The 66,907-nt window shown below is 37.5% G+C and overlaps 2 protein-coding genes and 1 long non-coding RNA gene across 5 annotated transcripts; 1 reads left to right on the top strand and 2 right to left on the bottom strand.

Moving 5' to 3' along the window:
- Positions 1–1,552: 1,552 nt before the first annotated feature.
- Positions 1,553–12,850, bottom strand: LOC109175211 (putative late blight resistance protein homolog R1A-4). 2 transcript variants are annotated; one of them, XM_019324470.1, is made up of 5 exons: positions 12,825–12,850; positions 9,975–11,158; positions 8,971–9,809; positions 8,482–8,715; positions 1,553–1,627 (listed from the first exon to the last, which is right to left on the bottom strand). In XM_019324470.1, the coding sequence occupies exons 2-5, from the start codon at positions 11,140–11,142 to the stop codon at positions 1,601–1,603; spliced, it is 2,268 nt and encodes a 755-aa protein (XP_019180015.1). In that variant the 5' UTR covers positions 11,143–11,158; positions 12,825–12,850; the 3' UTR covers positions 1,553–1,600. The 2 variants fall into 2 exon arrangements, with proteins under 2 accessions (XP_019180015.1, XP_019180014.1); XM_019324469.1 differs by lacking the exon at positions 1,553–1,627 and adding an exon at positions 8,257–8,342.
- Positions 4,906–5,260, top strand: LOC109175213. The gene is made up of 2 exons (XR_002053264.1): positions 4,906–5,072; positions 5,143–5,260. It is a non-coding gene; the product is annotated as an uncharacterized LOC109175213 (long non-coding RNA).
- LOC109175212 (putative late blight resistance protein homolog R1B-12) lies at positions 8,230–55,163 on the bottom strand. 2 transcript variants are annotated; one of them, XM_019324472.1, is made up of 6 exons: positions 54,658–55,163; positions 52,991–54,058; positions 51,772–52,429; positions 51,596–51,666; positions 35,466–35,474; positions 8,230–8,276 (listed from the first exon to the last, which is right to left on the bottom strand). In XM_019324472.1, the coding sequence occupies exons 1-4, from the start codon at positions 54,996–54,998 to the stop codon at positions 51,625–51,627; spliced, it is 2,109 nt and encodes a 702-aa protein (XP_019180017.1). In that variant the 5' UTR covers positions 54,999–55,163; the 3' UTR covers positions 8,230–8,276; positions 35,466–35,474; positions 51,596–51,624. The 2 variants fall into 2 exon arrangements, with proteins under 2 accessions (XP_019180017.1, XP_019180016.1); XM_019324471.1 differs by lacking the exons at positions 8,230–8,276; positions 35,466–35,474; positions 51,596–51,666 and having other exon boundaries at positions 51,706–52,429.
- Between the last annotated feature and the right edge of the window lie 11,744 nt (positions 55,164–66,907).

The raw sequence follows: 66,907 nt of genomic DNA on the forward strand, positions 1-66,907 counted from the left end.
ATGAGTATAAAGACTTATATGATTATACACAATAATAATGATAATAAAAGAATTTGGAATGATGTTATAGTTCTGAATTGAGAAGCTCAGGCCCGTTTAGTAACAGAAAATTGTTCTCTGTTTTCTATTTTTTAAGTTTTCAGTTTTCACTCCAGTTTTCCATTATCTGTTTTCTGTTTAGAAACTTGTTTACTAACACATCTTTTTTCAAATTTTTTTTTTTAAAGATTAATGTTATAAAATTAACGCAAGTTTAATTTTAATTTGAGTGATTTTTAGATCTTAGATTTAAAGTGTTTTTACATATGTTTGGTTTAAATGGAATAAATTTAATTTTTTTTTTACTTTTAAATCTAATATATGTAAGATTTTTACATTTGATATCCGAACCAAATTTATATCTTTATATATAACATAATAACTAAAAAATATATCTAAACTAATAACCTACTAACCAACTCATCTCGGGCAACAAACAACTTCATTGATAGGGAGCTTGTTGGAGTTCTTGCAATATCAGATCCTTTGAAGCCTGAAGTGCCCCAAGTCATTTCCATTCTCAAATCTATGAATGTGCAGAGTATCCTAGTAACGGGCGACAACTGAGGAACAGCCAATGCCATTGCTAAGGAAATTGGAATTAACTATGATGTTATTTCAGAAGCCAAACCTGAAGATAAAGCCAATAAAGTGAAGGAGCTGCAAATAATAAATTGATTTCCCTTTAGAATAATAAACCTGAAATATATTATTGAACTTAATTGTTGTAATTTGCAATTGAGCTATCTGTTAGGATCAAGCGCTTAGCACTAAGCCAAAAATAATAGCTCGTAGCTAAGGCGCAACTCACTACGCCAAAAGCTATAGCTCGTAGTGAAGGCCATTTTCGAAAGGCAAACTGCTGGACTTTGGCCAACTTGGCCCTTCAGGCCTCCACTAACAATCCCCCTAACCACTGGGTGCTAAACTTGGCCCTTGATCGGCCTCTATCCAACAATTCCCCCTCCCAACCTAGCTCTGATACCACCTGTTAGGATCAAGTGCTTACCGCTAAAAGTTATAACTCTTAGCGAAGGCGCAATTATATTTCTTTTTACAAGCACACATTTTTTAGTGGCGGTGTTGGACTTGGCCCTTCAGCCTCCGCCCAACAATCCCCCTAGCTACCGGAGGCTAGACTTGGCCCTTGATCGGTCTTTGCCCAAGACTATCCTTGTTGGGTTAATCACCAAATTCCTAGATATTGCAATTGTATTAATCTGTCTGTGTTTGATGATAGGCTTAAGGAAAAGTAGTAGCAATTGTTGGAGATGGAATCAAAGACTCTCCGGCCCTTATAGCAGCTGATGTTGGAATGGCAATTGGCGCGGGGACTGATATAGCCATAGAGGTAGCTGACATTGTGATCATGAAAAACAACCTGGAAGATGTAATTACTGCTATACATCTTTCTAGGAAGACGTTCTCCCGCATCTGATTGAACTACTTTTGGGTTTTGGGTTACAATTCGCTTGGAATTCCCATTGCTGCTGGGGCACTCTTCCCATCCACCCGTTTCTGACTCCCTCATTGGATTGCCGGAGCAGCAATGGCTGGCTCTTCAGTGAGTGTTGTTTGCAGTTCTCTTCTGTTGAAGAATTATAGGAGACCCAAGAAGTTAGATAGTCTAGAGATAAGTGGAATAACAGTTGAGTGATTGTTGGTTGTGGTGTGATAAATCAATGAACTACTCCTACTATGTTCTTGTTTTCACTCTTTTCATTCCGTTGCAATCAGAACAAGGTGTTAGTAATCCATGTTCAAGCGTAGGAAATGTACATTGCCCTTGTAAATAAATAACTTCTACATTACTGTTGTATATGACGATAACCAGAATCTGATATATGATTCTCACAATGACGGAACTACATGGGAATACTTCATAAGTATCATTAATTTTACTATGCAAATTTTAACAATCAAAAGCATAAATACTAGACCTTATATATATATATATATATATATATATATATATATATATATATATATATATATATATTTCCTGATTACATGCTTGTTCCATACTTTCAGGGGTCGAAAGAGAGCGTGTGTGACTTACTGTATTACTTACATCCTCAGCTGCATCACCAAGCATTCCCCTGAATACAAAGTGTTGATGTTAGGGCGTATCTTGGGTGGTAATGTGGTATTGCCATATCTCTCCAGTAACATCCCGTATTACGACCTTCAATCCCGGGTTAATTATTTAATTAATTCCGTTAATAATAATTAAAAAGGATTTAATTTGGTTAGGATTCCCTTTAATTAACTAAAATGGTCTACCACGGATCGTTGACCCTTGCCTACACTAGAGTCTTAAGCCTATTAGGAATAAAGAGAGTAAACCTTTTACTAGTCAGATTCTAATTAGGAATTCTAGACCTATATATCTATTAGGAATAAAGAAAGTAAGCCTTTACTATTCAGATTTCTTGGTGTTTATGTGATAATCTTGATGTTTATGTGATAATCTTGATGTTCTTGATACTATGATTAATTATATGAACGATCTTGTATTTTGATTATGTCTAGAGCCCTAGGGTTATAACATGGATTTCGTATTACGATATTCTTGGTATATTTGGGGGGATTTTGCATGATCGGGTGTTGAGTCTAGCCTAGGACTTGTGTTTAGGACTTTACATATAGATTTCTTGATGTTCTTGTGATTCCAGATGTCCCTGGATCGTTATGTGATTTATGTTAAGTCTTGGCATGTTTAGGAATCGTGTTAGGGTATATCTGGTGTGATTCTTGGTTTAATTTCGTTACTTGAATACGTGGTGTTGTCGTTATGTGTTTGGACATGGTTTCGGGTTCCACGAGAGATCCCGGAACCAAAAGTTGTCTGCGTATCAGTGGGGGGTAGGTGGGGGGACTGACTACCCGCCACCTACCCGTTGCCCGCAACACTGTTCCAGTGGGCAGCCGACGGGCGGTGGTCTGCCCGCCGGCCACCCGCTGGAATAGTACACGGCCGGCGGCGGGTGGCTGGCCGGTGATCCTCCACCCGCTGGAATCCCGGCGTGGTTTGTGGTGTTTTTCCCCTTTTGATGTTTCCTCGTGTCCTGTTGTGTCTCATTGTACCCCAGTTGTCGTGTGTGAGTCTCGTCTGGTGTTTTAGGCATCGTTCTAGGATTTTATGTGTGATACGTGTCATTGTTGTTGTGTCTTGCTTGTTATGTGATTATGTGTTGATTGGTTAGATGATGATGAGTATCGTGGTCATTGCGCAATGGCCAGTGTGACTGATGATGATGATGATGTTGATGAGATTGTGATTGGTGGAAAATAAACTGTGCCCGGTCATTGTACTAAAGGTACAGGTCATAGCAGTGACTGTGCTAAAGGCACACACCCACCTTCGACTAGCTTGACGTTGAGCATGGGTCAAGTTATAAGTGTTGCAGTGTCATGTTAGAGCTATATGCGCTAACCCCTTGATATTGGCACTAGAGGTGCGGATCATTGAATGACGTGTACTGCGGCACCATCTTGATATGTTGGTGGTTGAAAGGTGATTTGTCGGTGGGGGCATGTAGTTGCCCGGAGGCATAAGGGGTGGGGATATAAGGGTGGCCTAGAGGTACGAGGGCGGAGGGGAGCTAATATAAGGACGAAGGGGAGCTACAAGGTTGGAATCTGGTATAAGGTTGGAGGATGATTTGTGTGCTTTGTTGACTACTTGCTAATTGATTGTAATGATTGCCTTCGTTGCCTCTACTTTGTTATTTGCATGCATATCTGTCTGTCATGTCTTGAATTGCATACTTAGGATGCCTATTAGTTTGTATGATTATTCTATGATATCGAGTCTGTTAATATGCCTTGAGTCTTGATCTTGGATTTAAACTAGAGTCTCGTAATAAGTATATATGTATTCCAGTTTCAAAATGAGTTTCTTATATCTACCTATATTGTACTTAACGCGTTGGAATGAGTTACACAGAATGTTTTTCAGGGACAGTGAGTTACACAGAATGTTTTTCAGGGACAGTGAGTAGCTTCGGAGCGCGCTAGTGGATTCGTGGACTTAGTTTAGATAGCTAGCCTGGATGAGATGGCCTGCGTGCCTTGATTTGTATTTGGGTATTAGTTATGGTTTATGCTTTCTTAGTTAGTTTAGCATGTGCATCTGAGTTCTCCAGCTCAGATGTGGCATAGCACCCCGACTACTATATCTAGTTTATGCTCTGTTTGGAAATTAATAAGAAATTAACCTTTATTTTATAGGTTTTAAATATCTTGAAATTTAGGGGTGTTACATCTCCTCTTCTCATCATTTGAGTCTTGGTTGGTCGCAGGGCATTTTAAGGTAAGGGTCTTTGGATATAATTTAGCCCCTGAAATGAAAATAACTTGCTTTGAAGCTATATATTTATACATTAATTCATTAATTGTATTATGAACTGATTCTAATGTGTCTTATGTAAACCGCATTTGATTTCTAGTTACAATAGCATAACTACTTTAATTTGAAGTAGATTTTTTTAAAGGTTTGCATTAAGTCATGTAATTGGCAAATTTCTTAATGGCTCCTTTATCATTGTGTAGTTCACAGTTTTATGTTTTTTTTTTTTTAATTTTATTTAACATCTTGAATGCATTTAGGTTACTTCATAAGACTGAAATCTTAGAAATTCTTGAAACTGGAACCAGAATTCAATATGAAGTATTCTGCTATATGCAAGCTTATTATGCCTGCCCTTTTAATTTACCTTCTTTCATTGTAGCATTTAAATAGGTTTATGATACTAATAACTTCTATTATTATCTATTCTGTCAATTTGAAACTGCAACCAGAATTTGATATGAATTATAGTGCTATACTACTATGCAAGCTTATTTGCTGGTTACTGGTTGATGAAGATATTCCTCATGGTTTTATCTTTGCAACTTTTATGTTGGCGTCAATATTGGGAAGCTCATTTGCATCTCGCCTTATGACCCGTAACTCACTTAAGGTTGAGAGCTACATGCAAGTTGTATTTGTTATCTCCTCTGCAGCTCTCCTGCTACCAATTGTGACGAGGGTAAGTTTTGAGACAATGTAGTTGTGTGTTTCCTCCTATTTATATCCCCTAACTATTATATTTGAAACAGTTCTTCATAGCTCCTTCAAATGTGAAAGGAGGAGGCATTACATTTGCTGGCTGTATATTGCTTCTTGGCTTCTGTACATTTGAGGCTTGTGTGGGGATCTTCTGGCCATCCATAATGATTAATGAACTTCTTCAGGATTCCTCTCAACATCTTTGTTTGCAAGTTCCTTCTGAGGATGTTGAAATTGGTCATTCTTCATTCTGCATCACCAGCTCTAGTTTCAGAGCTTGAGAAAAGAGTGGGGATGGTCTTGGAAGGAGGTATGATGAAAAGATGCAAATATCCCCTCTCAAACAGAGCATTTAAAGGGAAGAGTGACGGAGGACTAAAATTGTCCTCGTGTCCACAAATTGTCTGATTTTTTTTATAGAGGACCAAAACTGTCCGTGACACTATAAGTCTAGGATAAAAAATGTCTTTTACTCTAAATAATAGCATATTCTTTTTTAAGAATCTGACTGACCTTACCTAGGTATTTATTTGTTCTTTTCTTATGGTATTTTTGAGCATGTTAAGTTCTTTTAGAAAAGGAAGCTCTTTGATTTAATTAAATTGATATTCTCTTTAAAAGAGTGCATAACTTGCAGTTTCCTATACTAGGTTGAAGTGTGTATTTCATTTCCACTAAAACATTTTACGCTTTTCTTTATTAGTTTTCATTTCTATTTCGTCCATTTTAGGAATGGATTTTTTACTTAAAACTTGCATTATCTATCATATTTAACTTATTTTGGTTTTACTTAAAAGGTGCTGATTCTGCAGAGGCTTCGAGAAGGATGATAATGATAATGGTTTTTTCCATTCTAAGAACTTGCCACGTACATTGCTGCACTTTCCCTGGATTTCCCCTACATAGTTGTTCCATACAACTGTAAGCATTCTCATTCTCTTTGTTGGAAAAAGTGTTTGTATACTTTAATACATTTGAGATACAACAATAATACAGAATACAATAGGGAACAAAAGTTGGATCATTTGATATCTTCAGGCGTGTAATCACTTTCCTATAAGCTTTAAATCTCTCTCTATACAAGCAACAAGTTTCAAGATTTAATCTTATGGGATACAAGAAGATGAATGAAATTCTCAAGTTGCTTTGTTTGAAAATTTCCTGTAGAACTGTAGGACTGTGAAGTATCTTGATTTCCTGCAAATTGATTGCATGTAAAATGGCCGTCTCTTTCAGATGTTTCTCCAAAATATTTATAGATGAAAAATATATCTGTTTGGAGAAGTTACATGGAAGTTGCTATGATTTAAAACTCAACTTCCCTAAGATAAGTTATATCGTGAATGATATATCCAGGAGAAATAATTAAATTTATTTTGAGTCAGTTTTATGCAAAATTATATATATATATATATATATATATATTCCTTACGCATGAAAACATGTAAAGAATAACTATAAATAATATCCATATATGTAGTTCAATAATCTCAAGCATACAGCTACATATACCAAGCATGTTAAGTGTAACTTTGAAGCATATAGCTTCAAAAAATAGAAGAACATATTTCAAGCACGTTAAGTGTAGTTTTGAAGCATATAGCTTCAAAATGCCCCAAAATCTTACGCAGGAAAATATCCAAACATGCATTAATACTCTCAACCATATTAGCTATATATTTCAAGCATATAGCTATATATCACAAGCTATATACTCTCAAGCATATTAGCTATATATAAATTTCTCCCAGTATTTTAATTAACTTTATACCAAACTAAAATAATATTTACAACTCCACAACTCCAAATATTATTTAAGCTTTCATGGTAGTTCATCTGAAACATTAATCTCCATTACTATATAAATTTCCAACACTCTCATTACTGTTTTGAAGTACTGATGGCAACCTCATTAGAAAATATAAGTATTATCACTTGTACCTAGTTTATCAGTTCACTTAAGTAATATCATATTGTAGTATGTGTGGATATATAATTATCATTTGCTTTTTACTCTACTTGATTGGAGGTATGCTGAGAGTAATCCAATTATATAGAGTAGGAATGCATTTGATTAGAACTTTGTAAACAATATTTAGACTTGGTGATTAGAATTGTTCATTGTATTTTGAAGTAGATGATGAATTCGTGTGATTTTGAAATACTTTACATGTAGAATATGATTGTACTAATGAATTGATGGTTTTGTATTCATGGTGTTTGGATACATTTTTTTTTATTATATTATGCTTAAAATCAAAATAGGTTAAAACAACGATTTAAAACCGTTGTCTATGAATGTGAGAACAATGGTTTTGAACCGGTGTCTTTAATATACAGGTTTCAACAACACTCAATATACAAACTGTAAAAGACAACGACTAAAAACTGTTGTCTATGTGCGTGACTTTCAACAACACTGGTTTCAACAACACACAATAGACAACAGTTCAAAAACCGTTGTCTTTTCTAGAAAAGACAACGATTAAAAACTGTTGTCTATGTGTGTGACTTTTAACAACACCGGTTTCAACAACACTCAATAGACAACGGTGCCGTTGTCTTTTCTAGAAAAGACAATGGTTAAAAACCGTTGTCTATGTGCGTGACTTTTAACAACACCGGTTTCAACAACACTTAATAGACAACAGTTCAAAAAACCGTTGTTGTTTCTAGAAAGACAACGGTTAAAACCCGTTGTCTATGCGCAGGACTTACAACAACACTGGCTTCAACAACGGAAATTTTACCCCTACGACAATGGTGAAAAACCGTTGTCTATGTGCATTTTTCTTGTAGTGCTAACTCATAAAATACATTATCTTACCCCATAAATTTCATTATTCTCACACATAAAGTACATTATACATTATTTTAACTCATAAAGTACATTATTCTAACTCATAAAGTACATTATTCTAACTCATAAAATAAATTATATTACCTGCCCGAAGCAAGGAATTTTTTTAAAACATCAAACCGGTGTCGTTTTGAACCGGGCAAACCAGAAACCATTTCAAATTTGCAGCTGAAGAACCTGTGAACCAGAAACCATTTCAAAGACCAAAATTGCAAAAACAGCCACAACAACCATCTGTTCTTCCCACACCCTTCTTTTATTGGCTCTATGTGGACAGATCATCAGTACGTATTGCAATTAATTAGCAGCTTTAGAGTCTTTCTTTGTTATAGCTTTGCATCATCTACTCCTCATCTTCATCAATCTCGCCTTCATAGGAGTATCTTCAAGCTAGCTAGAGAGCGAGGATGTCATGAATCAATGAAAACAAATTAGGATGTGATGAAACTAAAGGAAGTTGGAAGAGAAATTAAAGGAGAGTGAAATATAAAGCAATTGAGAAAAAAGAAATGGAGATTGATGGAGGGACCTGTTCTGTGTTTTTCTCAATGACAACCATATTCTCGTTTCCATAGTCATGCTGTTCAGCCTCAATTTGCTTTGCCGACATCACTGCAGAAGGATGACACTCCTCTAATTGGATTAAGTTCAATGTTGGAATTTCTGCAAAGCTATTTGGGATCTCTCTCAATTCAGAGCATTCTTTAAGGAATAGGCGCTCAAGTTTTGGAAAATTATCAGCACCAGCTTCCCAATGCTTGAGTTTGAGTTTAGCATACCAAATTTTCAAACAAATTAAATGGCAGAATATCACATTCTTTGGTAGTTTCCACTCTTTGCCAAGGTTAACATCCATTAACTTGAGCACTTCAAGCCTTGGTAACTTGCTCAATACATTAATTACCTTCCACTCAGATGTCAACCTATCAAACCTCAGCTTCCTAATGTTTTTCAAGAGAGGAATATTGTTAATGATTTGAGCCGTCATCTCCGGAATTTCACAGGACAATGTATAAACATAAAGAGACAAACTCTCGAGCTGCTGTAAACAGACAAGGTTCTTAATGCGATCATTGGGTCTGAGTATAATAATAGATACCTTCTTTAGGTATGGAACTTTTGTTAAGGACTCTTGACCGCATTGACTAGCGTGCAAACTAGAAATGACCTGCAAGTTTTGATGAACAGATTTGGGAAAAGATCTATCAATAATTTGTTCACAGTGAATATACTGTAGTTGTGGAAACTCCAAATCGTGCAATTTTATATTTCCATACACACTATATGTTTGAAGATTCCATGCTTTGAAGAATAATGAATCATAAGGATCAAGTGCCCAGGATATCCGTAGGTATCTCAAATGGATATGAACAGTCGGACTTGGCAAATGGAATAAATCAGTAACATATAGTACCCTCAATAGGTTGAAAAATTCCAAATTTATTGAATAATGTTTGTTCCTCTCCGGAAAATAGAAGATGGACCGGCAGTGTTTTGACAGAGAATGTAACGCAGACATGCCAATAGCTTCAAATGACACCCTTTGGATTCTTAGCCAACGGGCACCTTTCTGAGGGAAATTGGAATGACTTTCATGGAAAACATTCAAAAGACTCTGGTTCTGACCTTCTCTTACACAAAAGGCATGCAATAAATCATGTACACTAAACTCCTTAATTTTTCTTCCACATGAACTTCTTTTGCTAACAAGAATTAAGTTTCTATCCATAAGTTCATTTATGTACCTTTTAGCCACCACTTCAAAACTTTCATTCTTGAATGCCTTTACAAGTCCTTCGCCAGCCCATAACCTTGCAAGGTTGTTAGCATTGATCTTATAATCTTCTGGAAAAACTCCTAAATATAAAAAACAAGCTTTCAAATTATTGGGCAAGTGATTATAACTCAATGAGAGGATTCTCCAACATTCTTCATCATCTAGAGTTGATGTTGAAGTAGAACTTATTAGAGCATTAGCAGTTTTCTTCCACTCATCTATTGTATTGAGTTTTGAAAATACACCTGCTACCACAAGAATTGCCAAAGGCAATCCTTTACATTTCTCAACAATTGGTCTCCCAATTGTCTCAAATTCAACACCATGACATTTGCATGTCTTTTTATGAAATAATTTCCAACTTTCACTTTGATCCAATAAGTGCATTTGATGGGAGAAGTACTTGTTAGAGCCAATACAAGTAGCCACCTCTGCAACGCGAGTAGTCAACAATACTCGACTCCCATTTATATCATCTGGAAAGCAAGAGTTGACACCATTCCATGACTCTCTGCTCCATACATCATCCATCACTACCAAATACCTTTGACCCTTCAAACTTTGGTAGAGCTGTAATGCTAGGTCCCCATCACTGCTATGGTTTACATTGTCTTTAGAACCAAGAAGACCTAAGAGCATTTGCCTCTTATTGTGATGTTGTGATACAACAACCCATAGTCGTCTATCAAAGTGGGAGACAATTGATGGATTTTCATAAACTCGTCTAGCTAACGTTGTCTTGCCGATTCCTCCCATACCTTGAATTGAGACAACTTCTCGTTGTTTAGATGGATGTTGTATTAGCATCTTCCTTATAATCTCGAACTCATTGTTTTTCCCGACCATTATGTCCTCAGTGTATGAAGCATGATTGGAAGAACCGGAACCGTCCATCTTAACAAGTTCATCATCAGATTTTGGAATAAGATCAAGTGTAATCTTCCTTCCTTGCGCAGCTATGTCATGCTTGTACTCCATCATGACTTTCTCCAGATCTTCTTTAATGGCATCAATGTCTTCTATTGCTTGTTGCAAAACATGACTAAGTCTATGAGAATGCTGGGTTTTTTTTGCTTCATCAGTGTCCCCTTCTGTAAAGGGATCTACCAAATAGAGATCTAGTGTGAAAGCTTCCAATTCTTCATAGAGATGTACCACATGGAGCTCAATTTCATCTTCAACTCTGGAAGCTACATCTCTAAGCTTTGTTTCCAAGTGGTTAATTGCTTCAACACCATCCGTTCTGCTCTCGTCGAACAGTTGTATGAGAAAACCAAGCTTTGCATGGAGAGATTGGATGAGGTCTTTGTTAAAAGGGATGAGTTCCATTTGTTGTAGGATTGGACGAGGGTGAGGTTGCAAGAACTCAAGCTCTAATGTTGTGATAAGAGAATTTACAGCTACACAAGCCATTCTTTTCTCTCTCTCTCTGTTGGTGTAGGTGTGAAGATTAGCAGAAGCAAGATGAGTGGAATTGGTTATGCCACTGATCTGATCAGTGCAATAACTCCTTGCCGACAGCTTTTTTTAACCTTTAGCTTTCCGGCTCTAAAGTTTCCACTATTGATGCAATAATTCAAAAGTAGGCATGGCCTGCTGCTTATTTTATTTTATTTTAAATAGCTAAAGATCATTGAGTGTTTCGGTATTTGATTGATTGGTGACTAAATTTCGATTGATCTGAATTTGTGATTTATGACTTATGGCTATTTTCCCTTCGTGATTCATTCAAATGGGAAGAGTGGTATTTATTTATTTATTTTTTTTTCCATGGAACTTGAGAACAAAAAGTGAGCTAATATTACTATTTTGCTCTTGTGATTCGTTCTTAGTTTTATTACAGAGTATCATTATTATTGTGTATGGACATATACGTCTTTATACTCATTATTTTTTTACAATTCAAATTCAACCAAACAATGGAATCAATATTTCAGTAATTTCTTTTCCATCAACCAAATAATGGAATCAATTTTTCTAGTAATTTTTTTTCCATGAAATTTCAATTCCATTTCCTCTCAATTATTTTCGCGAACCAAACAAGCCCCAAGTGTGACCTAAGAAAAACTTTTTCCCTGTTCATTCTTGATGAAAACTTTTTCCAATAAAAAATATTTTCTTGAATAAATATACATTTTTAAAATACTAAAAGTACATTATTTATATACTGAATGTACATTATTTGATAGTATACAAAATAATAAACCTTCAGTACTTAAATAATATATTTTCAAATAATGTAATTTATATACACAAATAATACACTTTTTATTTGTGACTCCTCGAAAAATGTCATGGCCAAAAGTAGGTAGGCATGACCCAGTCTATATTTATCTTTTTGTTTGCTTGGCCAAATACTTGGTGTACTCTCATTTTAAACTCTCAACTTGTACTCCCTCTCACATACTCTTGATGTAGACATTTTTATGTGGACCACATAATGAAAATAATCAATCCTAATTTGCCACCTCAGAGAGTATAAATGAGAGAGTAAAATTTAGGGGTCTATATGTAGTAGAACTCGCTTATTAATTAAACATTTGAATTATAAAATGGTAAGTTTCAGCTAGCCTAGCTCATTATAATATATAGTAGCCCAAACAATTCATGTGTTATGTCAACCTGACCCCTTGGCATATTTTCCTTGCAAATTTTCCACTAATATTTTTTCCATGATGTTCTTTATAATCATTGAGTGCTCATTAATTGAGTGAAGATCTGTGAAGCGAGTTGAATTTAAAATAATACTTCTTCCGTCCCGAATTGATTGTCTCATTTGCTTTTTGCACGCTTTTTAAGGAATTAAAGTAAATATTATGTATTTTCCAATTATGCCCTTCACTTTTTCACTTTTGGAAATAAAAGCAAAAGTCATAAGGGTAATTTGAGAAAAAGTAGAATGATGGTGATGTTCAATTTTAGAAAGAGGACAACATTTTGGGACAAACTAAAAAGGAAAGTAAGACATGCAAAATGGGACAGAGGGAGTAACTTATTACTTATGATAGAAATCATAATATTTATTACGGAATAATAAATTGTTGGATCTTAGCGCTGAACAAGTTATTCTTTTTTCTCTCAATCTCTATCTTTATCTCTATCTCTGTTGGTGTAGGTGTGAAGATTAGTAGAAGAAAGACGAGTGAAATTTGGTAATGCCATTGATCTGATTAGTGCAATGATTCCTTGCCGATAGCTTTTTATAAGCTTTAGCTTTCCAGCTGTAAAGTTTCCAGGCATCCCCAATAGGGGTTCATTCATGACTTTTGGAATAGTAAAATTCCCTTTGCTAAGTTTTGGACAAATGGAAGGAGTAAATTTTGTGGGTATTTTTCTCCTGTAAGGAGGAAAAATTTTATCAGCTTTATGTCATTTGTGTGGGTCCTATGAAGAAAATAAGAAAGGAGCAAGGCTTGGATGGAAGAAAGTGTGGGTCCCACGATTAAATTTTATTTTTTTAACCCCCTTCACCTATTTTCTCTATCCTAATCATACCTACAAAAACTCATCAAAATCAACACCAAAATCCTCACTATTGAAGATGCCCTTACTGGTGCAATAATTCAAAAGCCTGCCATTTTAAAAATTGCATGCACGCCTGCAAAGTCTGGCCTGGCCTTTGCGCTAGGCCAATTGGCCTAGTGGCCATTTTATAACAGTCAAACTGCCAAAGCCGTGTTTCACGGCTTTGGCAGTTTGATTTTTTTTTTTTTTTTTATTTCACGGTTCCAATTTTTCCATGACCGGTCGATCATATGATTCCGATTTGGAAAATGCTACATGTATTCTCATTTTGTACTCTCAATTTGTACTTCCATACAAAAAATATTGATATAGACAATTGTATTAGGATCCACATGAAAAAATAACTTATCAGAATTCACCATAACAGGAAATAAAATTTAAGCAGTACATGTACTAGAACTCTTCCTATTTTAACCGTGCACAGTTCGATTCGAACTAAACCGTGGTCATGACTAGAGTAATTTTTCAATGATTTTTTGCAGGTTTGGGTGCCATGTGGAAGAGAGAGAGATTGAAGAGAGAAGACATGGGGTTCTCTTGTTTTTGGTAGTGAAGTGGCCCCACTATGAGGAGAAGAGGTGCGCCTCACAATGCGTGAGGCGCAACTCTCGCGCTCGCCTGGGCATGTAAATATGTATTTATTTATTTATTTTGTTTTTTTTTTGTATATATAGATTTTGATTTTTTTTTCTTTTCTTTTTTCCTCACCATCCTTCTTTTCTTTCCTAGTTACACCTGCAAAAAATCATCAAGAACCCCCACTACTGTTGATGCCTTAAGGCTATCCTTAATAGTAGTTTTTCAATGGTTTTTGCAGGTTTGGGTACCCATGTGGAGGAGAGAGTGTGAAGACAGAGAAGACATGAGGTTCTCCTGCAAATATGGGGGTTTTGGCAAGAAGTGGGCCCCACTGTGAGGAAAAGATATGCGCCTCACAACGCTTGAGGCAGAACTCTCGCGCCCAAACGGGAGTGTGCACTACACACGTCTGCCTGGGCGCGTAAATCTGTATTTATTTTTTATTTTGATTTTGTTTTGTTTGTTTCTTTTCTTCCCCTCCCCCTGCCTTCATCTTCTCTTTCCTAGTCACACCGGCAAGAACTCTTCAATAAACCCAACTATTAAGGATGCCTTAAGGATGAATGGAATTGAGATTTCATAAAATATAAATTATTGGGAAAACTAAATACATTGTTTGGTTGGTAGAAAAGAAATTACTAAGTATATATATATTTTTTGAATTACTAAGTATATTGATTCCACTGTTTGGTTGGATTTGGAATTGTAAAGAATAATGAGTATAAAGACCAATATATCCCTCCACAATAATAAAAATAAGGGTAATTAAAAAAATCAATGAGCTGAGGACAAAATTGTCATACTAGCTTTCCATGGAAAACAAAATAGGAGGTGTTTGGTTGGGTGAAAAAAATTTGTTGTAAGGAAAAATGTTTTCCCTAAATTTGAGAAAAATGAGATTTTTGTCCGTTTACTTATTTGAGAAAAATGGATTTTTCCACCTTACTTATTGGAGAAAAATGGATTTTCCACCTTACTTATGACTATTTTGCCCATGTAATTCATTCAAAGAGAGGGGTGGTATTTTATTTTCCATGGAACTTGGGAACAAAAAGTGAGCTAATATTATTATTTTGCCCTTGTGATTCATTCATATATATGTTTATTATTATCATTAGGGAAAATTGTAATTTATGCCCCTTCATAATATGTCAATTATCAATGTAACCGCTGAATTATTAGTGGTGTAAATGTTGCCCCCCAATTTTCAAAATGGTACATATATTATATTGCCTTTCTCGTACAGTACGGGAGGGGCAGTATATGTACCGTTTTGAAAATTGAAGGGCAATATTTACACTACGGGGGGCAATATGTGTACCGTTTTAAAATTGAGGGGCAATATTTACACAACTAATAATTCAGATGTGACATTGATAATTGGCATATTATGGAGGGGCATAACTTACAATTTTCCCTTATCATTATTATATATGGGCATATAGGTATTTATACTCATCATTTCTTATAATTTCAAATTCAACCAAACAATGGAATCAATATTTCTAGTAATTTCTTTTCCATCAACCAATTAACCAAATAATGAAATTAATCTTCCTTATAATTGCTTTTCCATTATATGGTAGCAGTTGTAACTGATATGGTTACTACCTTTTATATGTACTAGTATTTTCACCCGTGCGATACACGAAATGGAATTGTTGTAATATATTAAAAATATTTAAATCAATATATAATTATTTTAAGAGTTAATTTCACCAGAGGTCGTTTATCTTTCTTGACAATTTCAAATTTAATCCTAGACTATAGTTATTAATTAATACGATTTATTCTATGTTATAATTTTTACGTTAATATTCTTACAATTATTATTAACACTTAATTACTTTTAGATATTATTATTATTATTATTATTATATTATTATTATTATTAGTTTCTTTTCAAGTTCTGTTTGTATATAATGGCAGTGAGGCACAATAATAATATAATCATAATTAAATATTCTTGTATTGTCTTCCGTGAGTCACAATAATAATATAAAAATAATTAAATATTCTTCAATTCTATATATTCTTCTAGGGTTTCTATTACCATCATTAATTAATCCCTAATTTACCATAATTAAATAATTTGACCAATTATAAAGAGAGATTATTAAATAATGCACGGGACAATTTTTTAATTAAAAATTTTAAAAATTCATTAATAAAACATAAGGTTCTCATAGTTATTTCTTAGAAACTATTTAATAAAGCATTTTTTTAGAAATTGGTGGATCAAACCGCCTACGGCATTTAGCGGTGGATAGATCTCGAAAAATACGCGATTTCAAAAAGAACATTTGTCCAAAATGGACAACCGAGTCAAAAGTTATGCCTTGCCGAACTTTTGACACTTTACAACTTCAAAATAAAAATAAAAAATTAATCGCCGGTTCAACCGGCGAGGCGGCCGCGGAGGAAGCTGATTCCGGCCTTCCGTGCCGCGGCTAGCGGCGCGATTTTTGCAACACTGATATATAGTACAGATATAGATTAGAATAGGAATAGTATTACACAATTTTATAATATTAAAATAGAATTTTAACAAAAAATTATTGTAGAAATCAATATATTTTATTAGGAAGAGAGATTTTTTAGGAATTGGGAGGGAAGTTAAAATTTCAGGACACTTTTGACACTTTACAACTTCAAAAAAATAAAAATAAAAAAATTAGTCGACGGTTCAGCTGGCGAGGAGGCCGCGGAGGAGGCTGATTCCGGCCTTCCTTGCCGCGGCCAGCGACGCGATTTTTGCAACATTGATATATAGTATAGATATAGATTAGAATAGGAATAGTATTACACAATTTTATAATATTAGAATAGAATTTTAACCAAGAATTATTGTAGAAATCAATATATTTTATTAGGAAGAGAGATTTTTTAGGAATTGGGCGGGAAGTTAAAATTTTAGGATTTTGTTTTTATATATAGTATAGATAGATTCATTATTACCTAAAAAATTATCTCTCTAGGATTCTAGGGTTTTTTCTCCACTACTAGGATTTTTCCTAGGATTTTCATACATCTTTCTTGCTTCCTTACGGCGGATCTCGGCCGGATTTTTGCAGCAGGAACACTGAGAGGTAGCGACGGAAGGTGCTTTATCTGTAGCATGCATGGCGTCGCCTGTAACACCCCCCCTAAAACAAGCTATAGAAAAGCCTTAACGCATGCAGATATCAAAACAAAACTCTAGCACAGCGGAAGAAAAGATAACTGGATAATAAAGAATCCAACGGGGGTGTTATGCTACGCTTAACAACACGTCAAGTGCTACGGCCAAAATCTGCATGGTAACATCTATCCAAAAGTACATAAGTCTAAAAACAACCAAACCGGCTCACAGGCCGTACAACAAGGAAAGGGTACTACTCTATCGGCACTAGACATCGCGCTCGACTAGACAAAACCTGTAGAAACACAAAGATAAACATGGGACGACGCCCGGTCAGCGAATAATGCTGTTAACCCACCAATACCGTTAAGTATCATACATAGATATGGTATATATACAAAAATCATTTTCGAAACGGAATACGTATATATATAAGTTCAAAACCGAGAGAAGTAGTCAACACAAGACTCAACACTCTCACAAGTAACACGGGAACACATCCCTTGACCACAAGCATAACACGACTCACAAAAGAGTCAAGGCACGATCTATCATCACTCAATAGACCGCAACCCGACAAGTACAACGCGAAAGAACAAGACACACACAACCGGCAACACATGCCAAGGACACGCCTGCCCTTGTGACTACACACGTCACAAGACAAGATCACACAACACTGGCTACAATAGCCCTCGCGACATCACCCATCATGAGTTGGTATGCCTGCCTTATGCCCTATTCCAACCTTATGGCTACCCCCAACCTTGTATCTTCTTTCCAACCATTACCTCCAGGACCCCTGTACTTCTTAGTCCAACCTTTTACCTCCGGGACCGTCGTCCCCCACCAACGAGACCACCAATTTCATAGTACACAAGGTACGGTACACACACACGGCAACACATGCCTTCCCAAGAAATACGTGAACCCATCACTCAGGCCACAACTCCATAATCACGTCAAGGCCACCACAAGGACCGCTGCAATACCTTGGTGAATAGTGTCTCATACCACTAATCGTACAATCCAGGTAAAGCCACACACACAACACCTCAACAGGAATCAATCAACGGATCCCAACGAAGGTATGAAACATACTCAATCAAGGAATGGGTCACAGCCCAACAACAACAACGATGAATAACACAAGTCATCATCAACTAATCGGAAGGTACAAACAACACACACGCTAGCATTTAGACACCGAACTAGCATGCTCATCAACGGGGAAACTCAAGATAGTTCCGAGGAACACACAAGACACCTCACGGTCCAACGAAACACAATGTTGAACACTTAGCACGATTCAAGACACCAAATACCTACATGGCTTCCTACCATATAGTTCTAGACATACGGAACATCAAGAAGACACTCAAATAGTTCCACAAAAGAACATCGGGAAGTCAAAAGACCACATACCGAGTCAAAAGAGTCACGGGGAACAAGTCCCGAACAAACTCCAACATGTACCCCGCGGGTGGACACACGGGTATGCCCCTACCCGTGGTCCTGCCCGCGGGTACCAACACCCACAAGCCTCGTTCCCGCGGGTGGGGTGGCGGGTAGGGCTCTCCCCGTCGTTCCGCCCGAGGGTACGTCCCTGGGTCCAAAATAATCCCTTCGGGGATTTGCAACTCCAAGCTCAAATTCAAGTCCAAAACATGCCAAATCTCACCCAATACAACAAAATGACTTGAACCATAGGAAATGCCAAGCAATGGTGTTAGGAATAAATTGTAATAGATTTTGATAAGCCATATTGTAATTCGTAGATCCCCAATTTTATTTTATTAGACTAGTCGAGTCATAGACCAAGAAAGGGAAAAATAAATTCATTAGTTGAGGAAATGGATTAAGAAGAGATAAAGCCTAAAATTAAGAATTTGCCTAGTGAAAATGGCAAACAGAAGAGGAAGATGTATGCGTATGAAAGTCAAGATGAAATCCCTCAAGAAATTCCGAAGAAGAAAGAACGTGACTTGAAGTTTGCATGAAGCTATCTTGAAGATCAAGCATCTATGGAAAGAAAGGAGTACACCAAGTGAAACCAGAAGATAACTCAAAGGTTGTACGAATGAGATGGTAGAAGCTTGAAATATTATGTGCAAGGTCACAGGTTCAAATCTCACATCCCACATATTTTAAAGAAGCCAAGTTTAATTCCATCAGTTAAAGTATGAGGCGATGGTTTGGCCGAAGGGAAGCAATTTGCAAAGTCAAAGAGGATGAGATTTCCAAATTGACTAAGGGATGAAGTTTCTCAAATTGGTATCCCGAAAATTGCAGAAGCAAAAATACTAGTCTAACTAGTAAGGGATTATATTGGAGATTATATTTTGAAGATAAAAATCCCAAGAGGCGTGATCTACACCAGATGGAGATTCATGGGACGCCATTTTTGCAAAAATCTCAAGCTCAACTTGCAGAGAATCTCTGACATATCTGCAACATTATCTTATCTTCTGACAAAAGGCTATACAGCTAAGAGAAATTCAAAAATGAGAACGTTTCTCTCCAACGGAAATATTCTCATTACCAGCTATAAATAGATGAAGATTGAAGCAGTGGAAAGCAGAAGCAAGAACGCAATAGAGCAAGAACAGAGCTAAACTGAGCATACAAAATTCAAAGAAAGCTTTCCATCTCAGGAGCTTAAATTGATATATTCTTTATGAGATAAACACTCAGAGTGATACAGAGCTTAGAAAAGAAATATCCAAGAGTGTTAAAATCTTCATCAACTTCAAGAGACTCAGCGCACCATTGAAGATCATCTACAGAGTCTCAAAGTTGGAATCAAGGCAAAACTTGTTTTGGAGCAAAACAAGGGAAAGGAGGAAAGTAACACGGAGTTGTGAAATCCTGGATTGTCACACGGAGCTGTGAGATCCGAAGCAGCAGTGTCGGAGGACATTGGGCGTGATTGGTGTGGGCTTGGTGATCAAAGCACCAGATCACGGAAGATACGTTTCTACCAGATCGTAGAAGACGGGGGGAAAGTAGCACGAAGTTGTGAAATCCTGGGAAAGTAACGCGGCGTCGTGAAACCCGAAGCAGCAGTGTTGGAGGCACTGGGCGTGATTAGTGTGGGCTTGGTGATCAAAGCACTAGATCACTGAATTCATTGTATCTTGGAACCAAGAAGTGGTGGATATAGTGAATTGGCTCTTGGAGAAAAGAGCAAGTGGAGTAGGAGGATTACATCACCTCGCGAACCACTATAAATTGCCTTGTGTTCTTTACTGCTTTCTTTACTTACTGCTCTTGCTTGCTTCTCACGAGAATAATCTTGACACAATCTACACACACACCGTTTCGTTTATTTATTTCCGCTGCGTACCATACTCTAACAATCTAGTTAAGAGTTTTGGTTTATCTCTGGCTTACCAATTGTTATATTGTGCAAAAAGTTTGACCTTACCTCTTTTGGGACCAACAAGTTTGACCTTACCTCTTTTGGGACCAACAAATGGCACAAAAGAACCCTAAACACAAGCTCTAGATATGCACTTTCACAAGACAAATGCATAAACACTCACATTTCATAGCAAAACACAAGTAGAATCCAAGAAATCACATATACGTAAGCAAAATAGGTTTTGTAAAGCATGGGTTACCTCTTGTAGACCAAAAGACTTCACTTTACACCTCAACAAGCTCCCCACAAGGCTTACTTTCCACACCCACTTCAAGATCAAACCAAAAGATCCTACTTTTAAGAAAAAGACATCTAAGATGGAACCAAAAATACAAGATGGACTTAGATCTTACCCTCCTAGATGCCCAAATAGGTGAAAGGTTGAATCTTGGAAGCAAAACTTGGAATCTTGACAAGGGTCTCAAATTAGCTTGGAGAATAAGCTACACTTCTTTCTAGAGAGAAGGTAGAGCTAATTTCTACGAAATGTAAGGAGTGAAATGAAGAAGTCTTCTAGGTTAGGTTACAATACTAACTCTTGGTGAAAAGTCAAGGATACCCTTACTAACCTTTAGAAAGTGTAAGGAACAAGGGAACTCTCCTCAAAGCTCAAGGTACAACATAGCTTTGAAGTTGACTAGTCAAATACTAGTCCTCGAGTATTAAAAATCAGGATTTTAGGAATTAATTCCTCAAATAAAATAGGATTAATTACTCAATTAATCCCTGGATTGAATGTTGATTTTTGGGGTGTCACATCCTCTCCCCCTTCAAAGAAGCTTCGTCCCCGAAGCTTGGGTACGACGAATTAGAAACAAACGGTGATAGGAAACAACATTGTGACAAGAGGTTCAAGAATAAGCTCATTGGTCAAAGCTCAAAAGATTCTACAAGGATTTCAAACAAGAAAGGAGCATAACAATTCAAGAATTGTCAAGAACTTAACAAGGAGTAGATTGAGCATCACAAACTCTATTCTTAACACCAACATCTACTTCTACCAAACACTAAGAGCAAAACAACCAACACGAAACACCCACTACTACTACGAAGCTAACTAAGCCACAAGGCTACAAACAAGGCAAGCACAAAAGCAACAACAAGCAACCAAACAACGGCAACAACGGCTAAAGAAAAGCAACTACAAGGAAAAAGGCGAACAAGGTAGCCACAGCTGCACACTAGAAGGACTCGCTCTCTGACTCCTCAGACTCTTCCTCGTCTTCTCCTCTACGACTCGAGCTGGCTTCGATCTGGTCTAGCCGATGGTGCACAGCGATGAATTGCGTCCTCATGTAGGCAAAGCTCTCCTCTATCATGCGGTTCTGCTGACGAAGCAAAGCAACAACACGCTCTTCGTGCGACGTGGGGTCGTGCTCCCTCTTGGTGCGAGCTTCCCTTCTTCGTTGGTTCTCTTCACTCTCCGAGTCGCTTTCTTCAGCTTCAACGGTTTCTGGCGCTCCCACCTCATCTTCAAGATCGGCTCCATTTTCGGCTTCCTCATCACCTCCCAAGCTCTGAACAGCGAGGCTCAACTTCCCGGCATGGATTCCAAGCTCAGCTGCTAACTCTGCCCGTTCACCCGGTGCTTTCCTTGCAACTTCCTCAAGCGTGATGTACTCACCATCATCCAACTGGAACAGATGACAACTCCGGAGGTTGGTGGCATCCAACACTAGTTTTCCCACAGCCTTAGAAAGACAACCGTCCACACTAACACCCTTCTTAACCAAGATCCAACTCAACACCATCCCGTAGGGCAAACTCTTCCAATTGTGATCCCGGCAAAACGCCATGTGTTGCAACATCAAAGCAGGCAAGTTGAACTTAACCATGTTCTTCAGACAGAAAGCAAATGTGCACTCCAGCTTACCCAACAACTTGCTCTTGTTATTGTTTGGCAACAAACAGTCCGATACCAACATCACCAAGATCCTTTGCTCCGCAGACAACCACTTCTTCTCCGGCCTAGAGGTTTGAGTGAAACCACTCGTACGGCCTAACAAGTAGCTCAAGTAGTCACGGTACCCCATGGTATCGTACTAATCCAAGAATGACCACTGTACTGAGCCACTCCGGTAGCAGACAAACTCAACAACTGAGCCAAACTCTTCTCAGAAAGCACAACCTTCACACCTCTCACCTTAGCGGTGATCTCAAGCCTTTCACCCTCCTTCGTCACAACCATGTGACGGTAAAACTCTTTCACCAAACTCGGGTAAGTCTCGGCCCTTATGGAGAGAAACCCATCCAACAAGCCTTGATACCTAAGCGTATCCAACAAGGAACTAGAAAAAGATTCCGAATCAAAAGCTTTACCTTCAAGAACAAGGTAGTGGGTATCCACCCATTCCGCTTTTCTAGCCAAGCTTGACCTTCTAGGCATGGTAGGAGATGACCCAAAGCTCAACAAACAAAGCCCACAACTTCTTCCTCTCACTCACGCTGCCTCTCACTCTCTCTCTCGAGCTCTCTCTCTCTCGCGGCTGCTCGGCGACGCGGTGGACAGCAGATCGGCGACGGCGGTGCGGCGAAGCTCCGGCGATGGCGAGGCGGCGGTTCGGTGATGGCTGGCGACGGGTTGGTGTGGTGCTACGGGTTGGGGTGGGGTTAGGTGCTCTCACGGGTAGAGAAGAGAAGAGGAGAAGAAGAAAAGAGAATTTGGGGTTTTAGGGATTTGGGGGAAAAATTAGGGGAAAGATGATTTAATTTGGGTATTTTGGTTAAAGTGGGAATTTATGGTTTAGATGGAATTAAAATTGGGTAAGTTCTAAGAGAAACAATTAGCTCAAGTGGTTTAGAAGTTGGGTTGACAAAGAATAGGCTTGGGTTTGAAACTTAAAGGCTACAATTAAACATTAGGCTTGATTTTTAAGATACACAAGAAGGAATTTTGGCATGAATTGGCTATCTCCAAATTAAAAGAATACTTGGAAGATTTAGGGAGTTCACAAGGAATTGTTGTAAGAACAACCAAGTGTAGGGATTGTAGAATTGGTCTAAGCACAAGACATTCCAAGGATAGATGGCTACTACTCAACAAGACTTAGATATCAACTAAAGAAGTCACTTAGCAATAAGAGAGTTTACACTAAGCTCCAAAAGAATACTATCAAGGAAAAGCATGCCAAGGATTGCCAAGCAAAAGACAACTACGAAACGAAAGATAGACTCGAAGAAAAGGGTTACCTGCCAACTCTTCTTCCACCAAGCCCTCCGACTCCGCCTGTGAACGCGCCATCACGAAGACCCTCCCAGGTGGCCTAGATCTAACTGCTCCGCGACCTGAACTAGCTCCCGACGCTCCTCCGGCTCCCGGGGGTGGTGGCAACGCTCTCTGACCGGCAAGCTGGGGACACTCCGCGATCTTGTGACCTCGGTCTTTGCATCGAAAACACCTAAACGCCTGGCCATGACAATCCTGGCCCACGTGCACTTTCCCGCACCTACGGCAAACTACCGTCTTAGCTTGATCCCGATGCTCCACTCTGATAGGTCCTTGAGAAGAAGATGACACGGGTTTGGCCTGGAAACTCGGTCTTGGCTTCTTAAAGGTAGAAGAACCTCCGCCCTCAGATCTCTTCCTAGCTTGCTCATACGATCCTCTCTGAAGCCGTTGCACGCGATACAGGTCAGCGGCACACACGTAAGCGTCCTTAAGAGAACTTGGCCTACTCACAGTCAAAGCTTTTCGCGCCTCATAGTTCAGACCGGCCACGAATTTCTCGACTTTAGCAAGTTCTGTAGGCACAAGCATCCTCGCAAAACGTGCCAGCTCCAAGAACCTCTTGTGGTACTCAACCACAGACATGGACCCTTGCTGCAGGTGGAGAAACTCTTCATACATGGCAGCGCGCACATGTGCTAGGTAGAACCTTTCACGCATCCTTTCCTTGAGTGCTGTCCAGTCGAACTCTGGTTCTTCAAGAAGAGCCGGACCTTCATGGACCCACTACAAGTCCGCTTCTTGATAAAAGTAGAACGTTGCCAGTTCTACTCTTCTTTCCTCGGGGCAGCCCACCACGGTGAAGATCTTGTCAAACACCCGTAGCCACTCTTCTAAGACTACCGGGTCTTCCTCGCCATCGCAGGTTGGCGGCCAATGTCCTGATATTAAAAGTCCTACATCACGATGCCCAGCAGGGGGAGGAGGCGTCACAGCGTGATTGTTGTTCAACAAAGCTTCACTAAGCGTCTGCATGGTCTGAGTCAGCTGATGAAGGTTCTGAGCGGGCTGCTTGTTGGTCGGGGTCTCTGGTGTGCGGGCGCGAGGAGGAGGAGGCATCGAAACTTCTACAACAACAACACGATTAAGAGAAGAGAAGCAACAAACAAAGAACAGAAAGCAACACACAACTCACCGCGCAACCTAGAGTCCTAAGCCTAATGCTTAGCTTCTTAAGGTCGCTTAGAGGTCTTGAAACACACTTAACCACTTAGAAAGTCTAGACATAACTCTTCCAAGGCTCAAACCTAGGCTCTGATACTAACTGTAACACCCCCCCAAAACAAGCTATAGAAAAGCCTTAACGCATGCAGATATCAAAACAAAACTCTAGCACATCAGAAGAAAAGATAACTGGATAATAAAGAATCCAACGGGGGTGTTATGCCACGCTTAACAACACGTCAAGCGCTACGGCCAAAATCTGCATGGTAACATCTATCCAAAAGTACATAAGTCTAAAAACAACCAAACCGGCTCACAGGCCGCACAACAAGGAAAGGGTACTACTCTATCGGCACTAGACATCGCGCTCGACTAGACATCACCTGTAGAAACACAAAGATAAACATGGAACGACGCCCGGTCAGCGAATAATGCTGGTAACCCACCAATACCGTTAAGTATCATACATAGATGTGGTATATATACAAAAATCATTTTCGAAACAGAATATATATATATATATATATATATATATATATATATATATATATATATATATATATATATATATATATATATATATATATATATATATATATATATATATAAGTTCAAAATCGAGAGAAGTAGTCAACACAAGACTCAACACTCTCACAAGTAACACGGGAACACATCCCTTGACCACAAGCATAACACGATTCACAAAAGAGTCAAGGCACGATCTATCATCACTCAATAGACCGCAACCCGACAAGTACAACGCGAAAGAACAAGACACACACAACCGGCAACACATGCCAAGGCCACGTCTGCCCTTGTGACTACACACGTCACAAGATAAGATCACACAACACTGGCTACAATAGCCCTCGCGACATCACCCATCACGAGTTGGTATGCCTGCCTTATGCCCTATTCCAACCTTATGGCTACCCCCAACCTTGTATCTTCTTTCCAACCATTACCTCCAGGACCCCTGTACTTCTTAGTCCAACCTTTTACCTCCGGGACCGTCGTCCCCCACCAACGACCACCAACGAGACCACCAATTTCATAGTACACAAGGTACCGTACACACACACGGCAACACATGCCTTCCCAAGAAATACGTGGACCCATCACTCAGGCCACAATTCCATAATCACGTCACGACCACCACAAGAACCGCTGCAATACCTTGGTGACTTAGTGACTAGTGTCCCATACCACTAATCGTGCAATCCAGGTAAAGCCACACACACAACACCTCAACAGGAATCAATCAGCGGATCACAACGAAAGTATGAAACATACTCAATCAAGGAATGGGTCACAGCCCAACAACAACAACGATGAATAACACAAGTCATCATCAACCAATCGGAAGGTACAAACAACACACACGCTAGCATTTAGACACCGAACTAGCATGCTCATCAACGGGGAAACTCAAGATAGTTCCGAGGACACACAAGACACCTCACGGTCCAACGAAACACAATGTTGAACACTTAGCACGATTCAAGACACCAAATACCTACATGGCTTCCTACCATATAGTTCTAGACATACGAAACATCAAGAAGACACTCAAATAGTTCAACAAAAGAACATCGGGAAGTCAAAAGACCAAATACTAGGTCAAAAGAATCACGTGGAACAAATCCCGAACAAACGCCAACATGTACCCCGCGGGTGGACACACGGGTAGGCCCCTACCCGTGGTCCTGCCCGCGGGTACCAACACCCACAAGCCTCGTTCCCATGGGTGGGGCGGCGGGTAGGGCTCTCCCCGTCGTTCCGCCCGAGGGTACGTCCCTGGGTCCAAAATAATCCCTTCGGGGATTTGCAACTCCAAGCTCAAATTCAAGTCCAAAACATGCCAAATCTCACCCAATACAACAAAATGACTTGAACCATAGGAAATGCCAAGCAATGGCACAAAAGAACCCTAAACACAAGCTCTAGATATGCACTTTCACAAGACAATTGCATAAACACTCACATTTCATAGCAAAATACAAGTTGAATCCAAGAATTCACATATAGGTAAGCAAAATAGGTTTTGTAGAGCATGGGTTACCTCTTGTAGACCAAAAGACTTCACTTTACACCTCAACAAGCTCCCCACAAGGCTTACTTTCCACACCCACTTCAAGATCAAACCAAAAGATCCTACTTTTAAGAAAAAGACATTTAAGATGGAACCAAAAACACAAGATGGACTTAGATCTTACCCTCCTAGATGCCCAAATAGGTGAAAGGTTGAATCTTGGAAGCAAAACTTGGAATCTTGACAAGGGTCTCAACTTAGCTTGGAGAATAAGCTACACTTCTTTGTAGAGAGAAGGTAGAGCTAATTTCTAGGAAATGTAAGGAGTGAAATGAAGAAGTCTTCTAAGTTAGGTTACAATACTAACTCTTGGTGAAAAGTCAAGGATACCCTTACTAACCTTTAGAATGTGTAAGGAACAAGGGAACTCTCCTCAAAGCTCAAGGTACAACATAGCTTTGAAGTTGACTAGTCAAATACTAGTCCTCGAGTATTAAAAATCAGGATTTTAGGAATTAATTCCTCAAATAAAATAGGATTAATTACTAAATTAATCCATGGATTGAATGTGGATTTTTGGGGTGTCACATCGCCGGTTGATGAAGGTACGATGGAGGGGATGACGAGAAGGTGGGCCGACTTGGCGCTGGAAGAGGAGGAGGCAGCGCGCTTTGAGTCGGTGCTGGACGACGGTGAGGAAACGCCGGCGGATGCAAGGCAGACATGGCCGTTGGTCGGGTGGTTCTTGACACGCAACCTAGTCAAGTTGGAATTCATGCGGGAAGTCCTGGCTTTGGTATGGCAACCGGTCCAGGGTGTCCAGGTAACAGAAATCCAACCGCGTTTGTTCCTGTTTGTTTTCTTCCATAAAACGGATATGGAACGTGTCTTAGATGATGGGCCCTGGGCGTATGAGAATGCAACCCTAGTTTGTAGGCAGGTCATTGATGGCATGCTGCCGGAGGATGTGGTGTTGGATACCGTTGATATGTGGGTGCAGGTACATGGTTTGCCTATGGGACATACTTCAGACAAGATCCTTGAGCAGATTGGTAACTATCTTGGCACGTTTGTTAAGTGTGATGACCGCTTTGCGAATGTGCCGTGGAAGGCTATCTATCATATTCGTGTGGCTATTCCTGTGGACAAACCTATCAAGAGACGTATGAATTTTATTAAACGTGATAAATCTACTTGCTGGGTCTCGTTCAAATATGAGCGTTTGCATAATTTCTGCTTTTATTGCGGGTTGTTGGGGCATCTATAAAAATTCTGCATTCATGCACGGAATGCTACTGTTTCGGTTGAACAGTATCCGTTTTCAGCGGATTTAAGGGCACGATCGAGGAGGGGACCGAGAGCTGTTGGGGAGACCGAAGGAAAGGGAGTTGAGGTTGGCGGTGGAGTGCGGGTGGTATCCCGTGGGACACCTGAACCGTGCCGTGAGGTTGAAGGCACGGTTGCGGCAGTAGCAAAACGCCGGCGGGAGGGGGACGGTGGTGTGTTGAGGCGGGAAAGTAGTGATGTTACGATGGCTGATCTTTCAAAAAACTTGTTTATGGCGGGTACTGGTTCCCAGGCCTGCCCATCATCATGAGTACGTTGAGTTGGAACTGTCGTGGCTTGGGTAATCCACGAACAGTTCGAGAAATTGTAGACATGGTGTCCAGTAAGAAACCCGACTTTGTATTTTTGATGGAAACCATGGTTGGCGGGGATCACGCGGAGTGACTTCGGGTGAAACTTGGTTTCGATAGCCTTTTTAATGTTGACAGTACAGGTTTGAAAGGTGGTTTGGCGTTATTGTGGAGGACGAATGATACGACAAGTTTATTGAGCTACTCAAAAAATCTGTGGATGTGGAGGTGACTATGCCAGGTTTTGACAAATGGAGAATGAAAGGTTATTATGGTTTTGCTCAGAGGGGAAGACGGAACGAGTCTTGGGAACTCATCAAATCACTATCTCACCGCTCTAAGTTACCGTGGGTTATTATAGGGGATTTTAATGATCTCCTATATCAATATGAGAAGCGAGGAGGGAATCCCCATTCAGAGGCACTACTACGTGGCTTTGGGGACACTATTGATGAATGTGGGTTGGCTCAATTGCCTATGCAGGGGTATCCATTTACCTGGGAAAGGGGGGAAGGGACTGTGGACTGGTTTGAAGAGAGGTTGGATAAGGTATTAGTTACCCAGGAGTGGCGGGATGTGGTAAGAGAGGCCAGTGTCTTGAACATTCTAACCCGACGCTCAAATCATTCTGCTCTTTTCCTTGGGATTCTGAATCTTCGGGAAAGGACGGGTGGTGGGAGGAGAGGTTTCCATTTTGAGATGGCCTGGCTACATGATGAGGGTTGTAGGGGTGTGGTCGAGACAACATGGACTGAGGGGAGAGATAGAGGATTACAGGCCTGTATCGAGCTGTGTGGCAATAAATTATCACGATGGGGAGGTGATTGGTTCCATAAATTTGGGGAGCAAGCTATGTGTCTCCGTAAAGAGCAATTGCGATTACGTGGACGTATGGACCAGGCATCATTAACTGAGTATCAGCGCCTAGAGGAACGCTTGCCCAATTAGAAATTCAAGAGGATGCGTTTTGGAAGCAAAGGGCAAAACAGCACTGGCTCAAGGAGGCAGACACGAACATGAAATTCTTTCACAGGTATGTCACTCACCGTAAAAAGAAAAATACACTCTCTAAAATTATGAATGATAATGGGGATTGGGTGGAAGGGGAGGCCATGAGGACTATTATTTTTGATTATTACCGGAATATATTCTCGTCAAATCAAGCCGAAAGGGATGATGATTTTTATGCCAATATCTTGCCCCGAGTTTCACAAACACAGAATGATGCCCTATTGCGCCCTTTTGAGAATGCTGAGGTAAAAGTAGCGTTGTTTGCCATGTTTCCGGACAAGGCACCTGGCCCGGATGGAATGAATTCGGGTTTTTATCAGCATTTTTGGGATGTGATGGGAGGAGATGTGTCGGATTTTATTGTGAATTCTAAATACTCGGTCCTTCCTGACTAGTCTGAATGATACTGATATAGTTTTAATACCGAAAAAGAAGAACCTAGAGCTGGTCTCAAAGCTTAGGCCCATAGCATTAAGTAATGTGATATACAGGGTCATGGCCGAGATGATTACGGCTAGGATGAAACCGTTGATGGATGAGATTATTTCTGATACACATAGTGCATTTATACCTGACAGATTGATTACAGATAATATTTTGATTGCTGCAGAAGTTGGTCACTATTTGAACAGGAAACACTGTGGTATGGTGGGGTGGGGTGCTTTAAAGCTGGATATGGCGAAAGCATATGAACGTATGGAGTGGCCCTTCCTGCGTAATATGTTAATAGCATTGGGTTTTGATAGTAGATGGGTGGATCTTATCATGCTATGCGTAACTACTGTGTCTTATAATATCAAGTTAAATGGCTCCTGAAGTTTACCTATTACCCCGACCCGTGGACTTAGACAGGGAGACCCTTTGTCCCCATATCTTTTTATTGTTTGTGCAGAAGGGCTCTCTTTACTATTACAACAAGCACAGGCTCAGGGAACAATTCATGGGTGCAGGGTTGCCAGGGGTGCACCCCCTATTTCTCATCTGTTCTTTGCTGATGACAGTTTATTGTTTTTTAAAGCAAATACACAGGAGGCAAATGCGATTAAACAGTGTTTGACACGGTATGAAAATTTGTCTGGGCAAGTGGTAAATTACCACAAGTCTAGCATATGCTATAATAAGAACACATAGGAGGAGGACAGGGATGATGTGGCACAGATTCTGGGGGTTGACCAGGCACCTAATTTTGGGAAATATTTGGGACTCCCCTCGTTCATAGGAAGGAATAAGAAGGCAACCTCTTCGTATATTGAGGATAAGATCAGGTAAAGAATTGTTTCATGGAATAAAAAATTATTACCTTGTACATCGTGATACCTTTGTATAAGAATTCTGTATGATGAATGAGAAGTACCAGCCTTCCCTCTCTCCTCTTTGTCTATTATGAATATTCTTACAACACGTTATCAGCGCTTTGCTCTACATCTAAGGCATGAGTTTGATTCATCCAAGTGTTCCGACGAACCAAGAAATACATGCTGTATCGGAAATCACAGTTTTTTTTTTTTTTTTTTATCAATCTGTCGTCGCTTGTTGCGATGGTATTGCCACTTACAACTTGTTCCCCTATCGTCGCCGCTTTATCACCTTCTTCTTCCTTCAGTGGCATTCCCATTGATGGACTAAGTGGCGGAGGTACATCGACCTCCTAATCGGAGAGCTCCGCTCTAGAATCAGCCGGCGACCGAGGCGGGAGCAGGTTGGTTTTCACGGATGACAATCAAGGGCGACTGGCATTTGCAGTCCGGTGAACAGAGAGACCTGACAGAGAAAGGGATGGTGGCGGCGATGCCGGTGGGCCTTGTGATGTTGTTCAATTGACAGTGGCAGGAAACAATCTCGGTGGTGACACCACACGAGCCCTCTGTTTTGGCCATCATGGTTGACTGGAGATTAACCGTTCGCTGATTGGCTTAGTCACCTATAGTCGGCATTCGGCGTTCGCAGACTGGAGTAGGCAGAGCGGCAGCTCGCAATATGTTCACCGTTCTCGTTCGTGTTTGGACTATGACTTTGGAGGATGAAGCTAAGTATCTTATATCTTTAGTACTTCAGGTCTTCAATCATGAATGCGCATATTTCCATAAAAAGTATATTTGTAGATATGAATATCTGGTAGAGTATATATATGCACCTATCAGTATGTGTGATCATTTGCTGCTACTTTCTCTGGAAGATGATGCCAATTAAACAGGGGTCTTGACTGGAACTTGAGTGTGTTGTATATATACCATCAATCTGTGTGTTGAACCATGGATAAAAATACTTTTAATTAAACATGCTGTAAACACAAAAAAGTAAACTTTGTATATATTCCACAAAATTTCGTGCACAGTGTATATATAATTCAATATGCAGGTACAAAATCTCTGTGTAGTCCTCTTATTCTTCACTAACGTTGTCTACTGAAGCGCCTCCGGGATTCAAATGGCACCTGCCTCCGCGATTCAAACGGCGTAACTTCTGGGGTTCAAGTGGCGTGATCTTCAACAACAAACGTCAAGCTTCGGAGCAATCAACTCTGCAAAATGGCTTTAAGTTGCTTCAAGATCTTCAAAGCCTGCAAAAAAATGCCTTCAATGCCTTTTTTTTTTAAAGTTATTGGCTCTATTACATTGTAGTATCTGTTCATATACTTTCTCAACCTACTGAAAAACAAAGAACCAATGCCTTTACTTCTTCAAGATCTTCAAATGCCTGCAAAAAATGCATTCAATGCCTTTAATTCTTCAAGATCTTTAAATGTCTGCAAAAAATGCCTTCAATGCCTTTAATTCTTCAAGATCTTTAAATGCCTGCAAAAAATGCCTTCAATGCCTTTAATTCTTCAAGATCTTCAAATGCCGGCAAAAAATGCCTTCAATGCCTTTAATTCTTCAAGATCTTCAAAGCCTGCAAAAAATGCCTTCAATGCCTTTAATTCTTCAGGATCTTCAAATGCCTTCAAAAGAGCTCTTAAATCTTCAAGCCTTCAAGTTGTCAAGCGTTCTTCAATACCTTCAAGCTCTCAAGTCTTCAAGTTGTTTTCAATGTATTTGAGGTGTGATTTAAAGAATGAAATTGAGACTCTATTTATAGTGAAGTTTGTGACTAAAATCCCTCAACAAACTCCACTAATATTTATGAAATTAAATTAATTCATTAAATACTAAAATGAACCTTGCCAAAATCAAGTCTAGGTTCATTATTTTAGCATCTAATTCAAATTCAAATTAAGTTATAATTATCTAATTCAAATATAATAAAATCATATTATATTTAAATTATAATTATAATTATAATTCAATTATGAAATGGGCTTGGACCAATTAATTAATTAATTCAATAGGCCAAATCAAATTTATTTGGACTATTTAAATTAATTTAATTATCATAGCCCAATTAATTAAATTGGACTAATGATCAACCCCGAAATTGGGCTCGATAATGATTTAATCGGTCCACCTGTTGGCTTCAAATTTTCTGTGTCTACAAATTGCCCCCTCGAGACTTTCTTGGACTTGCCACTTGAGAGCATACACTGCTTTAAAGTATGTATTGTTAGATATACAATAGTCTAACTATATGAACCATAGTATACGAGAAACCTAACCTCGTATGATAGCGGAAGCGTAGCCGTGTTGATCTCCAGCCATAGTTGATGTTCCTGTTGTGTTGCCTCTTAACGGTAGACCGTCAGCCATGTTTTGCCTCAGACCTAACTCAGAACCCTAGATGGTGTATTGGTATCTACTGAGCGGTCTGAGTACCGTAACTGAATGTGCTATCTAATCCATAAACCTGTATCCCATCAATCCAGGTTTATATTAGGCACAGAGTTTGGTTGACTAACAACTACTAGTTATTAAGTCCAACCACACCACTTAATAAGCCTAGTTAACTTGCACCACTTAATTAAGGCCTTAATATATAATATCAATATATATTATAAGGGAAAATCTTACATTCTCCCACTTGGTGCAAGTTCCAGCACAACCTTCATCAAAGAACAAAACACACGAATCATAGTGATATGTCCTCTATTTAATCAGAGTAGTATCCATTATGGTCACATGCATTTTAATTCTTCAACTTAGGTCCTTAATGAACAAACCCTATGTTTATTCTCGGTACCTTAAGGGATGTTTCTCAAAATACATTATGTGCACAACTAAAGGAGAAAACGCATCCAAATTGTACAAAAGAGTACACTGTATGATCTCTAAAACTTTATAAGCATGCCTTAAGTAGAGATCTCTTAATGTTAGCATAATGCTGACTATATTCCATGACTTCTTTATAAGTTAACTTTAAGTACTATCTTTAACAGCTAAGAGCTTGGAGTTGACACGTCTGTCACTCCCACTCATCAAAAATAGCCAAAAGATAGTCAAGTCACAGAAGCATTCCAATAACTTAGACAAAAAACCAAAGGTCTGAGTCCATAAATTTGGAATCTTAATCATACACCATAACTTCCCAAATAACTTCAATGTCCACTTTAAACGAACTGAACATAATGAGTCTTACTTATATGTCTCACAAAATTGTTTTGAGCCTTACAAACCAAAATGGCTCAGGATCAATTTTGAAGAAACTAAAAACTCTATTAATCACCGAAGAATTTAATAAATTACAGTGCACCACAAGTTAAATGCTTTTGTTCTAATAAATTCCTTAATATTGTTGCAACATTTTCATAAATATGTTGCACAACCAAATGTTCAATAATCTGAACTTATGAATTTATATGAACAAATACAAGATTAATACTTGTGCAGTCTTTTAGACTTATTGTTTGACATATAATCCAATATGGGATGTATGAATACAATAATTAAATCCAAAAACTTTAGTGGAGTAACTTAATGATCTTTTTCTAAATGATCACTCCCACTGATTAAAACATTCTTCAGCAAAATTAATAAAATGAACTTAATAATATACATACTCATAATTGATTTATTGACCAACTAACAAATGAAGACATAATTTCCCACTATTAGTTGGACATACTAAATAATCAATTTTTTGTTCCAATTAAAGTCCAACGAAATAATGAAGATATATTTCCCCACCATAGTTGGACATACTAAAAAAAAACAAAATACATCTTTCAAAACCAAGTTAGAATTTGGCTCAAAAGATACATTTTATCATTATTGGAATCCAAGAGGTATGTCAAATCACGTAACTTACTACAGTTAGTCTGAAGAACCGAGCAAGATTCGTGGATTATAATTAATAGAAGTGACTAAATTTTGGGAAGTGACTGAATACATGTTTTGCCTATGCAAATCATGAAACTTAGAATTATAATTGAACTGGATTTATAACTCTAAGAAATTGTGATAAAATTATCATCTAATGGGTGGTGGGATTTATTGACATAAAACTTGCCTTTGGGCTAAAGTTTTAATTCTATTAAATCCAATTAAGAAACCCTTATGATAATATTTTTCACAATTACTAAAGAGCCAGAAGAATCTAGCGACATAAAACTTGCCTGTGGGCTAAAATTTTACTCAATTAGATCCTAACTGAAAAATGTTATTTATGATTAAACCATTATCAAATGAGTTGAAGAATCAAATGACATAAAACTTGCCTGTAGGCTAAAGTTTTATTCAATAAGATTCATTACAACCATTATGATAAAACTTAAGAAATCATACTCGTTTTCTTAATCCCTGTGGGCAAATTAAGAAATATGATCTAAAGTTTACATCAAAAAATTAAACTTCATGATAGAATTGGAAATTATTTACAAACAACCATAAAGTAAATAAATTCATTTATTTCTATCGTCACTGATAAAACTACTAAACTACATTCCGATACATAATTACCTGTGGGCTAAATTATGACCGTAGTCCAGTATTTCATCCTGATTAATTATACAAATATAACGAAATTGCCTGTGGGCTAAATTTCATCATATTACATACAATTAATCACAAATGATATGTCCAAAACTTTATGTGATCAAAATAAACCGCTTAATATATAATTTTAACAGATGAAGGATGCTGTGGCTACTCCCAAACCAAATTAAAATTATAAGATCACTAGACAATTATCAAATTCTTGCCTAAACTTTATGTGATTAAAACTTAATAATCTTAGGTAGCTGAATATGCTGTAGCATTTCCTTAATTAACCAAGATTGAAAACTCAAGATATTTCAGTAAATTAAAGATGCTTTGGCTATTCTTTAATAAACCGAAATAAAATCACATTGGCAAGAAATACTTAAAATTTTGACAAACAGATTATACCAGATTGTGATGGGAAAATCTAAATATACTCCAAGGAAAGGTGGTTAGAGACTAAGTCTCACTGAAAACCAATTCCTTAGATAGAGTATCAATTTAAGGAGACTAGTGGCACAAGATGTCCTTAAGTCATGTCCATTAAAACTAGTATGTCTCCCCGATTCATATATACTTAATGTATAACTGTTTGGGGGTATGAACCTAAAACTGTAGGGTATACACCCGTAAACTGTATGATTCACCTATGATTAAAGCTTAAATGGTGAACTTAAATTAGCGGACTAAATGTGCTTAAATTCCGGCACTACCGCAACTAAAGTTTATGCATAAGTTCAACTTAAATAGGAACTAATATAATTCCATCTTAAAATTATGCATTTCTAAAAGCATAATAAAATTGCATAATTTAAAACAAAATATTATGCTCAGGACAAATATGCATAAAATTAAACATTAAACTAATATTTACTACCCTGATGAGGCTTTAAGGAGGCTTTAAGGAGGCATAAGGGAGGTTCATCTACCCTGATGAACCTCTGAGAAGGGGAGAAGGCTATGGGGCAGAGCAGTAGGCTGGGAAGTTGACAAGGAGGGATAAGGAAAGCCGTCTTGGGGATGGTCTGCAGCTGGTGAATTCTAAAGCAGAGTGAATTGAGTTCTGGAGCGAGTTGCAGTGCCTACCTAAGGCTTTTAAAGTGGAGGGTGGGCCTGCCTTGGGGATGATCCTCCTATGGGAAAGGATTTCTCAAGTGTTCAATCGGTGAGACAAGATGAGCCAGACGAATGGGCCTGGAATTCTGGAATGGATTAATTAATTGGCCATGGGCCTTGATATTTCTCATGAATGAGAGCAGTCGGGATGGAATAAAAATGGGCTGAGCTTGGGTTATCTCCGAATGGGCCTGCTTGTTTTAGTTAATGGATGATGGGCTTGAGACCACTTGGTCCTTAAATGAGATGGGGTTGGAAAAATTGGAAATGGGCTTAAGGCTTGCTGGGCCGTGAGACATGGGTCTGGAGAGAATATGTGGTGGATTAGCAATTGTCTATGGCTATTTGGGCTTTGGCCTTTGATGGCCGAATGGGCCTTTGAAGAATAAGGTGGCCGGATTTTGATGAAGAGGGCTTGGGCCGGTTGAGTATGATCCATGAGACGGCCGAATGGCTTTGATGAAATAATGGCTTATATGGGGTCTACCTAGATGGGTAGGCCATGATATGGTGGAATAAGGGAGGTTCACCGTGATAGGTGGACCTCATTGTTTCTTGATGATTCTTTAGGCCTTTTGGCCCTTTGTAGTTAGGGTTTTTTTGCCTTTGTTGCATTTAGGCCATTATGGCCCTCGTGTGGTAGTTAGACCACTTTTGGTCCTTGTGTTTGTTTAGACTTTTATGGTCCTTGTTTTGTATAGGCTTTATGCCTTGTGAGCCATTGGTCACTTTAGGGCCAATGGCGTATGTTGTAAGGTCTTGTGCCTCTTTTTGTGATGAAATAAAGTTCCAATGTTCGTATAAAAAAAAAAAAACTAATATATTTCAAATAAATTGCATAACTTAAAGCAATTTACAATATGAGATTTTAAAGTATAAACTTAATATTCAAACATCGATGAGTTCAAACCAAAAGAGACCCAACATTTTGAATAATAATGTACTGAATATATACTTTAAAATGTTTTAAATTGTAAGCCCATGACAAAATGTTTTAATGCATAAAGATCGATCAAATTTATGAGAAATAACTGAATTTTTACAAATTCAAATAATATCAAACCAAAAAGATATCCTATAATTTGTAAATCAAAATCTCACAAACCCTAATTGCATAATTAAACTTAATATTATGCACTTAATGTGATCGAATGCATAAAACAATCTAAGGAGTATGAACCAACTAAAGAATTTGAATTTAAACAAAATATTCATTTATTCATACTTAACTAAATATGGGCAGTCATAATTCAAAGAACTAAATGAATTATGGAATTAATGGCAATAGTCATTGCCTAGAAAACATGTTTTTCCAAAATTACTAAATTCATTCAAAATCACTCTCCATCACCCAGTTAACAATATTATTATTATTAATGGCAAAATTGCAAACAATCAAAATAGCAATAAATAGCCATAATAATATTATCACATTGTGTAGGAGACTAAATATGGAAAAACAATGGTTAAAACCGTTAACATTTATAAAGGTTTTCGGATAAAATTTTGAAAACTTAATAAAATTTGAAGTCCGAAAAATATTAATGTCCAGAATATTATTTTCTGAACTGGAGTATTGTCACATAAATTTATTTGGGAACAGTTCAAGGTACACATCTGAATACCATAAAAATACTAATGTCATCATTAATTATTAATAGTAATAAGTAACATTATAATCACTATTAACATTAATAATAACGACAAATCAAAATATGGTGATGCACCTTTTAAATGTTTCCATTTTTCTAAAGATAAAATATGTGACTAGTCCAAATTAGCGGTTAACTGTAACTGTAGCACTAATTATCAATAACAAGCATAAAAGATAATTAATGACTAACCTTAATTATGCAAACCGCATCTGCCCATTGCGCTAACAACGATCCAGAATTCTTCCAATCTTTACTGTCGGTGTCAACAAACTCGATGCAGCGTCCAATGGTACGTTCAAAAATTGATTGGTAGGACTCAATTACCAACATTAATAGTCATGTAAAATGAAGTGGTAATCATGCCAATGTACCAAATATAGTAGATTACCATTAAATGATAATTATTATGAAAAGTAATAAAATGAGATTAGCCCCTAAACTTAATAACAGTAATTAATAATGCTAATTAATAATAATTACAATAAAGGCAAAACTGTAATTAAGGGATGCCAAATACTAATTTCAATTTTACCACATAATAATTAACCATGACTATTATGATACTTAGGGAGACTAAAGTTAAGGTAATAACCAAATTACCATTATATAGACAATATACCAACTATATTGCTTTTGCCATAAAATTAAAGACTTAATATTATTATTAAGGCCCTGAAAACTATTAATAGATTAAAAATTAATCAACTTAAATAATAGTTATAGTTCTTAATGGCCAAAATAACAATTAAATCCTTAATGTCTCAGAACAGGCGATAATAATTATAGCACTTAATCACTCAAATTAGGCTCATAAACCTCAATGGCCCAAATGAATTACAACATGGATGGAAACTGGTCTAGTACTGAAGTAGATCCAAAATTTAATATTATTACCAACGATGAATACCAAAATATGGTAGTTAGTAATAATTAAAACTTAATAAACATGTTATAAGAAGCTATAATTATTATTTAAATTTAAATATCAATCAAAATGATGGGATTCATACTTTAATGACCCAAGATAGGTCCCAAATCGCTTGTTCAAAATAGGTTCTAAAGTCCCTGAGACACATAAAACAAATGTGCTCAAAATTAAGGGGAAACCAAACAAGCTGATTTAATTAGTAAATCATAATGTCTAAAATTTGGCCTAAGGATCCAAAATTGAATGATATTTTAATAATGAATTTAGGAGTTAATAATATGCTAAATCCAACCTTAATGCATGCTATTATGAATATATAATTATAACAATAATTTATAAATATACATAGCATGCTTGGATTTGCATATTAATGTATTATTATCCTAAATAAATTGCAATACTTTAGGAAATTTAATATGCACCTTATTATTAAATTAAAATTCAAATAGCAAATTTAAAACTTTAATATTTGCTCAAAATTGAATAATAATTTAATTATGAATTTAATGCCAGAACTAAGAAGAAACTAAAGGGCATTAATATTCCAAAACAAGCAATTACCATACTTTAATTTTACCATTTGCCAAAATAATATACAATATTAATTAAGATAATATAAATATGGCAATTTGAAACTAAATAATTACCATTTACCAAAATTAATATATAATATTAATTAAGGCAAATACTAATATGGTAAAATAAATACTAATAATAATGATAATTACCTTAATGACGCAAACTTATCTTAATGCACTTGCGTCTTCTTTAGAAATTCAACATAATGGTTTGGTAACCTCTCCTTAGCCGTTCATCTAAGGCAACAAAGAGTTGGCCATCTGGACGGCTCTGTCCGGAGAAGAATTGACAAACTGAAGTCTGAACGAAGCCACACGCACCTTCGCCGGACAGTAACTTCATGCAGCGCCCCACGGTGATGCTCATTATATTAATTGGATTAGCCAGAAGCCATGCAGTGCCAAAAAGCTGCAATTCGCACCGTCCCTACATTTTTCCTTATGTAGCTTTGTTTCTCCGGCCATCAAGGACGGTGCTACATGTAGTGCCCAACAACACTCACCAACAATTGTGGTTCCCAAGTTCCCAAAATTGGCAAACAAGCTCAAAATTTCATATATAATTAATCAAAAAATATATATATGATACTCATAGATTCAAAAGGAAATATATATATACACGACACAGTATACACATGTGTACACAGGCAATAATATATTTCAATCTAATTTTGTGCTTAATATGGATTTAAATTCCAACATACAAACTCGATGTATATATAAAAATTAATGTTGATTAAGGCAATAATAATCAACCAGGCAAAGATTATAAAGGCTCTGATACCAAATGTTAGATATACAATAGTCTAACTATATGAGCCATAGCATACGAGAAACCTAACCTCGTATGATAACGGAAGCGTGGCCGTGTTGACCTCCAGCCATAGTTGATGTTCCTGTTGTGTTGCCTCTTAACGGTAGACCGTCAGCCATGTTTTGCCTCAGACCTGACTCAGAACCCTAGATGGTGTATTGGTATCTACTGAGCGGTCTGAGTACCGTAACTGAATGTGCTATCTAATCCATAAACCTGTATCCCATCAATCCAGGTTTATATTAGGCACAGAGATTGGTTGACTAACAACTACTAGTTATTAAGTCCAACCACACCACTTAATAAGCCTAGTTAACTTGCACCACTTAATTAAGGCCCTAATATATAATATCAATATATATTATAAGGGAAAATCTTACATGTATTGCATGGAAGTCTCGAAACTATAAGGCCATTTCAACTCGTGCCAGGGAGCCTTGTGGGATATGAGGCAGTTTCGACTCGTGCTGGTGAGCCTTGAAGTAATATGAGGCAGTTTCGACTCGTGCCGGGGAGCCTTGATGGAATATGAGGTAGTTTCAACTCGTGTCGGGGAGTCTTGAATACGATGCGTTTTCAATTCATATTAAGGAAAACTTGAAGAATATTTCCTCCATCACATATTGTGGTATAATGTGTTGAGGCACATTCTTCTCTAGAATATGGGTTGATTTGAGGAATTTTCATTTTCATTCCTTGGTTAGTTGGAGTAATATGGAACCACTTCGGCACGTAATCCGCCACTGTGACTGGAGCTCGTGCTTTCATATGGTGGCTGCAAGTCCTCCCATCAATAGGGCCCTTTAACATTTTCTTCTTGACCCACCTTTTCATAACTTGCTTAGATGGTCGTTTCGTATCATCAACGTGGTGTTGTTTAGCATGCTTAATACCATGCTGAGTATCATACTTGGGTTTGGTATCAAAAGACTTGATGTTAAGAGGGAATAAATAGTTGTGTTGTTTTCTATTTCCCTTTACATTGTTCCTCTCAATGAGTAGCGAAGTAGATTTACCGCATGAGATGGAAACTTGATTAGCGCTTGTTGTGGCATCTGCAAGTTCAATTCTCCTATCTTGAGCTAACTCCATTACTTTATCCTTAAAGACAAATCAATTTTCAATTGGATGTCCGACAAGTCTGTGATACTTGCAATAACTCGGATCATCCACCATTGATGCCTCATGTGGTCGCCTCATTTATGGCAAATCAACGAGATTGTGTTTTAATAGCTCATTAAACATATGTGGGACATCAGAATCCAAGAATGGATACTTCTTGTTTTGTCTTTCCCTGAAAGAAAGCCTTTTACTACCCAGTAATGATCTAGAAGCATCCCTAGACTCACCGGTAGCTTCAGTGAATATCCTAGCTGGTTGAATATTCACATGCATAGCATCCATGCTTTCATATTTCTTAAAGGCCTTGCCACCATTTTCAACGTCATCATGACTCTTTCCCCCATTGTAGAAGCTTTGAATGGGTATGTTTTGTCCACCATTAGCTGTTATGCTTAACTCCATATCGTGGGCACGACTAGATAATTCCTCAAAAGTCTTAGGCTTGAGCCATTGGAGGATGTAGGAGAGCTCGAAGTGCATGCCTTGGATGCACATTTCAATCGCGGAGCTCTGTGATATCTTTTCCTTGCAATTCAAGCATAACTCCCTCCATCTTTCAATGTAAGCGGTTGAGCTTTCACCATTCCTTTAGCGAGTGGTGGTGAGTTCTAAGAAGCTAACGGTTCTTCTTGTGCTGTAGAAACGGGTCAAGAACTCGCGCTCCATGTCCTGCCAGCTATCAATGCATCTAGGCTCCAAGTCAGTGTACCAATTGAAGGCAGTACCCTTCAAAGAGCGGACGAACTGCTTGACAAGAAGATCTCCATACGTCCCAGCGTCGTTGCATGTTTCCACGAAGTGGGCGATGTGTTGTCTTGGATTGCCTTTCCCATCGAATTGTTGAAATGATGGAGGTTGATATCCAATAGGCATCTTCAAATCCTCTATCCTTTGGGTGTAAGGCTTGGTGTAAGTGTATGAAGGTTTTCCCCCCTCAATCTTTCCTTTGATAACTCCCATGATGAACTCGTCAAGCCGATCTACTGGTATCATGCCCCCTGTGACTGGAATGCTCCTGTCCGAACTTGGTATGTGCGAAGTTGATTCCTCGTGCACTGTAGTTCGCCCAATGAAAGTTGGTGAGTGCGAGGCATCTTCTCCTTGAACCTCAGGTTGTTTCCCAAGAGCCCGGCTAGTTTCACCATTCCTTGTGCTATCGACCTTTTCAGCTAAGTCGTTGATTCTCTTTTCTTGGTTTTGAAGGAGGGTGGTGATCCCTTCAAGCGCCTTAGTGATGCTTGCAAGCTGGTCCTCTATAGTTGTCACGTTTGTTGTCATAGCCGGCATGCCTGTATAGATGCGTGACCATTCTGGCGTGACCTTCCACATGTTAGACGACGGCGATGTCGGTGACGAGCCTCCGGTGTTAGCGTTTCCTTTTGGGGATGTTGAACTCCCGCTACCAGCAGCTCCTTTCAAAGATGTTGGATTCCCGCTATCGGCTGCATCTTTCGGAGATGTTGGACTCTCGCTATCAGCTGATCCTTTTGGGGTAGTCAACTTCTCGCTATTTGCCGCTCCTTTTGAGGTAGATGACTTCTCGCTATTCGCCGGTTCTTTCGGAGATGTCGGCATCCCGCTGCCGGTTGCTCCTTTCGGAAATGGTGGACCTGTAATATAGGTAGACTTCCTCGGGACGGTAGGAGCCGTTTCGAGTCTTTGAATCATGCGTCGAACAATTGAATCAGGCTCTGGCGGTCGCATTCCTAAGCTCCTTGCACGGCTCCTGGTTAATGGTGTTTCAGTCTCTCGGCTAGCTTCAGAACCAATTGTTGATGAAGACTTGGAACTAGCAGCTTGGGCATAAGACTTCTTGAACATCGAGCTTCTTGACGCAATTCCGATTGCTAGTAGAGTTGCTTGCTGATGTAGATCGATAGTGAAGAGATGAGAGGCAGAGCTGTCTCACTATGTGTGCCAAAATCTGCAAACACAAAAAAGTAAACTTTGTATATATTCCACAAAATTTTGTGTACAGTGTATGTATAATTCAATATGCAGGTACAAAATCTCTGTGTAGTCCTCTTATTCTTCACTAATGTTGTCTACTGAAGTGCCTCCGGGGGGATTCAAACGGCGTAGCTTCCGGGGTTCAAGTGGCGTGATCTTCAACAGCAAACGTCAAGCTTCAGAGCAATCAACTCTGCAAAATGGCTTTAAGTTGCTTCAAGATCTTCAAAGCCTGCAAAAAAATGCCTTCAATGCCTTTAATTCTTCAAGATCTTCAAATGTCTGCAAAAAATGTCTTCAATGCCTTTAATTCTTCAAGATCTTTAAATGCCTGCAAAAAATGCCTTCAATGCCTTTAATTCTTCAAGATCTTTTAAATGCCTGTAAAAAATGTCTTCAATGCCTTTAATTCTTCAAGATCTTCAAATGCCTGCAAAAAATGCCTTCAATGCCTTTAATTCTTCAAGATCTTCAAAGCCTGCAAAAAAATGCCTTCAATGCCTTTAATTCTTCAGGATCTTCAAATGGCTTCAAAAGAGCTCTCAAATCTTCAAGCCTTCAAGTTGTCAAGCGTTCTTCAATACCTTCAAGCTCTCAAGTCTTCAAGTTGTTTTCAATGTATTTGAGGTGTGATTTAAAGAATGAAATTGAGACTCTATTTATAGTGAAGTTTGTAACTAAAATCCGTCAACAAACTCCACTAATATTTATGAAATTAAATTAATTCATTATCTACTAAAATGAACCTTGCCAAAATCAAGTCTAGGTTCATTATTCTAGCATCTAATTCAAATTCAAATTAAATTATAATTATCTAATTCAAATATAATAAAATCATATTATATTTAAATTATAATTATAATTATAATTCACTTATGAAAAAGGCTTGAACTAATTAATTAATTAATTCAATAGCCCAAATCAAATTTATTTGGACTAATTAAATTAATTTAATTATCATAGACCAATTAATTAAATTAGACTAATGATCAACCCCGAAATTGGGCTCGATAATGATTTAATCGGTCAACTTGGCGGCTTCAAATTTTCTGTGTCTACACATGCATTACAGTGTATGTTGTTGCCGTATGAATTCTCCTCTCAATTGCCATTCTGATGTAAATTTTGGTCATGGAAGTGTGCCTAATAATTCTGGCCACTAAATAGTATGACCGAATTGGTAATCTGACCAACATTGTTGGCAAAATTACCAACAACATTGGCCAAACCACCATCACCCTTATATTGCTTGGTGATCTTGATTGGCCGGGGAAATTGAGAGTCAACCAAAGAAACTAATGAAGCAAAGTTTTCGATGTCATAATTTACTTTCTGGTTGGTGGAAGAATGCCCAAAGCTTTGCACCTGCTATTAGTGAGGATGTTTGGCAATTTTGTTTGGAGGGGAATAAAAACCAAGCGTTGCTATGACAAGAAACAGAGTTACTTCTTCGATTTATTCTGGCAAGCTAAAGTTAGCTTACGGTTTTTCATATTTGATGTGAAGTTTTTAATCCATGCATGTGTAATGTATAAACAAAGTTGAGATCATTTACCAACACAACTACACAAGCAACTGAGGCCGTTTGTGACGTGCATATGCTTTGCTTAATTATTTCATTAAGTGCATTTGCTTCATCATTAACAGAGTGATTAGTAGGCACAACATTCGTGAGCCTAACACTAGTACTAGTCCTGCTTTAAATAATGGCCTTAATTCGAATGATAATGGTGTGTCTACTGTGAATAATTTGAATATGCTTCTCCTTATTTAACAAAATTGAGTATATAATCTCTTTATTATGTTCATATAAGAGAATTTGTTGTCTCTCTTGTTAGTAATTAATTATTTGCTATAGGCCACTGGAAACATGGTTTTGTTAGGTTGCACTTGTTGTTGCTAAAGCTTAACTTGTTCTTGTTATAACAAGTACATGATATGAGCCTGAATGTTGTGATATAACTCACAGCCTACGTTTTAAGAGAGATTATAGCTTCAATTTTTAGACATAGTATTGTCCAAAAGGCGACAAGTCATAGCACTAATTAGAATATAACAGCACTAGGACAATCTCATAATGAAAATTGATTTGGTATTTATTTAAAAGTTAATTGATTATTTGTCGAAGTTCAAGCTTATTTATGGTGCTAGTCTTTATTTTAGAAATCCTTTTACATGAGTCTTGGACATTGAAATAAATTTCAGATCTGAGTATCCAAACAAGATGATAGTGCCTAGTTTTTAATATAGTTATGCCCAGAAGGTAAACACTAAGAGCACTAATTTTTATTTGCCACATTTTGGTCAAAACCTTCGGTTATGAATATTTGATTGAAAAAATTCATTGAGCCTAAATTGATCCCTGAAGGATCGTATGATCCTACAATCAATAAATTATTGTGATCTATTAATGTATAGAATGGACGCATAATCTGAGAAGTTAATTCTCGTGGGTCATCCAGAATTATTTGACAATTCAGAATTTACTTCTCTATGTTTAATTTTCTGGACGGGTTTTACTTCCCGGATGGTACCTTTCGGATGGTACATGAATCCGTCGTACCCTAGTAGAAGTACATAACTAAAATTATTTTAAAATAGTGTGGGTCTCATTGTCATATGTGATAGTCACCCTGTACTCCTGTAGTAGTACATGACCAGATTATAATAAGTATTTTGAATGTCATTGATTTGTTTTAAAGATATCAAAATTTTAGTTTTTGTAGGAATGTCGTGCTTTATGAGTTCCGAGCCTTTCCTACTTGGCAATGCGTGCCTGATCATCGGATCGTTTTTTAATAAAGGTCTAGAAGACCTTTAATGGGATTGATTTTTTGGATGACTAATGACTCGTGAAAAGTCTTAAATTTCTATCTTTAATGCTATGTTATTCAATCTGAAACATTTTATGATCATGTCACAATACATGATATAGTTATTTAAAATGCTATGTGTTTGAAAGCTAGAAGTAAATTACGTCATAATAATTTGCCCGAAGCAAATTAATTAGTTGTATATATTTGATGACGATGACTTCTCATATGTTTATGAATTTTGAGATCCTGAATGGTCTCACCATCTATACATCTATTTGGCGTTTAACCTATTTAAGATGGTTGCGTACTCGTATAATTTCATTTAATTAATATGTATGCTTTCTCTATTTTGACATATATGTGCATATACTTATGAGTACTCCATATATTGCGATATTTTTTTTCAAATTGTAAAGACCCATTTTTTTTTTTGGCATGAGCAATTGGGTCACTTCGGGAAAACATAATGAGTTAGATATTAGAATTTCTTGTCCACATGAGTATTTATAGAGCATGTGTGAAGGAAAAATTACTGGATTATCTATTTTGGGGATATACTTTAGTTTTAAATCCAAATCTAACTCGCTACATATCACAAATCAATCTCTCAAGGAATATTATACCTAGTACATGGTTTCAAAATAAACATTTCCCTATCTGCGTTATTATTTATAGTGCGCAGTCTATTTCAATATATCACCACCACAGCGTACCTCTAAAAAGGCTGCTAAATAAGTCATAGTCTCGGCATATCCTTAGGTACGCTGACAGCACACTTAATTAATGAAGATCGTTTCTCGACATTAGGGGGAGATAAGACTTCAAATTTAATAAAATGCCAAGAAACTTCATAGAATGAAAATATCTTCATTATTTAAATACATGTACTAGTTAGACTGAACTGGAAGTTCAGAAGATAATCTATTTGCGATATTAGCAAATAAATCTGTCAAATACATCTATGATCATATTGATCATAAAAGAGTGACTAGGTCACATATACCATCCTCAATTTGGACCAAATATATCTACTGATACTCCTTGATGCCAAAAGTGAAGGAGATATAACGGTGTAAGACATAAGAATCATTATACTAGGTCTAGTAAATAAACATTATCACTCTTGAAATACCTTGAATAATTATGTCTTAGAGACGTTCGTCCAGGTGACGAAAAACCCTAGTCAATTTATAGGTGCACCAAACAAACATAATACTAGGGATGCGGGACAACCAGACCTGAATATATTTGGGAAATGTCTAGAATCTGGTTGACTTGAATATTGCCATGAACTATTATAAATATGAGAGAAATTTATGAAAGTATTATAGTTGTCGACAACACAATTGCCTTTACAAATTGCTTTGTTATATGATAATCTGGATCCAGAGTTAGGCACCAGAAGTGTCATGACTATTTAACGAAAGAATGAGCAATTAAGGCATAGCTCGACTCGCTAAAATGAATAATTCTCTTTATAACAATACACCGTTGAGAGTTAACCCTGAAAGTTACAAATGGGTGTGTGCATGAAAGAGAAATAAGAATAATAAGGTGATAGAATATGAAGTGAGTTTGTAGCGTATGGGTTCACGCAGAGACCCTTAATTGATTTTAATCAAATATTCTCTCCACAATAATGCCTTCTTGCATGGAGATCTTGATGAAGAAGTGCACATGGTTCTACCTCTAGGATTTGAGGGAAACAAACCTAATCAAGTATGCAAGTTACTCAGGTCTCTATATGGCCTAAAACAAGCTAGTAGGCAATGGAATGCTAAACTTACTAGGGCATTACAGACTAATGGTTTCCAACAGTCTGTTGCTGATCCTTCACTCTTCACTAAGACCACAAAAAGCTCCATCATTGCCTTATTGGTCTATGTGGATGATATTCTTGTAGCAGGTAATGATTCAGTTGAGATACAGAGACTAAACAGATGCTTGATACTTCTTTAAAAACCAAGGACCTTGGCAGGCTGGATTTCTTCTTAGGCATTGAGGCTTACAGATCCACTAAGGGCCTCAATTTATGTCAAAGAAAATTTACCTTGGAGATTTAACATGAGAATTGCTTCCTAGATGCAAAACCTGCTAATACTCCTTGTGTCACAGGATCAAGGCTTACCAATACTAATGGCACATTGCTTGACAATCCTGAGATTTATAGAAGATTGGTTGGCAAGCTCTTATACCTAACCAACACAAGGCCTGACATCACTTATTCTGTTCAGCAATTGAGTCAATATGTGGATAAGCCCAGGGACATTCACCTAGTTGCAGCCCATAGAGTTTTGAGATATCTCAAGGCTTCACCTGGGAAGGGCCTTTTCTATGCTGCCAACTCTCACTTAACACTGAAAGGATTCTCTGATTCAGATTGGGCTACTTGCCTTGAATCTAGGAGGTCTGTAACAGGCTACTGCATTTACCTTGGGGAGTCTCTAATCTCTTGGAAAACAAAGAAACAGGCAACTATTTCAAGGTCCTCATCAGAAGCTGAGTATAGGGCCTTAGCTTCCACTGTCTGTGAGATTCAATGGCTTTTATATCTATTGGCAGATTTACAAACACACATTAGCAGTCCTATTCCTCTCTTCTGTGACAATAAGTCTGCTATAGCTATAGGAGAAAACTATGTGTTTCATGAGCGTACCAAACACATAGAAATTGACTGCCATGTTGTGAGACAAAAAGTGGCAAATGGAACAATCAAGTTGCTGAGCATTCCCTCACACAGCCAAGTGGCTGATGGCTTCACCAAGGCTTTACCAAAGCCATTGTTTGACATATTTCATGCTAAGCTGGGACTTCAAGACATTCATTCTCCAGCTTAGGGGGGTGATGAATAATCAATCAAGTATGCAAAGTATGTCTAGTTAAGCTGTGGTGTAGGTTGCTATGTGGACCAAGGCCTTTTTGGTTTTCTTGCTGGTTAATCAGTTATAACTGATTTTCTATTCATTCATATAGCTTTGTCCTCTTGTAGAATGAGTTGTTCTTTTTCCTTCCCTTTTCTTCTCTGTAATCAGCAGCTCCCTTTCCTGAATAACACAATGTTTCTTCATCTCTTTTGCATTGTGTTCAAACACTTACACTAAATCGTCAGTAGCTTACTCTGATTATAAATATTAGATCAAGCTAATGCAGCTATGTTTTGAAGTTAAAGAGAATTCATCACTATTAATATTGTTGATCAGATAGCAAATCAAAATATTTGTACAATTCTTAAATCCATATGTCTAGCAAGCCTTAAATCCAGCAGATTATATTGTTCATTCCTAGAAGCAGATACAAGACAGTAATTTAATATAGTAATCTATACCCAATTCAAATTTGCAGCTGAAGAAGCTGTGAACCAGAAACCATTTCAAACACCAAAATTGCAAAAACCATCTGCTCTTCCCACACCCTTCTTTTATTGGATTTTGGCTCTATGTGGGCCGATCCGATCATCAGTATTGCAATTAATTAGCAGCTTTATGATACAATACAGATCCTGGGCTGCCAATCTGCCTAAAATCAATTTAGTTATCTTATTTCCTAGTTTATTAGTAGTTGCCTTTTTACTTTAAGTAACCATATTTTAGAATATTGTTTCCTTATGTCTTAAGCTTTTAGCTCCTACATATAGGGAGAATATTAGATTGTCTTAGTAAGTTGGAAACTGAATAAAATCAAAAGGAAGTTTCTTCCTCCAACTTCTCCCCAACTCTCTCTTCTCTCATTCTGTTTTCTCTTCTTCGCGATTGGGAAGAACAGAACCAATCGTTCAAACTCTGTCTCTCATAGGCCCATAACGAGAAGTATATCTCGTGAACATATCAATTTGGTTCCCGTTGCCGGCGTTATGGGCAGTAACATCACTGAGGATCCTGCTTTCAAGGCACTGCAGAAATCTGTTCGCTCCCATGAAGCTTATGCTGACAAAATTGAGAACCTCTCTGCCACTGTGTCTTCCCTCTCTGCAACACAACACCAACAGGCAGCTTCCCTGGTTAATTTGGAGAGAATGATGAAACAACTTTTGATTGCTCAAGGCAAAACGCCAGTCTCCGAAGCTGAATCAGACACGGTGCACCAACTTGAAGGGGATTCTGCCATCCAGGAAACACCAGACGATCACCATTCCCTCATTCGATATGCTAAAATGGACTTTCCATTGTTCTCTAGAGATGAAGACCCAAGTGTATGGCTGCTACGTTGTGAATCCTATTTCTAGAATGCCAACATTCCGGATTCGGATCGGATAAATTTTGCCGCACACCATATGATCTGAGAAGCCCAATTATGGTACCATTCTGAAACAGAGTTGATGAAGTTTCCCTCATGGGCTGCCTTCAAAACAGATTGTTGTCTCAGCTTCGGGCCACCACGTAGTATTAATGCCTTAGGTGAACTTAACAGTTGTTTCAAGCAGGACGGAATATAGACGAGTATGTCAAAGAATTTCGCACGCTGTTAGTGAGAGCAGGGACAGTACAACCCAACCAGCGAGTGGATCTTTTTACCGGCGGATTAGATGAAGTAATCCGTATAGATGTGGAGCGCACCAAACCAAAAACACTAAATGAAGCCATCAACACAGTCAGGGATTTTTCCCGCAAATGCCAATTGTTGGGACTTTTGTCATCCAAGCCTGCACCTCTACAAACCAGTAACAACATTGCCCAGTCATCCGCCCATGTTCCATTACCCGTACGTCCATCACCCAATCAGCAACAACCCAAATTCAAATTCCTCACACCCGAATAGAAGGCCGAACGCATAGCCAAAAATTTATGCTACAACTGTGACGAAATTTTTTTTCTGGGTCATAAATGCCGCCACCTTTTTATGTTGTGGACATTAGAAGATGGTGAAGAACCGCCTGGTGGGCTTGCATCCACGGAGGACTTCCCTGAATTCAACTTGAACGGACGCGATGGAATCACCTAAATTCAAGCTTGAGGACAAGCTTGATCTCCAGGAATGGTGTAATGATACAATACAGATCCTGGGCTGCCAATCTGCCAAAAATCAATTTAGTTATCTTATTTCCTAGTTTATTAGTAGTTGCCTATTTACTTTAAGTAACCATATTTTAGAATATTGTTTCCTTATGTCTTAAGCTTTTAACTCCTACATATAGGGAGAATATTAGATTGTCTTAGTAAGTTGGAAATTGAATAAAATGAAAAGGAAGTTTCTTCCTCCAACTTCTCCCCAACTCTCTCTTCTCTCATTCTGTTTTCCCTTCTTCGCGATTGGGAAGAACAGAACCAATCGTTCAAACTCTGTCTCTCATAGGCCCATAATGAGAAATATATCTCGTGAACATATCACTTTAGAGTCTTTCTTTGCATCATCTACTCCTCATCTTCATCAGAGTTATCTTTAGGGGAGCGAGGCTGTCATGAATCAATTAAAACAAATTAGGATGGGAGAAAAATTAAAGGAGATCAGAGTGAAATAAAAAGCAATTGAGAAAAAGAAATGGAGATTGATGGAGAGACCTTTATTCTGTATTTCTCAATGACAACCATATTCTCGTTTCCATAGTCATGCTGTTCAGCCTCAATTTGCTTGGCTGACATCACTGCAGAAGGAAGACACCTCTTTAATTGGATTAAGTTCAATGTTGGAATTTCTGCATAGCTATTCGGGATCTCTCTCAATTCAGAGCAATCATTAAAGAATAGGCGCTCAAGTTTTGGAAAATTATCAACACCAGCTTCCCAATGCTTGAGATTACCATGCGAAATTTTCAAACAAATTAAGTGGCAGAATTTCACATTCTCTGGTACTTCCCACTTTTTTCCAAGCTCAGAATTCCTTAATTTGAGCACCTCAAGCCTTGGTAACTTGCTCAAAACATTAATTGCCTTCCACTCAGATTTCATTTTACGAAACGTCAGCTTCCTAATGCTTTTCAAGAGAAGAATATTGTTAATGATTTGAGGCATCAAATCCGGAATTCCATCGGTAACAACACAAAGAGACAAACTCTCGAGCTGCTGTAAACTGACAAGGTTCTTAATGCAATCATTGGGTTCGTCTATATTGGGTTTGCGTATAATAATGCGATCATTGGGTTTGCGTATAATAATAGATACCTTCTTTAGGTATGTAACTTTTGTTAAGGACTCTTGATCGCATTGACAAGCCTGCAAACTAGAAATGACCTGCAAGTTTTGATGAACAGATTCGGGAAAAGATCCAAAAGGTTCACGACAGTGTATATACTGTAGTTGTGGAAACTTCAAATGCTTCAATCTTATATCAGCACTACATGTTTGAAGATTCCAAGCGTTGGAGACTAATGAACCATGAAAATAAGGTGAAGTCCTCATTATCCATAGGTATCTCAAATGGATATGAACAGTCGAAGTTCGCGAATTCATTTCAACAACATAGAGTACCCTTAGTAGGCTGAAATTTTCCAAATTTATTGAAAGTTTGGGCCACCGCTGAAAATAAAAGATGGACCGGCAGTGTTTTGACAGAGAATGTAACACAGAGATGTTAAACTCTGACATAATTATCCAACGGACACGTCTCTGAGGGAAATTGGAACCACTTTCGCCAGCAACATGCAAAAGACTCTGGCTCTGACCTTCTCTTACACAAAAGGCATGCAATAAATCATGTACTCTAAACTCCTTAATTTTTCTCCCACAACTACTTCTTTTGCTTACAAGAATTAAGTTTCTATCCATAAGTTCATTTATGTACCTTTTAGCCACCGCTTCAAAACTCTCATTCTTGAATGCCTTTACCCGTCCTTCCGCCGCCCATAACCTTGCAAGGTTGTTAGCATTGATCTCATCATCTTCTGGAAAAACTCCTAAATATAAAAAACAAGCTTTCAAATTATGGGGCAAGTGACTATAACTGAATGAGAGGATTTTCCAACATTCATCATCATCTAGAGTTGATGTTGAAGTAGAACTTATTAGAGCATTAGCAGTTTTCTTCCACTCATCAAGTGTATCGAGTTTTGAAAATAAACCTGCTATCACAAGAATTGCCAAGGCCAGTCCTTTACATTTCTCAACAATTGGTCTTCCAATTGTCTCAAATTCAACACCATGAGATTTGCATGCCTTTTTATGAAATAATTCCCAACTTTCACTTTGATCTAAAAACTGCAGTTGATGCGAAAAGTAATTGTTAGAGCCAATACAAGTAGCCACCACTGCAATGCGAGTAGTTAACAATACTCGACTCCCATTTATATCATCTGGAAAGCAAGAGTTAACATCATCCCATGACTCTCTACTCCATACATCATCAATCACTACCAAGTACCTTTGACCCTTCAAACTTTGGTAGAGTTGTAATGCTAGGTCCCCATCAGTGCTATTGTTTACATTGTCTTTAGAACCGAGAAGACCTAACAGCATTTGCTTCTTATTGTGATGTTGTGATACAACAACCCATAGTCGTCTGTCAAAGTGGGAGACAGTTGATGGGTTTTCATAAACTCGTCTTGCTAATGTTGTCTTGCCAATTCCTCCCATACCTTGAATTGAGACAACTTCTCGTTGTTTAGATGAATGTTGTATTAGCGTCTTCATTATAATGTCGAACTCATTGTTTTTCCCGACCATTATGTCCTCAGTGTGTGAAGCACAATTGGAGGAACCGGAACCGTCCGTCTTGACAAGTTCATCATCAAGTTCATCAACAAGTTTAGTCTCCCTTCCTTGCACAGCTATGACATGCTTGTACTCCATCATGACTTTCTCCAGCTCTTCTTTAATGGCATAAATGTCTTCTATTGCTTGTTGCAATACATGACTTAGGGTGTGTTTGGTTCGCACATAGGAAGATGTGCTCCAAGTCCTTGGGCTGTTGAACAGAATCCAACCACATCGGGGGATAGTTTTCTTTGATGGAGATGTCCTGGTGTCAGCAACGGGAGCAATCGAAGGATTTGTGTGAATAATGGAATGGTCAACATTACTCATTTTAAACCGAATCTTTAACAAGAAGTTCGTACTGCCTTCTTCATTGAAGTTTCCAGATTAGTTACTTGGTTTTGAGCCTAGACCATCCGAAAAAGCTGCTTGACCACTGTGTTCGCGCCGGCGGTCCAACAAAGAGGCGAAGTAGTGGTTCGGAATCGGAATGGGTATCAAATATTTGGTAATGGTAATGGTAATGGGTTTTGGTGAAAGTATTTAACATGTTTGGAAGTAGGGTGGAATGAGAATGGTTACTAGTAGTAGTGCTTGAGAATGAATAAGGGAATGAAACCCTTATTTTATTTGGGTATGGGTTTTTCAATTGATGGGGTATTCGAAACCCATAGTAGTGTTCTAAAAACCTATCAACCAAACAACAACAATCACTTTCATACCCATTCCTATGGGCAAAACCCACCAACCAAACACACCCTAAGTCTATGACAATGCTGGGTTTTCATGGCTTCAGTGTCCCCTTGTCCCATTTCCTCGTCAGCTTCTTTATAGAGATGTACCACATGGAGTTCAATTTCATCTTCTACTCTGAAAGCTACATCTCTGAGCTTTATTTCTAAGTCTTTAATTGCTTCAACACCATCCATTCTTCTCTCGTCGAACAGTTGTATCAGAAAACCAAGCTTTGAATGGAGAGATTGGATGAGCTCTTTGTTAAAAGGGATGAGTTCCATTTCTTGTAGGATTGGACGAGGCTCAGGTGGCAAGAACTCAAGCTCTAATGTTCTGATAAGAGAATTTACTGCCACACAAGCCATTCTTTTCTTTCTCTCAATCTCTATCTCTATCTCTCTTAGTTGGTGTAGGTGTGAAGATTAGCAGAAGCAAGATGAGTGGAATTGGTAATGCCACTAATCTGATCAGTGCAATAATTCCTTGCCGACAGCTTTTTTTAACCTTTAGCTTTACAGCTCAAAGTTTCCACTATTAATGGAATAATTCAAAAAGTCGGCATGGCCTACTGCTTTTTATTTTATTTTATTTTATTTTATTTTATTTTTTTCCACCCATCAATCAAATACCGAAAGACCATTGACGTGACTAAATTTTAATTGATCTAAATTAGTTTTATCACGCAAAATGAGATTATCAATGGTATTATCTTCTAAATTTGCAAAGTCTGATTGGTTCGTTGAAAATATTGGAAAAGGAATAGAATTGAATTGAAATTTCATTAAAAATAAATTACAGAAAAAACTAATTACATTATTTGGTTGGTAGAAAAAAAAATTACTAAGAATATTGAAACTACTGTTTGGTCCAATTTGAAATTTTAAAAAATAATTAATATAAAGATCAATATATCCCTCCCACAATAATAAAAATAAAGGTAATTAGAAAAATCGTTTTCAAAAAAAAAAAAAAAAATCAATGAGCACAAAATTGTCATACTAGTTTTCCATAAAAAGCAAAATACGGGGGTGTTTGGTTGGACTTGGATGGAAAACTTTTTTGTAAGGAAAAAGATTTCCCTAAATTTGAGAAAGATGAAATTTTCGTCCGTTTGATTCATGACTTATATTATTTGCCTTTGTGATTCATTCTTACTTTTATTATCATTATTATTGACTTATTGTGTATGGACATATAGATCTTTATACTCATAAATTTTTTACAATTTCAAAATAAACTAAATAATGGAATCAATATTTATAGTGTTGTAAAATATTATTTCTTGTAGCCATTATTCCATTCCACTTTCCTATTTTCTAGGGTCATGGATTGATAGTGTAGGTGTGGCCATTACCCCTTTTTCCTGGAGGATGTATTGTATTCAGTTTTACTCCTATGATGGATGACTTGTATCTTACATTGGCGATGATTAATGGGAATGCGTTTTCCTGGGCTCTCTGCTTCTTCTCTCCTCTCTCTTCTATACAGTGCCGATCGTATAATGATGTATTTTCGCCATACGATTTCCCACAACAAGTTATCAGCACGATTGTTCTGATGAATGTATGTCCGGTAAGAAAAGATAAGCGTTGTTTCTTGGTTTACGCCATCTACGTATCAAGTTTCAGGCTAAATCGCCTGCATCACCGGCGCATGATGGTTAGTTCATTGATTTGTCATCGCCGGTGTTTTGTCCCCTTGGCAAGTAGAGGCATTGCTATGTTTTGGTACCAACAGGAGGCGACAGGGTGAGCATCGCTTGAGGCTTCGGCGTTGGTCACTCGTAGCAGTTGACTGCGATGAGGGGGCGACTATAGTCGTGCCGTCCGAGCCATGATCGGACATCGGGATCTCCAACAAAGATGTCGTAGACGAGACTTTGGGAAGATTGCGAAAATAGGCAGAAGGCCGCCGATCTTCGCGAACAGTCTTGCGACCAAGAAGCCAAGGCGAGGTCCGGCGATCCGTGAACCAAAATTAAGGCACAAAGGGCCAATTGCACCAGGAGCGCAAATTATGCCGTGCAATCGTGTGCACCATCATGGTGCACATGGTTGCAAAACGGCGTCATTTTGATTAAAAACGCGTTTTCCGACTTTTAAAAAAAATCCATTTTTGATGGCTGTTAACGGCGTTATGCCTTGCATAATTTGCGGTTTCCTTTCGCATTCGAACTTTCCATTCGCGAATTTTGGTAGTTTGGATGTTAGTCTCTCTAAAATCGCAATCGCAATCGCAATCGCAATTTAATATCAAAGTCGCAAGGGTGTTCTGATGTCGTTTATGGATTCTTCAATGGAGGAGGCAACAAATCAGAGAGATCAAGCAGTTGATGGATTGCATATGATTCCAGGTTATTTGCAATTGATTTTGTCGATTTTTGTTAATTTGCATTTGATCATTTGTGATTTTTTTATGGTTTTGAGATCTTTTGCGATTAATTTGTTTTTGGCAGTATGATTTATTGATTTTTGTGTTTAGAATTTGCTAGTTAGATTGATTGTTTACAATGTAAGTGATGTTTGTGATTTTGTATTGGAGATTATTCACAAGTTGGGGTGTTTATGTGTTTATGATTACGGCAGTTCGTTGCGCCTGTGTATTTCGAATGAATGAACTATATATCCAGAATCAATGAACTATATATCCCGAATTAGTGAACTATATATCCTAACCGGTTATTGATACTCAGTTTTCGATTGTAACATAAATGTCCAGAAATTGCACGTTACATGTTCATAATTTTTTATGTATATATTCATAATTGTTGAAATTGTTGATTTATATTGCAGTGAGAGAAGATTTTGTGGTTGATTCATTAAGTTCAGATCAAGTAGAGTTAGACATTGATGGCTCTTCTTCGATTCTAGGTTTATACCTAATTTTTTTTTACATCCAATTAGCAAATCAGGTTGATTTTGGAGTTGACTTTATTCTATGTGTTGTGCTGTGTGGTTGATATCATGGAATTTGTGATTCTGTATAGAGATTAATAATTTTTGAACTGTATATTCATAATCGTTGAACTATAAATTCATAATTGTTGAACAATATATTCACATTGTTCAGCATTGTTATATTTTTATTCTTTTTCCATTGAAAGTGTTATTCTTTTGTAGAGCATGACTGGATTTATTCGGCATTCCCCCCCCCCCCCCCCCCTCTACTTAGAAATTATATTTTAATGGAACGGTTATTATTTGTTATACTTGAGGTTATATATTGCATTTGTAGTTGATCAAGATTTTGTTGGTGTTGTTGTAAGTAATGACGATGAAGCTTATGAGCTGTATAACAATTATGCATATAGAGTCGGTTTTAGTGTGAGGAAGGGTAATCAACGTTGTAAGGCATCTATTAACACAGTTCAAATGAAAAGGTTTTCGTGTTCTAAAGCTGGTTATAAGGTTAAGGCAAACACTGGTGTTAATGGTTATTCAAAATTTGACATAAGGACAGGGTGTGGTGCATTTGTTCAGTTTGACGTGGGTGAGGATGAGTTGTGGACGGTTACAAAACATGTGAAAGTGCACAATTACGAGTTATGTGCGTTAGACAAGAGTCATCTACTTCGTTCACATAGAAGAGTGGGAGATAATAAGCTTTTATATTTAAAAGATTTGAAGAAGAGTGGCGTTTCATTGGCAGATGGTATTAGGTTTTTGAAACACTAATCAGGGGGTCTCCATTAATTGGTGTCACTAATCGAGATGCTTATAATTCGCTGGCTTCTGATACACTGAAGCATTTGGATGGAACTGATTCGAACTTATTAATTGAAATATTTAGGAAGAGGCAGTCTACGTGCTTTTTTCTTTGATTTTGAAGTTGATTGTGATGCAAGACTGTGCAGCTTTTTTTTTTTTTTTTTGAGGGATGGTCAAATGAGACGGGATTATGAGTTGTTTGGGGATTTGTTAGTGCATGATACAACATATCGCACCAACAAATATGATATGATTTGTGGCCCTTTTGTAGGGATGAATCATCACTGTACGAACGTAATGTTTGGATGTGATTTTTTGATGAATGAGAGGATAGAATCCTTTGTGTGGTTGTTTAGAGCATTTTTAAGATCTATGGATGGCAAGTGTCCACAGTCTATCATGACAGATCAATGTGCAGCTATGGCTGTTGCTATTTCTCAAGTGTTTCCAACATCACGTCATCCTCTTTGCATATAACATATCGGTGAGAATTTGAAGAAGTATATCAAGACGTTAAGGAATAATAAGGATTTCTTGGATATGTTTAACTGTGTGTTGAAATACATAGAGACTGAAGCTGAGTTTGAATTTTCACTACAAGAAAAATGCACATAGACAACACTAGAAAGACAACAGTTTTTAAGAAAAGTGTTGTCTTTTGTATAAAAGACAACAGTTTGGTCCAAAACCGTTGTCTTTGATGCAACACTTTTGTCAAAGACAACGGTTTTTACTTAACCGTTGTTATAAGTGTGTTGTCTTTGTGCATTTTGTGAAAAGACAACACCACAACGACAACGGTTTTTTAAAACCGTTGTCTATGTGCATTTTTTTTTAAAAGACAACGGTTTTTTTAACCGTTGTCGTTGGTGTGTTGTCTTTAAGCGCACTAGAATACACAACACTAGAAAGACAACGGTTGTTTAAAACCGTTGTCTTTGTGCGCTCTTTTTTTTTAAAAAGACAACGGTTTTATTTAACCATTGTCATTGGTGTGTTGTCTTTAAGCGCACTAGAATACACAACACTACAAAGACAACGGTTTTTTAAAACTGTTGTCTTTGTGCATTATTATTTTATAAAAGACAACGACTTTATTTAACCGTTGTAATTTATGTGTTATCTTTAATAGCACTTGAATACACAACACTACAACGACAACGATTTTATATAACCGTTATCGTTGCGCGTTCTTCATTTGTTTAAGACAACTGTTTTATTTAACCGTCGTCTTTGGTATGTTCTCTTTAAGCGTATTTGAATACACTACCGTTGTCTTTGCGCATCATTATTTTATGAAAGACAACAGTTGTATAAAATATAAACAAGGATGTTAACAACAACAGTTGAACCTACGACCTCAAACATTGCAATTAAAGTTTAACCAACTAAGCAACACAAACTTTTATATATTAAAGTGCAACATGTGGTATATAATTGGGTTGTTTCTGTGTTGTCTGTGAAAACCAAGACAACGATTTTATAAAATAGGTTAAAAATGCCTCTAAGAAGAATAGAACTCAAGACTTTTAACATAATCAAACATAACAAACTAAGCTAAACCCACCAAACCACACCAACACTTATTTATTAAAGCGCAACATCTAAGATATAACGAGTTTGGTTCTGTGTTGTCTCTGAGAACCAAGACAATGATTGTATAAAATATAAGTTAAAGGATAGAACCCATAACCTCTAACATAACAAATAAAGCTAAACCCACCAAGCCACACCAACTCTTATTTACAAAAGTGTTACAGCGTATCTTTTACCTATAATTTGGACCTTCATTGTTTTTGTTAAGAGATGAAAATAGATGTTTAGAAGATCTAGAACAAAAATAAAAATGTAATTAAACTTTTTGGTCCAAATATAGTGCATAAAATTTAACAAAGAAATAATACAATTCAAAAGTTAATTTAATAGTTCTATTTTTGTTCATATTTAAATATAAAATTATTCACCAATGATTTTATAAATCTACAGTATAGAATTTATGAATCTACAGTATAAAAATCTATGAATCTCGCATTCTGTACCTATATACCCGGTACTATTTTGGGTCTAGCGACCCGAGTAATAAACCTAATATTTTCTTACCCTGTTCTATATCTATATCGTCCGGTTTATGGTGGACCCGGTCCCTATAAAACCATGAATATACCCGGCCTACAGGCACCATAGTCTATTGGTCTCTAGTCTATACCCGGCCTCAACCTAGTCACTTGGGGTTCGATTCCTATTAGTAGCGCTAGCATAATTAGCTGTAGCCCATTCATTGGGCCGTGATCTTTGAATTTGGATCTTTATATTTGGGCCGCTAACCTTGGCCTGTACTTGGGACTTTATAAGTACTATTTTAGGCCTAGCGCCCCGGATAATAAAGTTACTATTTTATAACCCCCGATCTGTACCTATATACCTGTTACTATTTTGGGCCTAGCGACCCAGGTAACAAAGCTAATATTTTCTTACCCTGTTCTATATCTATATCGCCCGGTTTATGGTGGACTCGGCCCCTATAAAACGATGAATATACCCGGCCTACAGGCACCCTAGTCTAGTGGTCTCTAGTCTATACCCGGCCTCAACCTATAGTCACTTGGGGTTCGATTCCTATTAGTAGTCTTGTTGAAACCGGTGTTGTTGTAAGTCACGCACATAGACAACGGTTAATAACCGTTGTCTTTTCTAGAAACAACAACGGTTATTAACCGTTGTCTATGTGCGTGACTTACAACAACACCGGTTTCAACAACACTTAATAGACAACGGTTAAAAACCATTGTTGTTTCTAGAAAAGACAATGGTTATTAACCGTTGTCTATGTGCGTGACTTACAACAACATCGGCTTCAACAACACTTAATAGACAACGGTTAAAAAACCGTTGTTGTTTCTAGAAAAGACAACGGTTATTAACCGTTGTCTATGTGCGTGACTTACAACAACACCGGCTTCAACAACACTTAATAGACAACAGTTAAAAAACCGTTGTTGTTTTTAGAAAAGACAACGGTTAAAAAACCGTTGTCTATGCGCGGGACTTACAACAACACCGGCTTCAATAACAGAAATTATACCCCTACGACAACGGTTATTAACCGTTGTCTATGTGCATTTTTCTTGTAGTGTTTATTGGACAAGGTATGTCCACTATTTTTTATTATATTCTATTCATTTATTATGTGGATATATAGTATATATCAATTATGGATATATAGTATTAGGTTTCTGAACATGTAGTAGAACATGGTTTATTGGAGCTTACTGTTGGTCTCTGAATTATATGCATTCAGTATATGGATGTATAGTATAGAAATTATGAATATATAGCATTAGATTTCTGAACATGTGTTAGAGATGTGGTGATCTTGTTTTTTTTTTTTTTTCCTTTTCATAAACATTAGTGATTGTGTCTTATCATTTTCAGGATGGTGACTGACTATAAGTGTCATAAGAATACTTGGCTAAAAAAGCTTTATGACTGTAGGGAGAAGTAGTGTCTAGCATTTAACAAGGATTATTTTTCGGGGGGCATTTTATCGTTGCAAAGGAGTGAAACTACAAATCATTCGATTTCTAGAAGGCTATCTAAGACTGTACTGTCGGTCTTTGTGATTTCTATTCATCGTTTGTTAGCGTAATTTCTGAATGGAGAAGTAAAGAAAATGCTGAAGATTTTGGTTGTGCTCAAGGGGTACCCGCTATGATGATGGAGCATGTGAAACTTCTTTCACATGCTAGAGAGGTATATAGTATTGAGATATATTTTATGTTTGAAGAACAATTTATGAAAGGCAATGCTTGTCATTAAGAAATGGTTTTGAATGATGGTTGTCAGCACAAGTATCACGTGTGGCGGCCAGATATTGACATTATAAAGCATGAGTTAGTTTTAAGCCTGCCAACTTGGACATTTCTTGCAGTTGCAAGTTGATTTTTGAGTTGGGAATTCTATGCTGCCATTGTCTATGTATTCTTCATGTACATTGTATTTCTAGTATCCCTGATAAATATATCCTGAAAGGATGGACTAAAAACGTTGTTGATGGTAGAAATGTGAATATTGCTCCAATGTTTTATAACGTTGGTGTTCCTCCTTCAATTTGGGTTGTTGAGATTAGTAGGAAATTTCAAAGATTGATTGTTTCTAGTCAAGATAACAGCGTAGCTAAACAGTTGTGTGATGAAGCGGTTGAGGATGCAAAGAAAAGGGTTGAAGCTGAGATTGGGTATGTGCATATTGAAGAGTGTGGTGTATCATCTTCAAGTGGTGTCGTACAAAATCCTTCAAGCCTGAGATCGAGAGGTGAGCGTAATGTAAGGATTAGTGTTATTAAAAAGAAGTACACTCTTGCAAGGGGGAGAATGAGTGCTGCAAATAAAGTTGCTTCGAGTACGAAGGGTGCTGTTCAATCGTTGGTTTTGGAAAGTATATCCAAGATTGCTGGGGATGGGTACCTTGTACATCCAAGTTCAGTTCAGAGTTTTGTCAGTTTAGTAAGGATTTTAAATGACAATGTAGTTGTAGATTGAGAGTTAGTTAATACAAGTTGTTAGCTTTTTTGATATATCAATTGACAAGTTTTGCACTGTATATTCATAATATTAGTACTTTGTGCTAGCGGTTTAAAAATATGTGTTGACAAATTTATAGGAGGATACGTTCATAATTCTATACCAAATATCATTGAATTGTATGGGTATATATTCATAATTTTCGAAATCCATATTATGGACATATGTTCATAATTTTGTAACCATATATTCATAATCTTAAAGCTATATATCCATAATCTTAGAACTATACATTCACAAATAGTTGAACTTTATGTTTACAGTTACGTAACAAATGTTCATAATTTTATAACTACATATTCATAATTTTAAATCTATATATTCATAATCCTAGAACTATAAATTCATAATTATCGACCTATATGTTCATATTTCTCGCTCTATGCACTCATAATTACGTATTCATAGTTACATAATTGTATGTCCATAATTTTATAACTGATTGCTATAATCTGCAAGCGCACAGAGTCAATCACAGTATAAATTCCTGGAGTATTCCAGGGTCGATCCCACGAAGAACACTATTAACTATTATCTTAAATAATCAAATTGTTGATAAGGAAATTAGCAAATAAATAGAATTAACGTGATTAAAAGAATATTTATGAATTTTAAGCAAAGGGAAAATCCAATTGAGAAAAGATTAGGGATTTGGGGTTCACCTATTAGACAATTGACTAACTCTCCTAAGTGTTGATTCTTATTATTATAGTGATGATTGCTTCAAATATATCCTAATACTCCGTCGAGCTACTAGGTTGTATCCAATTAACTGTGATCATCCGTCGATATCTCACCAACATTAATTGAACCCATTAAGCTACAATCAAATATCACCACAAATACCTAAAGCTATGTCTAGTTTAGGTCAATTGTGTTTATCTTACGAGTTCTAGGTTCATAATTCACCTGTCAGTTCTTCTTATGAACCCTAATATTAGAAATATGCAATGGCCAGTCACACAATCCACAATTAAAATACATAAAATAAATATAATCAAGTTCAATTATTTAATTGAAATTATGAGAATCAACACATGAAAAATAGTCAATTAATCTAATCTAGGCTAATCCAAATCCTTAATTAAAGTTCTAGCCAATAATCATAATTATATGCATAAATTGTTCAATAAATAGTATTATGGAAATTTAAACAAGAATAAAGATAGAGACGAAGGAAAATAATTCAAGCCTAAGAAGAAGATAGCCGCGATTGAAGCTCGAAAATTCCTTGCGATGGAGTCTTGAATCTCTTCGCTCCTGCTGCAATTTCCTCGCAGAACCGCTGCTGCCCCCCAACTTCCTCCTCTCTACTGCTGCGCACGTCTTCGCTTTTATATTATGTTCTCTCCGTTTCGTATTGTGCTCTGCCCAAAACCGAAAACAAAAAAAACCCTAAACCTTATCTCTATCTTTCTTTTATGCTGCGCAAATCCCAATTTAATTACCCTTTTTCTTTTTCCTTTCTCTGCTGCGCTAATTTGTAAAAGAAACAAAGCCAAATTAATCTATACTATATATAAAAACAAAATCCTGAAATTTTAACTTCCCGCCCAATTCCTAAGAAATCTCTCTTCCTAATAAAATATATTGATTTCTACAATAATTTTGGGTTAAAATTTTATTGTAATATTATAAAATAGTGTAATACTATTCCTATTCTAATCTATATCTATTTTATATATCAGTGTTGCAAAAATCGTGTCGTTGGCCGCGGCGAGGAAGGCCGAAATTGGCCTCCTCCGCGGCCGCCTCGCCGGCTGAACCGGCCTTTAATTTTTTTTTATTTATTTTTTTTTAAGTTGTAAAGTGTCAAAAGTTCGGCAAGGCATAACTTTTGACTCCGTTGTCCGTTTTGGACAAATGTTTTTATGAAATCGCGTATTTTTTCGAGATCTATCCACCGCAAACTGCCGTAGGCGGTTTGACCCACCAATTTCTAAAAAAAAATACTTTATTACAGAGTTTCTAAGAAAAAACTATGAGAACCTTATGTTTTATTAATGAATTTTTAAAGTTTTTAATTAAACAATTGTCCCGTGCATTATTTAATAATATTTCTTTATAATTGGTCAAATTATTTAATTATGGTAAATTTGGGAATAATTAATGATGGTAATAGAAATCCTAAAAGAATATAGAATTGAACAATATTTAATTATTGTTATATTATTATTGTGACTCACGGAATACAAGAGTTAATGCCATTTTTGGTCCTAGACTTATTGGGGCATTAACACTTTTCATCCTCCATAATAAAAATTGCCACTCAGTAGCCACTGTTTTTGATCGTTGGACAGTTTTGATCCTCCGTCAATGACGCCGTTTGTTGACCGTGAATTAGAAGGGTTTTTTTTTTTATTATTATTATCTTTTTATGTTCTAATCCTTGTATTTCTCCATCCATTGGTCACTGCTACATCCATTTCTTCAAACTGAGGTTATCCGCTTCAATCCTTTCTAACATTAAGAAACCATCTTCACCCAACTAACAATCACGAACTTTACATTTGACATCAATCTCAAGATAATGGAAACAAGTGCAGTTGGAATAGAAAGGGCATTAGTCCATGCCTGTGGAAATTTTGTTGAGCATACAACATAACTAGCAAAGTCAGGAATATCACTCAACCCCTCCCTTAACCTTTCTGCATCAACTATAATAGGTATGCCCCTACTCTTTGCCTCCTGCACTACAATCAAAGCAGTCTCATGCAGCCTTCCATCTAAGTAGACAATATTTACTCCAAGCGCTGAAGACAATTTTGATTTGGGTATGTAGACCCTCAGATATCATGGGTGGATATCCTGGAGTGAAAAGGCACGTGCGAGTTTTTTTTTTTTTTTTTTTTTTTGGTTGTCAACAATGACATATGTGAATGGTGAGTTTCCTCCTTTGGACACCACCATAAAAGATGTATCAACACCATCCCTTTCAAGCTCATCAAGTATTCTTTCGCCATGCGAGTCATCAGCAACCTTAGATATGATCCTTGGATTAAGACCAAGACGAATTTTATCATCCGGGTTTTATCAAAGCATTGCCAGTGTTACCACCTCCTTGAACCTCAAAGCTGGTGCTCCGAATTTTATCATCCGGGTTGGGGAATGAAGCTACAGCAGCCAGGAAGTCAACACCGGTCATTCCAACACCTCAGACAATGCGATTTTTGGGGAGCGGCGGATTCCACATTTTCAGCTTGAAACTTCAATGAATTTCAGGTAGAATAACAGAGTTTTTGAGGTTGTGCACCAAGTAGTTGTGGTCAGAGAGAGAGAGAGAGATGGGAAGGATATTTGTGGCCAATATGGAAGGGAGGACTTACAGGTGCAAATTCTACATCACGCCATCTACAACTACAACTGCTATTTACCATAGGAGGGTTCGTCGACCTGCTGCCCTCTCTGCTTCGTCGGAACCAAAAACCACCGGTGAAGGCCCCAACCTCGCCGGATCTGTTGCTGCACCGCCAGATCTGCCTTACTGGTCCGTCGCCGGAAGGAGTTACTGTCTCGTATGCTCGGCGCCGTACCCACAACTCACCGGAGAAGAACCTCGCTGCTACTCACTACCGACGGTTACTACTTAGCCGCCAAGTCTCGCATCTCGCCTCACAGGAGTCACAGCAGCGCTGGTCTAAACAAGATTAGAATAATAAGACATAAAAATACAGAAAAGCCCTTCTAATTCACGTTCAACAAACGACTTCATTGACGGAGGATCAAAACTATCCAACGACCAATAACAGTGTCTACTAAGTGACAATTTTTATTATGGAGGATGAAAAATGTCAATGCCTCAATAAGTCTAGGACCAAAAATGGCATTAACTCCGGAATACAATACAAGAATATTTAATTATGGTTATATTATTATTGTGCCTACCATTATATATTAACAGTACTTGAAAAGAAACTAATAATAATAATAACAATATAATAATAATATAAGTCGTAATAATAATATCTAAAAGTAATTAAGTGTTAA

The sequence above is a fragment of the Ipomoea nil genome, unplaced genomic scaffold (genome assembly GCF_001879475.1).
Source record: "Ipomoea nil cultivar Tokyo-kokei standard unplaced genomic scaffold, Asagao_1.1 scaffold0684, whole genome shotgun sequence".
In the NCBI taxonomy this organism is placed as follows: domain Eukaryota; kingdom Viridiplantae; phylum Streptophyta; class Magnoliopsida; order Solanales; family Convolvulaceae; genus Ipomoea; species Ipomoea nil.

What these genes read in the sequence shown, in the direction of transcription:
- LOC109175211 (XM_019324469.1), bottom strand. Translation starts at nt 11,142, where the DNA reads ATGGCTTGTGTAGCTGTAAATTCTCTTATCACAACATTAGAGCTTGAG. An exon ending in GGCAATTCTTGTGGTAGCAG is followed by an intron (nt 9,810 to 9,974) that starts GTGTATTTTCAA and finishes TTTTATATTTAG; the next exon opens with GAGTTTTTCCAGAAGATTAT. An exon ending in TTGAGAAAAACACAGAACAG is followed by an intron (nt 8,343 to 8,481) that starts GTCCCTCCATCA and finishes CTCTCTAGCTAG; the next exon opens with CTTGAAGATACTCCTATGAA.
- LOC109175212 (XM_019324471.1), bottom strand. Translation starts at nt 54,998, where the DNA reads ATGGCTTGTGTGGCAGTAAATTCTCTTATCAGAACATTAGAGCTTGAG. An exon ending in CAGCATTGTCATAGACTTAG is followed by an intron (nt 54,059 to 54,657) that starts GGTGTGTTTGGT and finishes ACACACCCTAAG; the next exon opens with TCATGTATTGCAACAAGCAA. An exon ending in TTTGAAGCGGTGGCTAAAAG is followed by an intron (nt 52,430 to 52,990) that starts GTACATAAATGA and finishes GGTCATTTCTAG; the next exon opens with TTTGCAGGCTTGTCAATGCG.